Genomic DNA, 72,089 nt, shown 5'->3' with positions numbered 1-72,089 from the left:
CATGTATGGATGTGAGAGTCAGACCATATAGAAGGCTGAATGCTAAACAATAGATGCTTTTGAACTGTGGTGATAGAGAAGACACTTAAGTGTCCTTTGCACAGCAAGGAGATTAAACCAATCAATCCTAAAGAAAATCAACCCTGAATATTCATTAGAAGGAATGTTGCTGAATCTGAAGCTCTAACACTTTTTTCTGCCTGATGTGAAGAAAAGACCCTGATCCTGGGAAAGATTGTGGTTAGGAGGAGAAGGGGATGACAGAGGATGAGATGGTTGGATGGCATCACTGACTCGACGGACATGGGTTTGGGTGGACCCCGGGAGTTGGTGATGGACACGGAGGCCTGGCATGCTGTGGTTCATGGTGTCACAAAGAGTCGGACACGACTGAGCGACTGAACTAAACTGATACAGTCCAAAGAGTCAGACATGACTGAGTGACTTTCCCTTTCACTTTCTTTCCTTAGACTTCAGAGGGATATTTCATTTCCTCTTTAAAGCCAACATCTAATTCTGACAACTGCAGAACTTTTCACTAGCAGGGCTCCATATCCAGTAATGTGAATTTTGACTTATGAAGACAACAGTTTTCTATAATATTTCTATTATAGTTGCAGTGCCCTTAAAAGGAATAAATGTGGCAAAACTTTTAAAATGTAGGAATTATGAGAGTCTCAAATATGGCCCTGCCTTAGGAATATCACTGACTCAATGGACACGAGTTTAATCAAGCTCCAGGAGATGGTGAAGGACAGGGAAGCTTGGCTTGCTGCAGTCCATGGGGCTCAAAGAGTCGGATATGACTGAGTGATTTAACAATAACAATGTACCTCAAATACAAGTTAAATCCTTTCATAGGGCTACCAGGTACTTGCGTCCCATGCCTTTCTCAGACTCTGCTCCTGGTCTCTTTCAGGCTTGTCATCCTCTCGTCTCCACTCTTCAACACTCTATGCTCATGCTCACTGGTGGCTTTTACCTTTGCTGTTCCCTCTGTCTAAAATGCCTTTCCCTCAGAGTCTTCAGTAATGACTCCTCCTCATGCTCTGGTTTCAGAATAGATGCAGCAGCTCCTTGTCAACCTTTCCAGTTTTCCTTCTTTGATTACAACAGATTAATCATAACTTGAAGCCTCCTAAAAGTTAGAGAATCCTAAGTGACGTGCTTTGGTGAATATGGTGGAAATGAAAGTAATACATGTTACTTCCAGGCAGAATCAGTTACTTTCCAGTGTGAAACTGTGAAAATGTTTTGTTCTATGGTCAGGAAACTGGAGACTCTCCCAGACCCACGGGAAACTCTAAGTGGGAAATCCTAAATGTTTATGGATTTTAGCCATTGACATTTTAGGGACTGCTATTCTAACTGATAGAGATCCTTTCTAACAACCACTCTTAGAGTTGCCCCTCCTCCTTGACTACAAATTACTTTTTATCTATATTTACTTTTTTTGATTGCATCTCTCTGAAATTATGCTGCTTGTGCATTTATTTATTATTAATGTCTTTCCACGAAAAATATAAACTTCATGAGAGCAAGTGCCTCACGTGTCTTGTTCTGTATTCTCAGTAATTAGACAAGCCCTTGGTGCAAAGCAGTCCCATAAAAAGAAATGAACACAAAGTGTATCTGTGCCACATGGGGCACTGAAACAGAAAGGCATGCATAAGAAAGCTTGAATCAATGAACCTTCTCCTCAAATTAAGAAAGAAAATCTAAGGAAACACAAAAAGGTAAAATGGTTGTCTGAGAAGGCCTTACAAATAGCTGAGAAAAGAAGGAAATGAAAGGTGAGAGAGAAAAGGAAAGATATACCCATCTGAATGCAGACTTCCAAAGAATATCAAGGAGAGATAAGAAAGTGAACAATGCAAAGAAACAGAGGAAAACAATAGAATGGGAAAGACTAGAGATCTCTTCAAGAAAATTAGAGATACCAAGGGAACATTTCATGCAAAGATGGGCCCAATAAAGGACAGAAATGGTATGGACCTAAGAGAAATAGAAGATATTAAGAAGAGGTGTTATAGAAGGACTTCCATATATTTATATTCTATAAATATATAGAAAGACTATATATTAAAAAAAAAAAAAAAAAAAACTCAGTTGACCCAGATAAACATGATGGTGTAATCACTCACCTGTAGCTAGACATCTTGGAGTCAAAGTCAAGTGGTCATTAGGAAGCATCACTAATTCTACAAACAAAGCTAATGGAGGTAATGGAATTCCAGCTGAGCTATTTCAAATTCTAAAACATGATGCTGTGAAAGTGCTGCCCTCAGTATGCCAGCAAATTTAGAAAACTCAGCAGTGGCCACAGAACTGGAAAAGGTCAGTTTTCATAACAATCCCAAAGAAGAGCAATGCCAAAGAACGTTCAAACTACCACACAATGGCAGTCATTTCACATGCTACCAGAGTAATGCTCAAAATATTCCAAGCTAGGTTTCAACAGTACATGATCCAAGAACTCCCAGATGTACAAGCTGGATTTAGAAAAGGCAGAGGAACCAGAGATCAAATTGTCAACACCCATAGGATCAAAAACAAAGTAAGAGAGTTACAGGGAAACATATACCTCTGCTTCATTGACTATGCTAAAGCCTTTGACTGTGATCAGTTCAGTCGCTCAGTCATGTCAGAATCTTTGTGACCCCATTGACTGCAGCACGCCAGGCCTCCCTATCAATCACAAACTGCCGTAAGGGTGGTGTCATCTGCATATCTGAGGTTATTGATATTTCTCCCGGCAATCTTGATTCTAGCTTGTGCTTCATCCAGCCTGATATTTTGCATGATTGTACTCTGCATAACAGTTAAATAAGCAGGGTGACAATATGCAGCCTTGATGTACTCCTTTCTTGATTTGGAACCAGTCTGTTGTTCTATGTCCAGTTCTAACTGTTGCTTCCTGACCTGCATACAGATTTCTCAAGAGGAAGGTCAGGTGATCTGGTATTCCCATCACTTTCAGAATTTTCCATAGTTTGTTGTGATCCACACAGTCAAAGGCTTTGCCATAGTCAATAAAACAGAAGTAGATGTTTTTCTGGAACTCTCTTACTTTTTTGAAGATCCAGTGGGTGTTGGCAATTTGATCTCTGGTTCCTCTGCCTTTTCTAAATCCAGCTTAAACGTCTGGAAGTTTACCATTCATGTATTGTTGAAGCCTGGCTTGGAGAATTTTGTACATTACCTTATTAGCATATGAGATAAGTGAAATTGTGCAATAGTTTGAGCATTCTTTGGCATTGCCTTTCTTTGAGATTGGAATGAAAACTGACCTTTTTCAGTCCTGTGACCATTGCTGAGTTTTCCAAATTTGCTAGCATATTGAGTGCAGCACTTTTATAGCATCATCTTTTAGGATTTGAAGTAGTTCAACTGTAATTCCATCACGTCCATTAGCTTTGTTCATAGTGATGCTTCCTAAGGCCCATCTAACTTCACATTCCAGGATGTCTGGCTCTAGGTGAGTGATCATACCATCATGGTTATCTGGGTTGTGAAGATCTTTTTTGTACAGTTCTTCTGTGTATTCTTGCCACCTCTTCTTAATGTCTTCTGCTTCTGTTAGGTCCCTACCATGTCTGTCCTTTATTGTGCCCATCTTTGCATGAAATGTTCCCTTGATATCTCTAATTTTCTTGAAGAGATCTCTAGTCTTTCCCATTCTATTGTTTTCTTCTATTTCTTTGCATTGATCACTGAGAAAGGCTTTCTTATAAACGGTAGAAAATTCCTAAAGAGATGGGAATACCATACCACCTTACTTACCTCCTGAGAAATGTGCATGCAAGTCAAGAACCAACAGTTAGAACTGGACACAGAACAATGGGCTGGTTCAAAACTGGGAAAGGGTTATGTCAAGGCTGTATGTTGTCACCCTGCTTATTTAACTTATATGAGAGTACATCATGAGAAATACTGGGATGAATGAAGTACAAGCTGGAATCAAGATTGCTGGGAGAAATATCAAAAACCTCAGATATGCAGATGACATCACCCTTTAGGCAGAAAGTGAAGAGGAACTAACGAGCTTCTTGATGACAGTGAAAGAGGAAAGTGAAAAAGCTGGCTTAAAACTCAACATTCAAAAAACTAAGATCATGGCATCTGGTCCTATCACTTCATTGCAAAAAGATGAGGAAGCAATGGAAACAGTGACAATCTTTATTTTCTTGGGCTCCAAAATTACTGGGGATGTTGACTGCAGCCATGAAATTAAAATATATTTACTCCTAGACAGCATATTAAAAATCAGAGGCATTACTTTTCCAATAAATGTTTGTATAGTCAAAGCTATGGTTTTTCCAGTAGTCATGAATGGATGTGATATTTGGACCATAAAGAAGGCTGATCACTGAAGAATTGATGCCTTTGAACCTTGGTGCTGGAGAAGACTCTTGAGAGTCCTTTGGACAGCAAGGAGATCAAACCAGTCAATCCTAAAAAAAAATCAGCCCTGAATATTCATTAGAAGGCACATTGCTGAATCTGAAGCTCAACAATTTTTCCATCTGATGTGAAGAGCCAACTCATTGGAAAAGATGCTGGCAAAGATTGAAGGCAGGAGGAGAAGGGGACAATATAAGATGAGGTGGTTGAATGGCATTACCATCTCCATGGACATGAGTTTAAACAAGCTCCAGGAGTTGGTGAAGGTCAGGAAAGCCTGGAGTACTGCAGTCCATGAGGTCAGGCATGACTCATAATAGTCAGACATGACTGAGCAACTGAACAATAACAACAACAAAGTGTAAGGAATAGATATTTATATAGTCTTTCTCAGTCTCAATTTTTTAAATCCTTGATTTCAAAATATTGCAACTATGTAATAAAAAGAGATGTAATCTAAAATCTATTATTTATTAGCAAAGAATTTAGGTGTAAAATTTCTCTAGGTAGCAACGTAAAATTCCAATAGCAGAGTGAATACCAGTGTTTTATGGCTTGTTTTGAAAGTAAACTTTATTAAAGTTTACTATTCTAGGAAGTACAGGTTCTTAAATGACTTTTCTTTTAGATCTGAGAATTGACATTTTTTCAGAGAATTGAAACCTAAATCTTATTTTGTTTTACTTTATTGGCATTGTTTATCTCCAATATAACCCTTGAAAAAAGATTTATGAAGAACATATAAATAAGAGAGGTGAGAAGTTCAATTGGATAAAATTGTGATTATAAAAATTTCAAAATTCATACAGTAACCTATAGATGATTAAAACCCTATGGAATCAATTACATTAAATAATTCACATCAATATCTAGGGAAAGCTCAGTATTACTGAGATGATTGTCATAACAGGAAACCTTATGGAAACCCAGGGTCAAGAAGAATGTACTGATTTTCATACATGTAAGCACACCCAAGGGAATTTCTTTCTTCCAATATAATTTGGCATCTTTGGCAGGTCTGTCCCTCTTCTCATCATTCTCATTTGTCAACAAGAAGCTGTGTAACATGGTACTGCTGTCAGTTTCTGTTGATGTCAGACTTTCTTGTGTTTTTATCAATAACAGAAATAAACTGTGGAAACTCTCCTCTGCTTATCTGATCCTCCTTCTGCACTAGTGAGATTTTCACTTTTTTTTCCCCATCAAACACATAAACCACTGTGAAAAGACTGAAATTAACCTCAGGTACTTTGAAATATCCAAGGGCATGGGGAAAGCTCATGTGAAAATTGGACAGGAATGGACTTAGGGCTTGGCTCAAAGACAGTGGTCAAACTTATTATTTTCTTTTATATAATTCTTTATGTGAAGATATTTCTCTTAGAGATGATCTTTGGAGCAAATGGTAGAGAAGAGGAATCCTGCCCAAGGAAACTTAGGCAATGAGAACTTCCCAAGAGAGTGTATAGCCATGCACATGGGTAATTACACAGATTGTTCAGAGTGTTGGCAGATCATTTCATAATGATATTGTCTTGTTTGTGGATTCTCCAAGCCAGGCTTCAGCAATACGTGAACCGTGAACTTCCAGACGTTCAAGCTGGTTTTAGAAAAGGCAGAGGAACCAGAGATCAAATTGCCAACATCCGCTGGATCATTGAAAAAGCAAGAGAGTTCCAGAAAAACATCTATTTCTGCTTTATTGAATATGCCAAAGCCTTTGACTATGTGGATCACAGTAAACTGTGGAAAATACTGAAGGAGATGGGAATACCAGACCACCTGACCTGCCTCTTGAGAAATTGCAGGTCAGGAAGCAACAGTTAGAACTGGATATGGAACAACAGACTGGTTCCAAATAGGAAAAGAAGTACATTAAGGCTGTATATTGTCACCCTGCTTATTTAACTTATATGCAGAGTACATCATGAGAAACGCTGGGCTGGAAGAAGCACAAGCTGGAATCAAGATTGCCCGGAGAAATGTCAGTAACCTCAGATATGCAGATGACACCACCCTTATGGAAGAAAGTGAAGAGGAACTAAGGAACCTCTTGATGAAAGTGAAAGAGGAGAATGAAAATGTTGGCTTAAAGCTCAACATTCAGAAAACTAAGATCATGGCATCCGGTCCCGTCACTTCATGGAAAATAGATGGGGAAACAGTGGAAACAGTGGCTGACTTTATTTTGGGGGGCTCCAAAATCACTTCAGATGGTGATTGCAGCCATGAAATTAAAAGACTCTTACTTCTTGGAAGGAAAGTTATGACCAACCTAAACAGCATATTCAAAAGCAGAGACATTACTTTGTCAACAAAGGCCTGTCTAGTCAAGGCTATGGTTTTTCCAGTAGTTATGTATGGATGTGAGAGTTGGACTCTAAAGAAAGCTGAGTGCCAAAGAATTGATGCTTTTGAACTGTGGTGTTGGAGAAGACTCTTGAGAGTCCCTTGGACTGCAAGGAGATCCAACCAGTCCATTCTGAAGGAGATCAGCCCTGGGATTTCTTTGGAAGAAATGATGCTAAAGCTGAAACTCCAGTACTTTGGCCACCTCATGCGAAGAGTTGACTCATTGGAAAAGACCCTGATGCTGGGAGGGATTGAGGGCAAGAGAAGAAGGGGATGACAGAGGATGAGATGGTTGGATGGCATCATGGACTCAATGGACATGGGTTTGGGTAGACTCCTGGCCATTGGTGATGAACAGGGAGGCCTGGCGTGCTGTGGTTCATGGGGTCACAAAGAGTCAGACACGACTGAGCGACTGAATTGTGAAGGCAGGGATGGATGTTCATTGTGGTAATTTGACAGTTAAGGAGATAAAGTGGGAGTAAAACATGAGCTGGTTGTGGCAGCAGAGGGTATTGTATTCTTGGGCACCCAGTGTTTTTCACCTCCTTTGGTGGTGCCCCAGAGCCACTGCTGAAGGGATAAGCCTGTGCAAACACGTTCCTATCAGATGGCCTTGCTTCAGTGGCTAACAGTCACTGAACTGAAGTGGACCTATGATCCAAGCTAAGCCAATCATATTTCAGTCAAAATTGAACTAAGATACAGAGAAAGTAAAATTAATGAACATTAGATGCTCTCATGTGCTATCCAAAGTTCTGGTACCCTACCATGGCAGAACACTTTGACTAGCTGTCCCAACATTTGAAGGTTTTTTTGGTAACCAAAGGCAGCTTTGTCCATGTCACAGCAGGCCAGAAAACATCAGACAATTGATGCCCTGAGGAAGTGCTGTTGTCCAGTGACTTACAGGATTTGATGAATACCACCTCAGCACTTTTGTCCTTTGGTCAGAGCAACTCTGAGATGCATATTTCACACTGATTCCCAGTAAGATTAAGTTCTACTCACCTGCGGTGATGACTGGATTGATACACAAGCCACTGGTTGTCTTCTCTTTCCTGTCTCACCTTTCTATATCCTCATTAATAATTTGAGGGATCACCTCTCAAACAAAATACTGTTTCAGAGTCCACCTCTAGTGAAAGTCACTCAGTCGTGTCTGATTCTTTGCAACCCCATGGACTATACAGTCCATGGAATTCTCCAGGCCAGAATACTAGAGTGGGTAGCCTTTCCCTTCTCCAGGGAATCTTCCTAACCCAGGGATCGAACCCAGGCATGCCGTATTGCAGGATTCTTTACCAGCTGAGCCACCAGGGAAGCCCAAGAATACTGGAGTGGGTAGCCTATCCCTTCTCCAGGGAATCTTCCCAACCCAGGAATCGAATTGGGTCTTCTGCATTGCAGGTGGATTCCCTATCAACTGAGCTATCAGGAAAGCCCATCTCTGAGGAAAGCTAAATTCAGACAGAAGCAATAAATTCAGTTAGATTGAAGTCAGGGTTGGATTATAATAACCCCAAGTCACATATGTTCAAGATGAATTTCTGGGGGAAATAAAATCTAAAAAAATCTCTCAGATTAGCTTGCATAGCTGAGAATAGAGAAATGAACAGAGGTAGAGATGAGAGACAATATAATAAAAAGGAGAGAACCCTCCATTCAGCCAGCCTGACAACCTCCTAATATTTGAGTTCTGTGAAGTTCTAAATGCCTCCTTGTCTTGGGAGAGCTTAAGGCATATCTATTTCCTGCTGTCTAAATGTGTCTGAATAGGACAAGGGTCAACAATCAACTATGGGGAAAGAAGTTGGGTGAATAAAATGTGTTTGTGAGGAAATACTCATACTCTGTCCATGTGCTGAATGCAAGAACGCAAAACATCAGTGCCAGGAGCTTAATGTGGAAGGACCCAGGATCTGAAGAAACTGGTGCTTGAGGTGAAAAAATTAGACTGGGATAGAAAAAAGGATGATTTATTACAAACTTGGAATACAATAGTGGAGAAAAAAGATAATTGAGCTTTCAGGTTAACTTTTTTCTTTAGAGGCACCAGTCAGTATTCTTGGATCCTAAGTCAAAAGTGGACTAGAGATGCAAATGAGAACCCTGGTGTCTCCTGGCATTTCATGTTGGAGGTCTTTTAATCTCTGCTTTTCAGTTTCTGCAAGAGGTGGGTTTGTGCAGGGTTCTGAGTTTTGTGGGTTTTTTTTTTTTTTCTTTTAAACAGATGCTCACATTCTCAGTTTAATGAGAGGGGAACATTAAGAAGATGGAGTTAGAACAGGCTTAAGAGCCTTGTTCAGGCACTGTGGGGCCAGAGCAATTCTGGTGCTAAATGGAAGTTATCAATTTAGTAATTATCAAGGATGATCGGGAAGAAATGACTGGAACCTCTGGGTGGTCAGTGATAGGAGGAAAGTTAGGAGCAAGCCTGTCCCGCAAGGGAATGCCCCTGAAGATAAATGATACTTGAATTAAATAAGTGAAAATTGAAGGACATATAGGGAAAGAAAAGGAAAAGGACAGGGCTTGAAAATGACAGAGAGAAATCAAAGATGGAGAGCCTCCTTGATTAAGTTCTTTAACAGAACTTTCCCCAACTCAGTTGTTCATTACAAACTTTTCTCTTCAGCTCTTTCTTTGCTTTTTCCCATCCCAAGCCCCCTCCCCAACACTTCAATTTGGAATTTAAATTTTTTTTTCAAATATTATTCAAAGACAGAATTTTATAGATTTTTTTCCTTTAGAATACACAAATGAATTTAAAAAACCTTCAAAAGGAACTAAATTAAGGGGGTCCTGATGAATGATCCTATTGGTCTGTTACCAATAAAGGAGAGTAGAGAGAGGAAAAGAAGAGAGAGCAAAAGGATACTTTTGGTATCTGATGCCAGCTAGCCCACTCCACAGCCAACTTTACAACGTCTTAAGAAGAGAAGGAAACACTTTCCTTTTTTTTTTTAATTTCTAATTTTCATTTTGAAATCAGTATTATTCATAGGAAGCTGTAAGGAAATGTACAGAAGTCTCATGCACCCTTTACTCAGCTTCTCCCAATGTTAACATCTTTTAGAACTGTAGTAAATACTATCTAAACCAGGAAATTGATATTTTACCAGTTGTACATACATTTGTAGGGTGTGTGTGTTTGTGTGTGTGTGTGTGTGTGTGTGTGTGTGTGGTTCTATGCAGTTTTAACACATGTGTAGTTTCTTGTAACCACCACCAGAATCCAGATACTCAGGTCTTTCTTCATTGTGCTTCCCTTTTACAATCATCTCTCATACCCTCATTCCAAATCCCTGACAATCAGTAATCTGTTCTTTACTTCTATATATTTTTCATTTCAATAATGTTATATAAATGGAATCCTACAGTAACTAACCTGTATGTGATTGGCTGTTTTCACTCAGTATAGTTTTCTGATACAGATCCAAGTTGTTGGTTGCATCAGTATTATGTATTTCTTTTTTATTGCTGAGTAGTATTCCACAATATGGGTATATCACACTTTGCATCACTAGTCACCCATTAAGAGATGTCTAGGTTGTTAGCTCTTATAAATGAAATTTCTATAAACTTTCACATATAAAATTTTGCAAGAATGTAATTTTTCATTTCTGTGATTTCTGTGGGATAAACATAAGATTGTAATTGCTAGGGTGTGTGGCAGGACCATTTTTAGTTTCTAATAGTTGTTTAGTTTCTCCTTGAGTTCAAGTGCATTTAAGTTACAAAATTATTGTTTTTGCTTTGTTGTATGTTTATCAATTTGCATCTTACAATCTGCTTTTTATCTAAGTTCATTTCCTTTTTTATTTCTAGAGTTTCCATTTATAAAGTATATGTTCTTTATTCATAGAATCTTTTTTTTTTTTTTTTCCATATACTTGTTTGCTACTTCTACTTCTGGCTCTTTAAACATTTTAGACATATTTAATTTTGTAGACTTTTATATTATTTTATAATTTCTCAGTTTTAGGGTGTTTGTTGATTCTGATGACTCTCCCAGTAATTAATTTCCTATTATGACATGTAATTTTTAATAGTGAGCTCATCTTTCAGAGGTACCATGGATTGTAGATGTGTCCTGTGTTACCTAGGGGCCCAGCAGCTTCCTAGCCTGAGCCAATACCCTGGATTGGGATTTTTCCAACTTGCCTGGAATATAAATTGAAATCTCACACTTGCACATGTCCTAGATTTGTGGTTTTAGTATCACCTTAATACTTGAGGCTTGATATCCACTAAGAGCCCAAGATAGACAAAAAACCTTTATTACCACTTTTTTAGGCTAGAAGATAAAATTGATTAATATCTTATATTTATATAACATTTATTTATTGGCTATATGCTTCTTGAGGTCAGAGACAAAAATCTTATTTTCTTTCTGTATAAATGATTATCACCAATAGAGGACCTGTTTTGCTTTAGATATTATTCTGGGTACATTGAATATATTGATGTTCACCTTTCTGTCATATATTCAAAGTTTTACTTCTTCCCATTTAGTAGATTAAAAAATTAAAGTTCAGAAGGACATATATCATGCCTATGTTCACATACTTTGCTCACTTCTCATAAAGAAGGGGCTGAGCAATGGAAACAACTTATCACAGCATTTTAAGTAAAAGGTTGTAATATATTATTTTACTTTGGTATTATCCAAATGAATTTCTACAGAATAGGAATCATGTAAGATGCTGTATAAACAAATGATTCCATGTTCAAAATATGTGGGAAGGCTAAAACTACCATTATTTGTTTGATTTTCTGAATTCTTATCCCTTTTTTTAGATTTCTAATCTATTCTAGACAATAAATGTAGCAACATCAAAATTCCTAATTTTAAAAAATGTAACACCTATAACATTTTAGCACTTTAAAGAACTCATTATGCTATGTTTTCCCCATTTTTTCTATTCTCAAAACTACCCTGTGATATTGAAAGGGCAATCTGATATTCAGTAGACAAATTATAAAACTGATGGTAAAAGATGCAAGATTAGGCAGTGATAGTCCCTGAATGAAAATATAAGACTCCAGACAGGTAATTTAGTGCTACTAATGCTGGAAGATGATGCTGTAAAAGTGCTGCACTCAATATGCCAGCAAATTTGAAAAATTCAGCAGTGGCCACAGGACTGGAAAAGGTCAGTTTTCATTCCAATCCCAGAGAAAGGCAATGCCAAAGAATGCTCAAACCACCGCACAGTTGCACTCATCTCACACACTACTAAAGTAATGCTCAAAATTCTCCAAGCCAGGCTTCAGCAATACGTGAACCATGAACTTCCAGATGTTCAAGCTGGTTTTAGAAAAGGCAGAGGAACCAGAGATCAAATTGCCAACATCCGCTGGATCATTGAAAAAGGAAGAGAGTTCCAGAAAAACATCTATTCTGCTTTATTGACTATGCCAAAGCCTTCGACTGTGTGGATCACAATAAACTGTGGAAAATTCTGAAAGAGATGGGAATACCAGACCACCTGACCTGCCTCTTGAGAAACCTATATGCAGGTCAGGAGGCAACAGTTAGAACTGGACATGGAACAACAGACTGGTTCCAAATAGGAAAAGGAGTACATCAAGGCTGTATATTGTCACCCTGCGTATTTAACTTCTATGCAAAGTACATCATGAGAAATGCTGGGCTGGAAGAAGCACAAGCTGGAATCAAGATTGCCGGAGAAATATCAATAACCTCAGATATGCAGATGACACCACCGTTATGGCAGAAAGTGAAGAGGAACTCAAAAGCCTCTTGATGAAAGTGAAAGAGGAGAGTGAAAAAGTTGGTTTAAAGCTCAACATTCAGAAAACTAAGATCATGACATCCGGCCCCATCACTTCATGGGAAATAGATGGGGAAACAATAGAAACAGTGTCAGGCTTTATTTTTCTGGGCTCCAAAATCACTACAGATGGTGATTGCAACCATGAAATTAAAAGATGCTTACTCCTTGGAAGGAAAGTTATGACCAACCTAGACAGCATATTCAAAAGCAGAGACATTACTTTGTCAACAAAGGTCTGTGTAGTCAAGGCTATGGTTTTTTCGGTGGTCATGTATGGATGTGAGAGTTGCATTGTGAAGAAAGCTGATCGCCAAAGAATTGATGCTTTTGAACTGTGGTGTTGGAGAAGACTCTTGAGAGTCCCTTGGACTGCAAGGAGATCCAACCAGTCCATTCTGAAGGAGATCAGTCATGGGTGTTCTTTGGAAGGAATGATGCTAAAGCTGAAACTCCAATACTTTAGCCACCTCATGCAAAGAGTTGACTCATTGGAAAAGACTCTGATGCTGGGAGGGATTGGGGGCAGGAGGAGAAGGGGATGACAGAGGATGAGCTGGCTGGATGGCATTACTGACTCAATGGACATGAGTTTGAGTGAACTCCAGGAATTGGTGATGGACAGGGAGGCCTGGCGTGCTGCGATTCATGGGGTCACAAAGAGTCGGACACGACTGAGTGACTGAACTGAACTGGACTGAATGCTGTCTAATGCATAAAAGCAATGTCTATAAATATATGACACAAAATAAGCTCACCTAGTCTACTATGTTTTCTTATAATATGGGAATTTAGGATAGTTGTGGGAATTACCCATGAAGTTTGAAGAGATTGTGGTTGACTAGATTTCCAAATATGGCCACCATATTATGCTATCTTTTTAACGTGACTTTGAACAGTGGATTATGGATTATAGAATGGATAATAGATTATAGAATTAAAGAAGAGATACTTTGAAACTTGTCTCCCTTGATTCTAAAAATGGTACATGTTTAGAAGACATGAAAAATTCAGGAATGTACATTAAGAAATCTTTTTAAATGAATTTGGACAATACTATAGATAGCTGTTTGTACTGTGATTTCCTCATTTACTATTTCTCTGATCTTCAATATGTCCTACAATATTATATGTAGTGGCTATTCAAGTTTATGGAGGTCCTGAAATGACAGTATCATGTTTAGTACTCTTGTAGATTTCTTATTTCCAGAAATATTTTTGGCCTCTTTCTATGGGGCAGGTGATCATATGTATACAAGGTATTTTTTAGTAGATACAGTCCTGGCCATCATGTTGGAATTATGTAATAAACACTCAAACAAAAACATAAATATGCAATTGCAATGGGCAAAATTATTGTGAAGTGAATGCACTGAATACTGGGTTGTATATTTCATGGCAGTGACATAAATCTGAGTTTGATGGATGAGAAGGAATAGCTATTTGAAGTTAATGGGGCAGAGGATTTGACGAAGATGTACTTGAAATTGTGTGGATTCTAAAGTAGCCTGTGAAGTGGATGAAGTTTGTGGGCAGGATGGCTAGGATGAGGGAGGAAGAGTCAGCAGTGGTTTACAGCATAGTTCAGTTACACTGGACATCCAACTATATATAGCCACTATTTTAACATTGCTGCAGGAAACATTATTATACATAAACTACATATCTGTTTTCTGCATATTCCTATCTCTATTGCATAAGTTACTGGGAATGAAACGAATGCTTCTTTTTATAGCTTTGATGTATGGGGTCCTCCAGAACTTTTATCCAAATTTAGCTTCTTTCCCTCCCTCTTTCCTTTTTCCCTTTTCTTCATTCCTTCCTGTCTATCTCATTCTTCCTCTTCTTCCTCCTCTTCTTTCTCTTCATCATATTTATCTTTTAATCTTCATTAGAAGAAATTTTAATAAGATTAAATTTACATATACATTTGGTAAGAATAAATGAGCTTTGATTTGTCTGTTATGGCAATACTGACTTTTTACTTTCCTTCATTTGACATGTACACTGCTATATTTATAAAATGAATAACCAACAAAGACCTAGTATATAGCACAGGGAACTCTGCTTAATATTTTGTAATAACCTTATTGGGAAAAAATTTTGAAAAAGATTAGACACATGTGTGTGTGTATATATATATATATATATATATATATATATATAAACTGAATCACTTTATTTTACACCTGAAACTAACACAGCATTGTTAATCAGCTATACTTCAATATACCATAAAAAGTTAAAAAAATAAAATGCCAGCTGTGTATTTAACATGTATGAAACTTATCTACTGATGCCCTTAGTCCTTTCGCCTACCTTTTTTGGTCTTTGTCTTCATTCTTGTTTCTCCTGATTTATTTCCTACTGACAATGAAGTGTGGGTACCACTGGATAGAAATGACTTGGGGACCTTGGAAACTGTGGGTTCTGAATGCCACATACATGGACTGGGGTTGTGCTTTTTAAATTGATCCTTAGATATTACAGTTTTGTAGACCACCCACTTATTTTTGGAGAAGCCCTGGACAATCCTACGTGTTCAAAAGATATATAAATGCATCTTAGAGACCCCATAAGAATATGTGCTAAAACTCTGAGGATGGTCTCAAAGAGATAGGCAAGAAGGACAGGAGGTTTTTGAGTCACAGTTGATCTGTCGGCATGTTTGCAAAATTGTCTGCTATCTAGCTAAGCTTCCTCTCAAACAAATTATTCCATCTCCACAATGAATGGGATAAACATTTCTCTTTGGAAATATTTGCAGGTGAAGCAAACAATCCATGGAAGGGAGTAGACAACCTTAGGGATTGTTTGCTGAAATGTTTGGGAAGCATTTGCCATTGTAGGCAAATTCAGTATCTGACCTGTATTGTTGATTCTTGGGAGCAGATAGGGGAGGAGGTGAAGTTTCTAAGTGGGAAGTCAAAGAAACAAAAGTGGGGGAGGTCTTATTCTGTTGAGCATAATGCACAGGTAATGGATTCCTTCAAAATTGTTTAATTTTGAGGTGAAGGTTTTATTTTGCTTTTTAAATAAATGTAGGAGTTACATGTCAGTATGAAAATCCTTGATGTTTCCTATGATTATATAGTGGAATTTATTAATGCATAGTGTTTTCATTTGACAAGAAATAGACAATTCTTAAGAGTGAAAAAAATCTTAAAGTATATTATGTTTTGCTCTTTGTTTAAAATTCAGGCCAGTGAGAAATTAATTTGTCAGCACTGTCCTAGGTCAAATGCATGAGTTAAATCGGGCCCTTTCCTCAAGACACTTTACTGCCCTCTTCCCTGGTGGTTCAGACAGTAAAGAATTCGCCTGCAATGCAGGAGACCTGGGTTCAGTTACTGGGTCAGGAAGGGGCATGGCAACCCACTCCAGTATTCTTGCCTGGAGAATCCCATTCTCCAGGAGGAGAAGAGCCTGGTGGGCTACAGTTCACGGGATTGCAAAGAGTCGGGCATGACTTAGTGACTAACACACACACAAGCATGAAAATCAACAAAATAAAAATACAAACCAGTGATGACTCAGATATGGATGGCGCCCTCTATGGTTGTGTAAAGCATAACTTGCACAGGTCATACACAGGAGCCCTATAGGGGATATTCCAGGCTTAATTAAATCATCTGGTAGAAGTTACCATTCAAGAAGTGGTGACAGTAACAATCTATTCATATGAATTTTGAGTTGAGAAGGTTGTATTTCCTCATGATTTCAGCCTGTGTGTAACATCATTCCACTCACTCTGTGGCATGCTAATGATTTGAAATGAATTGCTCATAATTTTTCCACATTCAACCATTGACTTCTTTGAAAATCACTGCAGGGAAAGAGTAAAGGATTATTGGGGGTCGGGGAGGGGTCGTCTTTGTCAACACCCGTGCAGAAGCGTTGGGTTGTGCTGGCCAACATCTGTACTAAGAATATATAAACTGCAGCGCTGGCAGCAAGATGGAAATCTCCAGGAAGACAGCCTCTGCAAACCATTTTTTTTTTTTTTTTTTCCTTTACCAAATGCTGGACTCCAGGTAGAACTGAAAATGGAGCCTGATTTAGTTAGGCAGAACTTTCAGGAAGCCAAGTAACAAATGACAACTTAATTAAGTATAATTAAAACATTTTAGACCTTTGTGAGGCCTCTTTCAGTAGGATGATGATTGTAGCATGGGGTAGGTCACAAGGAAAAGAGTAGTAAGATGCTTTCATTTTCCTTTTTCTTACTTTTTGGTCTCAGCTCTTTTTTTTCTCTTCACTATTAGAAATGCAGCTGGATCCTATTTATAATCCATTTTCACATTTGTTTGAATTAAAATCCCAGATTGTTGTGCTTTCAAGGCCGAATGTGCATGGCAGCCAATGTTTCTGCAGCCGTCTCAGGAGTTACTGGGTAACTGGGCTCCAAGAAGGGAAACTACACCACGCGTTTGAGCCACAGGGAGGAGAGAGAGAAAACAGACCCAAACCAAAACCCTCTGACATCACTGTTGTTTGGGAGAGATCGTTCTCCTCAGAACATGTGCTGCCTACTTAAGACTCTAATTATTCTAAATTACTTAAATTGGCTCTAATACCTGTGCTTTATTATTTGGTACTAAAAAGCAAGCCATTTAAAAAAAAGAAATTCATAATGGAATCAAAATATTGGCAACAAGCTCTCTCTGTAGAAAGGTTGGGTTTGGAAATACCTATGCTTTCTCCTCTTCCACCTGAATTCTAATCTGAGTGCTGCTGTGTGTGCCCCCCAAGTCTTTTCCAGTATCCTGTTTATGTCTAAATCCAATAGTCCAGCCCTGCCAGCTTGTTACCACATGGAAAACTCCATTGCTCAGAGAAAGTTATGAATCCCTATATTCTTTATGCTTTAAGATCCACCATGACATCTCAGAGTAATTGCCAGGTAAAGCCACCAGGTGGTTTTGGGGGAACAAGGAGTAGACTAATAATTTCTATTAGCATAATATTGTTATTATAATGATTTAATGACCTCACCAGTGTGGTGTCCTGTCCTGGTGGAAAGTTTATGAGCCAGAAATAAAATAATACTTATGGGGACCCATGAGGCCATTGAAAGAAGTACTAGTGAGGTTAATGAGATCTCAGATCTCTTCAGGTCCTAGGAGAAATGTTCTTATTTGAGCTGAGCTCTGTGATCTGAGATGGTACATGATAGATCCAAGGCAGACTGTACAGGGAGGAAGAGAAGTTCATTTCCAGTCCCAGCTCTACCACTACACTTCAAATTAGAATTGAGACTCTGATCTGGTTTGAGATTGTCTGAGTTTTGGTTCTGCCTCCCTTCTCCACTGGCTGGAGGACCTTGGGCATATTACTTAAGCTCTCTGTGCTCCAATTTTTTCATCTGAAGAATGGATTTAATAACATACCTCAGTCTGTGGTTGTCATGAGGTATGAGGTAACTCTCACAAAAGGGCTTAGAATAGTGCCAGACATAGTAAACAGACAGTGAATATTAACAATTATTTCTTTTATTAGGGTTCTAGGACTTTAAGCAAGTCATCTGACTGTACTGGACCTCAGTTTCTTTAACAATCAAATGAAAGACGTTGGCTTCTCTTTTATCTTGATAAAATTTAAAAACACCCTATTTTGAAATTTGAATGTGAGTTTTGCCTTTGGAGACCTATCATCAGACTGGAAACTGGATGAATTGTACAATGGGTATTAATTGAATGAGATTTCAGAGGAAAGGATATTGAGAAGAAGACAGCTTCTATGTAGGGGGCAGAAGAGGTGGTGGGTCTGTTTGGTTTGTATTAACCTGCTTAGAAGTTAGGTCTCTCCTGTCTGGGGGTCAAGGAAAGGAGAAGAGCTGATTAGTTTTCATAGAGGATTAAAATGGATTGTTCAAATTGGCCATCTTTAGTCACTAGAGGAAAGTACACATCCTTCTTCTCTGATATGGAGGTAGCATCTTTAATTTTGTTCTTTTGTCTGCAGAAAAGGAGGGGGCATCTTGAAAATACAGGAAAATAAATCAGGTGGTTTGTACTCCTGGGTTGGATAACTCTATTGAGCCCTGTCAGTTGCCTGTGTCTTGCAGTGCAAATAGCATACGCCCCTTGTTTTCACAAGCATTATTTTGGTTTCTAGTTGTCAGACCATAATCAATCCATATAGTTGATTATGCTCTGAGGATAAGTTGAACAGTTCATTAGGTTATTGAATCCTCTGTCTTCTACCCACAGAGCAATTCTTTTCTTCCTCAAGGGAGAGAAAGTACCCTTTGCATCCTATGTTGCTTTGATATGTGAGTACTCTGTCTTGTTATATGTAGTTACACAAACAACTGTCTTGCCCTTTGCATTAGGACAGCCATTTTGAGGAAAACTCGAGCTTTAAATCTTTACACTGTTGGCATGGATAGAGCCAAATTCCCCTTACAAAAAAGTATGTTGTTATGGGCTAAAAACACAATTGATATTCCAGTCAGAAATGCCCTTCTATGTCAAAACTGCCTTCTCCTTCCAAAAAAAAAAACAAACAAACATGCCTTCTCTTCTTGCCCAGTAGCATGACTCTCCAAGGACATGCGATGTCAAAGTCAACACAGAAAGAACTTCTCTTCAAAATCCCAATTCCCAGGAATGAAAGACAATTATAAATGAAATAAAGGTCATTAAAATTTCTTTTAAGCACACTGCCTGATTTCCTTAAGGGGCAATATTGATTACTTCTTATTTTATTTATTGTTGCTGTTGTTCAGTCTCCAAGTCATGCCTGACTTGTTGAGACCCCATGGATTGTAGCATGCCAGGCCTCCCTGTCCCTCACCATCTCCAGGAGTTTGCCCAAGTTCATGTCCATTGAATCGGTGATGCCATCCAATCATCTAATCTTCTGTTCCCCCTTTCTCCTCCTGCCCTCAATCTCTCCCAGCATCAGGGTATTTTCCGATGAGTTGGCTGTTTGCTTCAGGTGGTCAAAGTATTAGAACTTCAGCTTCAGAATCGGTCCTTCCAATGAGTGTTCAGGGTTGATTTCTTTTATAGGCCATGTTCAATTCATGTGGATAACTTACATATTTTTAAGCCAGCTGATTTGGTAAAAATCATATTTCTGTCTTTTGCTACAAGTACAGGACTCAAGAATCTCCTATTTTGAGTCACTCAGCTTTTCAGGATTTGCAGTATTTGTAGTTAGTCCATGTGGTTCCATTCAGGTTAAACACTCAGCCCCATGAAATCCAAGAAGTTCATTTCCTATTCAAACAAGCTAAGTAAAAGAGATAAAACAAAGATAAATTCCTCAATGAACCAAGATAAGCTAGGTAAGGAGAAAGATAATTAGTCAGTCTTAAGCCAGTACTGATTCTTCAAGTTTTCTTTGCAGCTTTTGCTGATGGACCCTCTGCCTCTAAAGTTGAGTGAATTCTTTCTCTCACACCTGGGGAGTTTCAGTAACAAGGTTCATGGTGTCTGTGAATGCCCACCTAGTAGTCTTTTCATTGTGTGTACATCCCTGGGTATATTGGAAAGCAAGACAAAAAGTGTGGGAGGGTTGGCCTCAAGAAGAAGCAGGTTCTTTTCGTGAGAAAACACTAATACCATGAAGGTTTTTAACTGAAATGCTTAGTGGGATGCAGACTTAAAACCAATGCCATCCAACATGTTTCACATGAAGATATTTTTACATAGGCTGTGGAGGATGATAGCAAATCAATTCTTCTTGTCAAATGTACTAAATATAAATCCAAGACCAGTGTTGAGCTTTTATAGTCACTTCTGTTCTCCCCCAGTGCCCTTCCCTATTTATCTTCCAAATTTTTTATTCCATTATTTTTCACTCCCTGTACTGTTCTCATCCTGTCTGATAATGACCAGAAGCACACTATTCTTTGGTCTACCCACATCCTGAAAGGGCACTGGACTCCTTGATGATCAAACTGTGTTTGCTAACCAGCAGCATGGACATCACCTCCTGGGAGCATGTTAGAAATGCAAAATTAGGAGTTTGGATTAATGTATATATACACACTACTATATATAAAAGAGATAATCTACAAGGACCTACTGTCCAGCACAGGGAACTCTAGTTAATATTCTGTAATAACCTATATGGGAAAAGAATCTGGAAAAGAATGGGTATATGTATAACTGAATCACTTTACTATATGTCTGAAACTAATAAAGCATTGTAAATTAACCATGAAAAGTGATGTCGCTCGGTCATGTCTGACTCTTTGTGACCCCCATGGACGGTAGCCTGCCAGACTCCTCAATCCATAGGATTTTCCAGGCAAGAATACTGGCATGGGTTACCATCTCCTTCTCCAGGGGATCTTTCTGACCCAAGGATTGAACCTGGGTCTCCCACATTGCAGGCAGACTCTTTACTGTTTGAGCCACCAGGGAATCCCTAAAAATATATAAAGCAACTATACTCCAATATTAAATTAAAATTTAAAAATAAATGCAAAGCATCAGGCCCCACCCCATACCTCCTGAATCAGAATCTGAATTTTACAAGAGCACCATGTGATCTGTATGCACATTGATGTGGATGATGACAGAGTATTTGACATGTGATAGTCCTCAGACCCCAGGCGTCAAATTCTGGCATTAGAAGAAAGAGTAATCTAGCTGAGTATAACAAAAATATACTGAGTGTAGGTATGTGAAGGATGCTGTCTATTTCCTTCCCTGTCTCCAATCCCTGACCCCAAACTGGGTCAATTTGGGGAAGTAACTCATCTAAGTCTCAGGTTATTAGTACTGATGAGGTCTAATGATTCTGACCATACATTTGGTACTTGTGTTAACATAGGTCTCGGGATGGATGGAGCAAGAAAAGTTTATTAAGAATTTGTTACGCATCATACACTTAGATCAGTAATAAACTTACAGGATGAGGACTCTTTCTATAACTTTCAGTTCCATGGTTCTCTGTTTTTTTCATGTTGACAACCAAATCCCCAAGTGAAAGAAGCCTCTTGATTGACTTGCAATAGTCCAAATGATTGCAAATACAGAAACTGCAGCCAGATTGTGCAGTCTGCTCAAAGAATGACTCAAGACCAGGAGATTTAAAATGCTTTTTGTTTCCCAAAAGACTGTTGACATATGCAGGTGGACATGGTAAAAACATGACTGAAATTTGAAATACTTAAGGATGGATAATTGAGTATGTTCCAGAACCCAATGCCTAAGGTATCCTGCTGCATCTTCACATATTTTATAAAATATATTGTGATAAAGCTCAAAGTTCCATGTTTCCAGATGTGAAAAGGTAAGAAAATTATATACATATACAATTACATTTCAGGAAATTTGCATCCTTCACAGGACCTAGAAAGACATGCTTTCCATGAAGCTGGCATATAGCCTGATATTTCAGTTCAGTTCAGTTCATTTCAGTTGCTCAGTCATGTCTGGCTCTTTGCGACCCCCATGAACCACAGCACGCCAGGCCTCCCTATCCATCACCAACTCCCGGAGGTCACCCAAACCCATGTCCTTTGAGTCCGCGATGCCATCGAACCATCTCATAATTGAAAGGCAACTGTTACAAGGAAAGAAAATTATGATAAAGTAGAATTACAAATCAAAACAGATCAGATCAGAAGCAGTAATCAAAAGGATGTAAATTGAGGATGAGTGTTTATAGAAAAATAGAAATCATCATTTTCCTTCTCATGAATAACTATCACATTCTGAGCAATTCAGTACAAAGATGCCCACACTAGTTTCACCATGGCAAATGTGACAGGACTTTAAAGGATTCTGCAAGCATCCAGACATGGAAAAGGTATAAAAGGACAACATTATATAAAATTATAAAACTTGAGATGATGTAAATCATGACTATTACACCAAATGACAAAAGACAATTGCAGACAATGGATAGCTTATACAAGAAGAAAGTGAAATTATGAAAATAGGTCTATTATTACTTTATAATAATCAAAGAACTTAAAATAAGTTAGCCATAGCATAGCATCTGAAAACTATTTTATGGTGTGGAAGAAAGAAAAATAATACTGAGATTTTTAAAAGTTTTTTGCAACATAAAAGCCATTTGTGTAAAAATTGAAAACATAGAATAATACAGTATATGGTTTTGAATTCAAATACATAAGATAAAAATAGTAAAACAAACATTAAACCCATACTAATTTATAACAATGCTTGTACCTGGAAAGGCAGAAGAGGAGGAGCAGTTTGATGAGGGGAGTAAAAGACTGTAAGGTTTTATTTTTTGTAAGGTTTTATTTTTTACACTTTTGACTGTAGGGTTTTATTTTTTAAATATCTAAAGCACATATGACCCAATTTTGTTCACTTTGTAATAACAGATAAATAAAATTTGTTAAAAATTTTTGTAATAATTTGTAGTTTTTATATTTGTTGCTAATTTTAAAAAGGAAAGTAGGGACTTCCTTGATTGTCTAGTGTTTAAAACTTCGCTTTTTGATACAAGGGGTTTGAGTCCAATCTCTGGTCAGGGACCCAAGATTCCACATAACTTGTGGCCAAAAAACCAAAACATAAAACAAGTATAGTATTTTAACAAATTAAATAAAGACTTTAAAAATGGTCTACAAAAAAAATCTTTTCAAAAATTAAATAAAAAGGAAAGCAATTACAACAAAATTGAGATATTAGTTACCACTGTACAAGTAGTACTTGTGTGTGAGCATGTATATGTGTGTATTGCTGTACATACACACACACAAACACACATAAAGATGACATACCAGTATTGATGATAGTTACGTTAAGGAAGCTCTGGTCTCCACACTTGGAGAGAGTCTACTATGGCAGAAGAAATATCCAAGGTCTCAATTCCCATGACTTTAGGCCTTTGTCCTAAGAAAATAATAAATACTTAGAGAAACAAAATTTTTCATTGTATTTTAATTAATACTTCTTTTGCCCTCAGACCAAATATTTATTGAGAATCTAAATACTATGTTCATGGAACTGTCTGAACATGCAAGGTCAGCACCAGCTCTCAGAAATATACATCATGTTTATAAAAATAAAAAGTTGAATTAGAAACCAAGAAAATATTGAACAATAATTGGTTGTTTAATATCACATTGTGAGTCTACATATTAAAATTAATTTTGTCATTTAAAATAAATTTATTAATGACTTTTCTAGTGAAGTCTACAAAGTTAGTTTATATATTGTGACCGTTCTGGTCAATTTAGCATGTCTATTAGTACATTTACTTGTATGTATACTAAGTATGTGTAGAAAAGACCTTATTGGTGGTTATTTGGTAGGATGTTATTAAATTTCTGTTTCTTTTCATGCGTGTTTTCTAATTTCTTCAATAATAAGTATAAATATTTTGATAATAAATACCTTCTCAAAATTAAATGCACAATTATTGCAATACTTGATTTTTAAATAGGAAAATAATCTAATTAAAATAGCCACTGTTGTTGCTATTGTTCAGTCACTCAGTTGTGTCCGACTTTTTGTGATGCCCATGGACTGCAGCACTCCAGGCTTACCTGTCCTTCACTAGCTCCCAGAGTTTGCTCAAACTCATGTCCATTGAGTTGATGATGCCATCCAATCATCCCATCCTCTGCCACTCCCTTCCCTCATGCCCTCAATCTTTCCCAGCATCAGGGTCTTTTCCAATGAGTCAGCTGTTCTCATTAGGTGACCAAAGTGTTGGAGCTTCAGCTTCAGTATCAGTCCTTCCAAAGAATATTCAGGGTTAATTTCCTTTAGGATTGACTGGTTTGATCTCCTTTCTGTCCAAGGAACTCTCAAGAGTCTTCTCCAGCATCACAGTTGGAAAGCATTAATTCTTTGGTGCCCAACTTTCTTTATGATCCAACTCTCACATCCATAGATGACTACTGGAAAAACCATAGCTTAGACTATATGGACCTTTGTTGGCAGAAGTGATGTCTCTGCTTTTTAATACACAGTGCAGATTTGTCATAGCTTTTCTTCCAAGAAGCAAGCATCTTTTAATTTTGTGGCTGCTGTCACTGTCTGCAGTGATTTTGGAGCCCAAGAAAATAAAGTCTCTCACTTTATCCATTTTTTCCCCATCTATTTGCCATGATACAGCCATATTTCATATTGAAATAATAAACTTTAACCTATAGAATCCATTTTCAGAAAAATGCTCACTTTAATATTTGCCACACAGATTGTATTTCTAAATCAGTTTATTTTGTTTGAGGGCAATAGGTATAAAATTTTTGAATTATATACACATCCTTTGACCCAGCAATCACCTCTCTAAGTATTTACCCAACAGATATACTTGCGTGTGCATACAAATAATCTTCATTTCAGTATTGTTTCTTATCTAGTTAAACATTGTTTTATTGATATAAATTATATCCAATTAAATAGGAGTAATCTATTTCTTTTTTACTGCAAATGATGTAACTACTACAATGTAACATTCTTTAATGAAATGCTTTACATTTAAGGTATAAAGCATGCTTTTATAGTCTCTCTCTACATATATATATATATATGTGAAATAATTCCTACAGTCAAGTTAATTACCATATCATTTCCCCACATAGTTACACACGTGTGTGTGTGTTTGTGTATGTGTGTGTGTGTGTGTGTGTGTGTAATGAGAGTACCTGAAATTACTCTCATAGCAAAACTCCAGGACTCAGTCCAGTATTATTAACTACAGTCATCGTCCTGTATATGTGATCTATAGGCTATTCATCCTACATAACTACAACTTTGTACCATTTGACCAACATCTCCCCATTTCCTCTAACTTCCCACCACCCATGCTTAAAGCACTGTTCTGTTCTCTATTTCTGGTATTAGACTTTTTTAGATCCCATATATAAGTTTGATCATGCAGTTTTTTTTTTCTTTCTTTCTGGCTTGTTTAACCAAGTATAGATGTCTTCTAGATTCATCCACATTGTGAATAGAAGGATATTCTTTTTTAAGACTAAAAAATATTTCATTAGGTATAAATATATGCACACATATACATCCCATTATACATACATACATGTATACTCTTTATACTTTCATCTGTCAATGGACACTTAGATTGTTTCTGTAAAATTTTGGCTATTATGATTAACATTTCAGCATTGTTTGAAATAACAAAAATTAAAAACAATATAAATATCCATTGATGAAGAGATTAATCAAGTACAATTCAGTAATAGAATATTTTGGAACAATGCAGTGAATAAAGCAGTTCCATATAAACTGATATGGAAATGAAAAAGGCAAGGTACAAAACAATATATTCATGATGATATTGTATTAATTTGTTTGTCCTATGTGTGTGCATGGAAGGATTCACAAGAACCTGTTTTTGATGAGAATGAGGTAAAGAGATTTTACATGTTTATTTTATGTCATATAATATTGCTAAATTTAGTTTTTAGTTTCATGGTTTATAATGAAAAACTTTTCAAATACATCTGAAAAATAATCTGAAATAAAAAGTCTTTCTTGTCATATGTATTGATGATTTAAGACACATACACATTTCATTTTAGATAATAAATAGTTCTAAATTTTCTTTCAAAGGTACTTTGCAATTAACTACTTTCACATTGCTTAGTAAACACGTTGAGACAGCAATCAGACAACATTTGTAAGGATAATTGCTAACTTTTCCTTCTGGAAAATTGAGAATAGGAACTATTTACACATTTGAATTCTAGTCTATGGACATTTTTGTTCCCTCCCCTCATCTTTGACATGAGTGTATGAACCTTCTGAAAAACTGATTTTGTCAACAATTAGGGTGAAATTCATCAGAAAATTCTATTTATATTACTCATCAGCACAGCTTCTTGTGCACAGTTGAGTGTGCAAACTAGAAATCTTTGAGCCATATGTAGCTTACATATGGCTCTACTTTTTGGCACAGCACAGTGCTTAACATAAAACTGAAAGAAATTGCAATTCATTGCCAATAAGCTAACATTTTAAAATTGGGAGTTTTCTCATAAAAATCTGTTGTTTTCTCTCATCTTGCAAAATTAAATCTTATAGTACTGGACCTATATTCCCACTGGGAAACAATTGGCTGGAAGTGAAGAGCAGCTGCTCCCTTTAGTTTGGATATGCAGAAAACTCTCCCATTTTCCATAGTCTCCAAGATTCCCTATTACTTAAAGTCTGTCAGTATCATTCATTTGTCTTTTTTTCTTGACTCTTCACATACCTCAAGTTTACAGTCCATGGATAAAAAGAATCTGGACACAAGCGGAAAGTAGCCCTGACAAGAGTTAAAAACATATCATAAAACTTACAAAATTAAAATAGTGTGGTATCAAAGCATGAACAGACAAATCATCAAATGGAAAAGAACATTAAGCAGATTAGGGCTTCCCTCATAGTTCATTTAGTAAAGAATCCTCCTACAATGCAAGAGATTCCGGTTGGATTTCTGGGTTGGGAAGATCTTCTGGAGAGGGTATAGGCTACCCACTCTAGTAATTCTTGGGCTTTCCTTGTGGCTCAGCTGGTAAAGAATCTGCTGGCAATGTGGGAAACCTGGGTTGGAAAAATCCCCTGGAGAAGAGAAAGCCTACCCACTCCAGTATTCTGGCCCGGAGAATTTCATGGCCTGTACAGTCCATGAGGTTGCCAAGAGTCGGACGCCACTGAGCAACTTTCACTTTCACTTTCAGACCCAAGTACATATGGACGTTTAATGCCTGATAAAGTGGTATCTCAAACCACTGAGGCCAAAATTAACTTACTAATACATTAACTAACTTACTAATACAAGGACTTCTGGTCAGCTATTTCAAAAAAGAAAAGTTATACTCAAATCTCACACCTTACAGTAGAATAAACTCCAAATGGGTAGATATCTAAACATAAAATTAGGAAACCATGAATGTTCTCAAAGAAACATGGATGGATTTCCTTTTAACCTAAGTTAAGTGAAAGATTTTCTATCTGTGACTCAAAATCCAGAGGCAATACAAGAAAATATTTATCGATTTGGCTACATAAGAGGTACATAAAAATTGTAAACTAGTCAAAAGTCAGGTGAAAAACTGGAAGAAAATACTTGCAGTATAGACCACAGTAGTATCACTAGTATACAAAGAACTCAAACATTAAAGGACATAGTGTAAAAATCCAGCAGAAAAGCAAGAATAAACAGACAATTTACCAAAAAAAAAAAAAAAAAAGGAAACAAACATGATAATCAAGTGAAAACATGTTCACAATCACTCATAACTATAAAGGAAAAATGCAAATGAAAACAACACTTCTCACCTATAGGACTGATGAAAAAGTAAATTGGGACAACACATTCTGTTGGCATGGCTATGGGGGAACAGACATTCTTATACATTGAAGGTAGGAATGCAAACCGGAAGAAACTTCTGGAGGGAATCCTGGCAACACTGAACAAAGCCTTAGGTGTCCTCATCTCTCGACCCAGCAATCTTTGAACAAGAAACCTGCACTGCAGATACACCTTCCAACAATTAAAAAAAAAAAAAGCAAACAAGATTATTCATTTCTGCATTGTTTATAATTTTAAAATATTAGAAACCACCTAAAGTCTTATTTATTGTACTTGAATAAGCTATGGTATAGCCACAGAATGGAGTACTATGTAGCTGTAAAGAGAAATGAGAAAGATCTCTAAAAAATTATGGAGTGATTTGTAGGACATACTGGATAAGTGTAAAAGGCAATGCACAAGAGATACTTAAAGTATAATACACTTCATGTAAGGAAAAAAATGGGATGTTAGAAAATATGCCATTATCTGCTCCTTTGTGCCAAAAATATAGAAAGGATAAACCAGAAAATAAAAAGTCTGGTTACCTACAGTATGTGTGTGAGTGTGTGTGTAAGGAGTGGAGAAGATGGGATGGCATGGGTATTCCTTGGAAGGAAGGCTATAAGAAACCTAGACCACATATTAAAAAGCAGAGACATCACTTTGCTGACAAAGCTATAGCTTTCCCAGTAGTCATGTACAGATGAGAGAGTTAGACCATGAATTCTTCAGTGGTCCAACTAAAGAATTGATGCTTTTGAACTATAGTGCTGGAGAAGACTCTTAAAAGAATTCCTTGGACAGCAAGGAGATCAAACCAGTTAATCCTAAAGGAAATCAACCCTGGATATTCATTGGAAAGACTGAAAATCAAGTTGAAGCTCCATTACTTTGGCCACATGATGCAACGAGTCAACTCATTGGAAAATACCCTGATGCTGGGAAAGATTAAAGGCAAAAGGAAGAGAGGGCAGCAAAAGATGAGATGGTTAGATAGCTGACTATCTAACTGACTCCATGGACATGAGTTTGAGTAAACTCTGGGACATAGTAAAGGACAGGAAAGCCTGGTGTGGGGCAGTCCATGGGGTCACAAAAAGTCGGATATGACCTAGTGACTGAACAACAACAATGGGTATTGAGTGACCCTTCTCTGAGTGTCACTTAATTTTGTAGCATAGCTCTGACTCTTTGAATCATGATAATGCTTGCATGACCAAAAAATAAATGAATAATTGAAACCAAAATGTGTGTGTGCTGGAATAAGAAAAGGTAACAGATGAACCTAGCTGCACTGCAAATGAATAACACAATCAAACAAAAGGGGTAGAAAGGAAAAGAGGAAAGGACTTTAAAAAGACAGCATTTTGTCATCATATTTTTAAGGTAAAAGACAAAAAGAACTACTCACAAATATTGTGTTCTAGTGAGTAAATTTCTTTCTAACATATGTATAGGCAATTGCAGAGCAGCTCTGTAATTACTTCATGTGCGTACTGAAACTGAACAAATAATTAAATCAATTTTGTATATTGAGAGCCAAGTTTCCCACCAGCAGAGTAAGAACTATAAATAGGAGAAAATGGAGGCCAGAATGCATACCTTGCCAATGGGTGAAATCAGAGGTATCAGTACAAACTCATGGCTTTACATAGACATATAGAGATAGGTAGATACAGAGACATACCTGTTTTTGTATTAATATATAGGCGGCGGCCAAGAGGAGTTACCCCACGTCCGAGGTCAGGGGCAGCAGCAGAGACTGCCAGGCTGCGATGGTGCAGGAATGGCTGAGAGGAGCTACTTCGCATCTGAGGTCAGGGGCGGCGGCCGGGAGGAGGAACCCCATGCCTGAGGCCAGGGGTGGCGGCCAGGAGGACCAACCCGCGACCAAGGATCGTGGCTGCGCGGGCGCAGGAGGGCCTAGAGGAGCTATCTCACGTGGAAGGTCAGGAAGGGAGGCGGTGAGGAGATACCCCTCATCCAAGGTAAGGAGCAGTGGCTGCGCTTTGCTGGAGTAGCCGTGAAGAGATACACCACGCCCAAGGTAAGAGAAACCCAAGTAAAACGGTAGGTGTTGCAAGACGGCATCAGAGGGCACACACTGAAACCATACTCACAGAAAACTAGTCAATCTAATCACACTAGGACCACAGCCTTGTCTAACTTAATGAAACTAAGCCATGCCCGTGGGGCAACCCAAGATGGGTGGGTCACGGTGGAGAGATCTGACAGAACGTGGTCCACTGGAGAAGAGAATGGCAAACCACTTCAGTATTCTTGCCTTGAGAACCCCAAGAACAATACGAAAAGGCAAAATGATAGGATACTGAAAGAGGAACTCCCCAGGTCAGTAGGTGCCCAATATACTACTGAAGATCAGTGGAGAAACAATTCCAGAAAGAATGAAGGGATGGAGCCAAAGCAAAAAGAATACCCAGCTGTGGATGTGACTGGTGATAGAAGCAAGGTCCGATGCTGTAAAGAGCAATATTTGCACAGGAACCTGGCATGTCAGGTCCATGAATCAAGGCAAATTGCAAGTGGTCAAACAAGAGATGGCAAGAGTGAATGTCGACATTCTAGGAATGAGCGAACTAAAATGGACTGGAATGGGTGAATTTAACTTAGATGACCATTAAATCTACTACTGCGGGCAGGAATCCCTCAGAAGAAATAGAGTAGCCATCATGGTCAACAAAAGAGTCCGAAATGCAGTACTTGGATGCCATCTCAAAAACGACAGAATAATCTGTGTTCATTTCCAAGGCAAACCATTCAATATCACAGTAATCCAAGTCTATGCCCCAACCAGTAACGCTCAAGAAGCTGAAGTTGAACGGTTCCATGAAGACCTACAAGACCTTTTAGAACTAACACCCAAAAAAGATGTCCTTTTCATTATAGGGGACTGGAATGCAAAAGTAGGAAGTGAAGAAGCTCCTGGAGTAACAGGCAAATTTGGCCTTGGAATATGGAATGAAGCAGGGCAAAGACTAATAGAGTTTTGCCAAGAGAACGTACTGATCATAACAAACACCCTCTTTCAACAACAAAAGAGAAGACTCTACACATGAACGTCACCAGATGGTCAACACTGAAATCAGATTGATTATATTCTTTGCAGCCAAAGATGGAGAAGCTCTATACAGTCAGCAAAAACAAGACCAGGAGCTGACTGTGGCTCAGATCATGAACTCCTTATTGCCAAATTCAGACTTAAATTGAAGAAAATAGGGAAAACCACTAGACCATACAGGTATGACCTAAATCAAATCCCTTATGATTATACAGTGGAAGTGAGAAATAGATTTAAGGGCCTAGATCTGATAGACAGAGTGCCTGATGAACTATGGACTGAGGTTCATGACATTGTACAGGAGACAGGGATCAAGACCATCCCAGTGGAAAAGAAATGCAAAAAAGCAAAATGGCTGTCTGGGGAGGCCTTACAAATAGTTGTGAAAAGAAGAGAAGCAAAAAGCAAAGGAGCAAAGGAAAGATATAAGCATCTGAATGCAGAGTTCCAAAGAATAGCAAGGAGAGATAAGAAGCCTTCTTCAGCAATCAATGCAAAGAAATAGAGGAAAACAACAGAATGGGAAAGACTAGAGATCTCTTCAAGAAAATTAGAGATACCAAGGGAACATTTTGTGCAAAGATGGGCTCGATAAAGGACAGAAATGGTATGGACCTAACAGAAGCAGAAGATATTAAGAAGAGGTGGCAAGAATACACAGAAAAACTGTACAAAAAAGATCTTCATGACCCAAATAATCACGATGGTGTGATCACTGACCTAGAGCCAGACAGGAATGTGAAATCAAGTGGGCCTTAGAAAGCATCACTACAAACAAAGCTAGTAGAGGTGATGGAATTCCAGTATAGCTATTTCAAATCCTGAAAGATGATGCTGTGAAAATGCTGCACTCAATATGCCAGCAAATTTGGAAAACTCAGCAGTGGCCACAGGACTGGAAAAGGTCAGTTTTCATTCGAATCCCAAAGAAAGGCAACGCCAAAGAATGCTCAAACCACCGCACAATTGCACTCATCTCACATGCTAGTAAAGTAATGCTCAAAATTCTCCAAGCCAGGCTTCAGCAATATGTGAACTGTGAACTTCCTGATGTTCAAGCTGGTTTTAGCAAAGGCAGAGGAACCAAAGATCAAATTGCCAACATCTGCTGGATCATGGAAAAAGCAAGAGAGTTCCAGAGAAACATCTATTTCTGCTTCATTAACTATGCCAAAGCCTTTGACTGTGTGGAGCACAATAAACTGTGGAAAATTCTGAAAGAGATGGGAATACCAGACCACCTGACCTGCCTCTTGAGAAATTGCAGGTCAGGAAGCAACAGTTAGAACTGGACATGGAACAACAGACTGATTCCAAATAGGAAAAGGAATACGTCAAGGTTGTATATTGTCACCCTGCTTATTTAACTTATATGCAGAGTACATCATGAGAAACGCTGGACTGGAAGAAGCACAAGCTGGAATCAAGATTTCCAGGAGAAATATCAATAACCTCAGATATGCAAATGACATCACCCTCATGGCAGAAAGTGAAGAGGAACTAAAAAGCCTCTTGATGAAAGTGAAAGTGGAGAGTGAAAAAGTTGGCTTAAAGCTCAACATTCAGAAAATAAAGATCATGGCATCCGGTCCCATCACTTCATGGGAAATAGATGGGGAAACAATGGAAACAGTGTCAGACTTTATTTTTGGGGGCTCCAAAATCACTGCAGATTTTGATTGCAGCCATGAAATTAAAAGATGCTTACTCCTTGGAAGGAAAGTTATGTCCAACCTAGATGGCATATTCAAAAGCAGAGACATTACTTTGCCAACAAAGGTTCGTCTAGTCAAGGCTATGGTTTTTCCTGTGGTCATGTATAGATGTGAGAGTTGGACTGTGAAGAAGGCTGAGCACCGAAGAAGTGATGCTTTTGAACTGTGGTGTTGGAGAAGACTCTTGAGAGTCCCTTGGACTGCAAGGAGATCCAGCCAGTCCATTCTGAAGGAGATCAGCCCTGGGATTTCTTTGGAAGGAATGATGCTGAAGCTGAAACTCCAGTACTTTGGCCACCTCATGTGAAGAGTTCACTCTTTGGAGAAGACTCTGATGCTGGGAGGGCTTGGGGGCAGGAGGAGAAGGGGACGACAGAGGATGAGATGGCTGGATGGAATCACTGACTCGATGGACGTGAGTCTGGGTGAACTCCAGGAGTTGGTGATGGACAGGGAGGCCTGGGGTGCTGTGAATCATGGGGTTGCAAAGAGACGGACACGACTGAGCGACTGAACTGAACTGATGATCGGGGTTAATATCATGTGCTCATGTTCAGTTGCTCAGTTGTGTCCGATTCTTTGTGACCTCATAGAGTGTAGCCCTCCAGGCTCCTCTGTCTCTGGGATTTTCCAGGCAAGAATATTAGAATGGGTTGCCATTTCTTTTTCAGAGGATCTTCACGACCAAGCGATTGAACTTGAGTCTTCTGCACTGGCAGGTGGATTATTTACCACTGAGCTACCTGGGAAGCCCCATGGGTTAGTATACACACACATTTTTCCTAAGTAGCAATAAGCATGCTCTCCATCAAGATTCTAGTTTCTAAATATTATTCTCCAGTAAAGAAAGAAGGGCTCCTTGCTTGATTCTAGGTATGGGGTAGAGAAAGCACAAGATGAATGTGCAATCTCTTCTGTTTCCATAAAAGTTTTGTAGTGCTGAACAAAGAAAGCAGCAGGGCAAAAATACACAGTAGCCTCCTGGTAGGAGCTCTTGGCCACAACGAGGACTAATTGGAGCCAAAACATGATGATATTGAATTATAATACATAGATTAAAATAAATATCCATGAATCTGATATAAATAAATGAGTAATAAATAAAAGGGGGAGAAGGGATAGCTCTTTCTTACAAATAGAATTCCAGTTAACAACTATAGAAGAATGAAGGAAACAGAGAATTACCATTAAGCAACCACAATAACTGGAGAAGGCAATGGCACCCCACTCCAGTACTCTTGCCTGGAAAATCCCATGGACAGAGGAGCCTGGTGGGCTGCAGTCCTTGGTGTCGCTAAGAGTCAGGGACGACTGAGCGACTTCATTTTCACTTTTCACTTTCATGCATTGGAGAAGGAAATGGCAACCCACTCCAGTATTCTTGCCTGGAGAATCCCAGGGACAGAGGAACCTAGTGGGCTGCCGTCTATGGGGTCACACAGAGTCGGACACGACTGAAGTGACTTAGCAGCAGCAGCAATCACAATAACAATGACTGCAGGTCAGAACATGCTAAAATTAGGGGGAGTAAATATAATGAAAAACAAGATAGTTGCATAGTCTCAAGGTATTGTCCCAAAAGGTGTGTATTAATTACAAAGAGAAAAGTAGTAACTTAACAGTGGAGAAATCTGACAGCCACCACAGCATTCAAAAGATTAAGGTTTACATTTCCAGTTCTAAGATGTATCAATATCTCTTCTGATATAATGCACTGAGAAGGACACAACATCACTTCTGCAATATTCTTGTCAAAATGTATAGCTTTAATCTAATCATGAGAAAATATAAGATAAATCTACACTGAGAGACATTCCACTGAATAACCAACTTTAAAAAGTCAAAGTGATAAGTATAAAGAAAGATGGAGAAACTGTAAGGACCTGAGATGATGAAGGAGACATGACAGATAAACACACCTGGATTGTATCCTGGACAGAAAAACAACCAGCATGGAAAAATTGGTGAAATTTAAATAAATCTGTAGATTAGTTAATAGTATTAATAATATTAATTTCCTCATTTTGATAATTATACTATAATGACATAAGTTGTGAAAATTTGGGAAAACTGTGTGAAGGGTAGGAAAGAACTATCTGTACTATCAATATTTGTGAAACTTTTTAAAAACTTAAAAAAATAAAAGGTTGAAACCACTGTTAAATTAATCACCTTATTAATTTTTTCCTTAGACTAGATTTTAAAAATTCAAGAAAGGAATTATCAATGGGAAATGATATGATATAAACTCAGAAAGAATATGCTTCTGATATTTTACAAAATGGAAAAACTGAAATTATCTTTTAAATCACAAAAGAAAATAACATGTATTTAAATAAAAACAGGTGGAGGAAAGGTGAGCAAAAGAAAAGACTAGACTACTAAGTTCTCAAGTTGAAAGGGATCAAAAATAGGTATAAATGTGACTAGTTTGAAGGATGTATTTTGAAAGATAAAATTTAACTGAGGTAAAAAATTGGTTTCTGTATTTTCCAAAATGATGTCTTGCCCTCTCTTTTATTGAAATGGACATAAGCTAAGTGAAATAAAGGCCAGTGTTTGTTTGATAACATTCCAAAATGGCAGCTGGATCCCAGAACACATGATATTTTAAGGATGTCAGAGTCTGGCCTTCATGCATGTCAGTTGGCTGTGAATGTTCACCTTTAACTCTGGGCCTGTAATTAGATCACAAAGTTCATTTTTATTGTTTAAATTTTGTTCATTCCTCTATTGCTGTTCAATTGTGTGAGTGGAGTAGATTTTATCACACTTACAATTTCATCACTTTTAATTCTATTCCTACCATGCTAGACTAAATTTAAGGGTCACTGAAATCAGGAGCTACTGACCTTTGTCCTCTTAATGGTTCTCATCATTAATACTTGACCCTAAAAGCTATGTATACAATAAACTATATTTATAGGTGTGGAGGGAAGGGAAAAGCAGAAACAAAAGTGGGTCGGGAGATTATTTATTTTGCTATGCTCTTCAGAGATTAGGAATGTTCACACAGTCTATACTTCAGCTGGTGAACTTGGATTGGATGCCTTTGATGGTGTCCGAAAAGAAAGTAGGGATGAATGCATTTGAGGGTAATACTCAGAATGACACCCTTGCTTTTCTCAGTCACCCTGGGATTGCTGATCTTTTACCTTCATTCTGCTCTGACTTGAGATCTCTCTTTCTGGTTTACTTTGCATATGACAGAAGGAAAATATAGGACATATATCTAAGATAATCCTTCTCAGAAGAAAAAAAATATTCAAATAGCTTATTTTCAAAGGTTAGAATTGGGAAAGCTCTGAGAAAATTGGGAAGTTTGTGAAATGTCTGTGCTTATTCCAACTGATGGAAGAGAAAACACAGAAAAAGTCTTTCTGATGGAAACCTCCAGCATCCTGTTCCCATTACCTTAGGATGTTTTGGTCCATTTAGAAATCTTTAGAGTTGCTTTTCTTTTTGTTCAAATTTGGAGAAATGGAATTTTTTAAATTTTGTGGGAGCTTCTTTTGATTTCTTTTCTTTACTTTTTAACATATCTAGTTTCCAGGACATGTCTTTATTTACATGATCAATTAAAAGCTATTCTTTTTTTTTTTTTTTTTAAGTGAGCATAGCATCTGGGATGAGCAAGGGAATTTATTTCCCGAAAACAGGATTTTCAGGGCATCCATGCCACATTTCACTTCTCAGATTTACAAAAAACTTGGCTTTCAATGGCCCATGTGTGTGTGTTCATGTGAATGCACATAAAAACACATAAAATAGTGCATTATTAGGGGTTACTTTAAAATACATATGCAAATATTATGACAAAGTTCACTATTAATTTACAAACAGGAGCATTCTAGAATGACTAGACAGAATCTTTTCTTAAGCCCGGGATAATTGTTTTGGCAACATACAAACTATCCAAAAGGAATGCATAGTGATTAAGGCAAAGAGTTGTTTTTTTTTTTGGTCACAGATTGAAGGAGAGTCCTGGGCTTATAAAATACTCTATTTCCTCCATTAATTGTGCCCGAGTGGAGTTGTAACCAAGTAGCTGAAACAAATAAAATGTAAGTAATATTGTTTCCTTTTAAAACATTTCACTTAATTTGTGGAAGAGGTTTGAATATATTAAATATGCACAGTCCCCCCACCACCACCCCCTGCCTTCCCCCAGAGTTCCTTTGCCCTGTCTCCAGCCTCTCCCCACTGAAACATTCCTGCAATGCTCACAGCAAAACCATTCTCTCAACCCAGTAAGTGAAGTTCCTCTACCTATCTTCTCCTTTGGGGGTGTAGGTGGAGAGGAAAGCAGAGAATACAAAGTTAGCCTGGGACCCTGTAAACCTCTCCTCTTTTACCTGAAACTAAAGCTAAGGGTTGCTTCCATTTCATTGGAGTCTCTGTGATTGCTGTTGTTTGTATATGCCTCTGAATACTTTGGTGAGCTTTCCTCATGCTTTCATGAAGATTCTTTATAGGAAAGGATGAGCTGGTTTTGTGAGAGGATATATTTTCCTTGCACACTAAGTCAGACAATCAATGGATTAGTACAGAAAGGCTGCACAGCAGCAGAAATGGGAAAAGTGAGCATGTGGACACATGTGTGAGTGGAAGTTTTGAACATTGCCTTGTGCTGGTTGACTGCCTCTGTGCATTTGCCAGAGTTAAGGCATCAGAGTCTCCTCTGAAGCAAATCCCTTTAAATCACATACATAGGGAGCAAAGTTTTCAAACCACTTCCTTCTTTTTCTTTCCCATTTTGTGAGAGAAGCCTCAGAGAAGGATATTTAATTTCTCATTGTGGACACAAAAATATGCTAGGAGATCAGTTTTAATACATTCTTTTTTCCCCTCATTACTTACATTGTATAGCTACATTCAGTCAAGAGACATACAATCATTTAGGGGGCTTGGACAATATTATTTAGACAAAGCAAGCTAAAAACCTTAATGTGAATGGAATTACCTTTGGGTCCTGTAATTCCTATTGGAAATTATTTTAGAATATTTCTTAAGTATCACTGCATATTTTCAGCTCCTCCAAACATCAGCATAGTGATAGATTTAAAGAAGGAATTCATAGGGCCTGGACTCCATCTTAGGCCTGTTCATGCTGATCATGCTCGGCCACCTTTCCAATGGACTCTGAACTCTGTGTGTGGTGCCTATGAAAACAACAACAGAAGGAAGGATAAGACCCCTCCAGACAGGGGAACCTTGAAGATTGTATGTAGGTTACTCATCGCCTAAGAGAAAACATACACTTATCACCCCTTCCTCCAGACAGGCCATAAATTTTTCTGTATGTATCAGAGTGTAACCTCGGGTTTATTGATTATTGGCTAATTGTTTGACTGTTTGAGCACATGAGCACATAGCACGTGAATGATGGGGTTATTGGGATTGTATTTTCCTTGGTTTATGTAAGTCTCAAGGAATTTGGAGTGGTGGGTTCAGACACGTACACATGGGGTACAAAAGATTTTCACAAATGCTGGTCGGGGTCCTTGGCTAAGAGGAGACTCTGCCTTGGGCCCGCCGGTGTAATAAACTGCACTCCACTATCTGCATTGTCCTTCTGAGTGAGTTTGTTTCCCAGAACGTGTGGCTACAACATTTGGTGCATTGGCCGGGAAACTCCTCACTTTGAGGAGACAGGTCTCATTTGAAGCCACCCCGAGGCTTGAATCTCCTAGAGGGGGGAAGGCGCCTCGCCCTTCTGGAAGAATTCAGCCTTTCAACGCCCGGTTTCTTCGCTTTGGCAGGTAGTGAACTGCAGCAAGGGAACTGAGCGCTCAGGTGAGGAGGAACCCACCTGGCAGGGTGGAAGCGGGGGCCTGATCACCCCCCTGGGAAGGATTAGAAGGGGCACGGACCCACTGGGGCCTGGAGTGGGCAGGCAGCAGTGATTGCTTGGTAAACAGGTTGATGAGTGTGGTACGGTTTAGGAAGGAAATTTGTGAAGGTCATTTAGGAGGTGTGTCCACGCTGTCTTGGGGAAAATTATTACCAGCAATCGCCAGGGGATTTTTAGGATAGGAAACTGGTCCTTGTATGCTCGTATTCTGCCCTCCCCCAGGAGGTGTCCCATCTGCTGTGAAATTCTTGATCCCCTCGAAATTGTTAGGCTAGAAGGAAGGGGATACATAAGTGAGTATGAATTGGCTTCCCCAGAGATGGCCTGGGACATGGGATGTTTAACCCATCTGTGTTTTTATACGAACCTGATCAAGCCCACCAAGGCAGAACGGACGTTAAGGGAGAAATAGTCTTGGACCGGAGAAGGCAGTGGCACCCCACTCCAGTACTCTTGCCTGGAAAATCCCATGGATGGAGGAGCCTGGAAGGCTGCAGTCCATGGGGTCGCTGAGGGTCGGACACGACTGAGCGACTTCCCTTTCACTTTTCACTTTCATGCATTGGAGAAGGAAATGGCAACCCACTCCAGTGTTCTTGCCTGGAGAATCCCAGGGATGAGGGAGCCTGGTGGGCTGCCGTCTGTGGGGTCGCACAGAGTCGGACACGACGGAAGTGACTTAGCAGTAGTAGCAGTCTTGGACCACGCGGTGTTCTGGTTCGGCTGTGCTGACTGGCAGGTGAAGGCACGCTGATCCCCCTTCTCCCTCTGGGATCTGACAGGTAAGGCTCTTCTCATCCCAATTAGGAAGGAGGCAGAATGGCAATTTAAGTGTCATTGAGTGGAAATATCAGAAGTACATAGGCTACTGAGAACTTCATAGACAGAACGAAAAGGAAAAGTAGAAGAAGGTCCGAGAAGGTAAGGAAGATGGAAGTGAATCTAAGGCAACTGTATTGGAGGGCATGATTAAAAATTTTAAGAAGGGATTAGGAGGAGACTATGGGTTGAAGATGAAGCCTAACCACCTCCGCATACTCTGTGAGGTCGAATGGCCGCCTACGGGAGTAGGATGGCCACCAGAGAACACCATGAATTTAAAAATAGTGGACGCAGTCTATACAGTAGTCACAGGAGAGCCAGGACACCTGGATCCATATCCATACATTGACTCATGGCTAGGGTTAGCTCAAGATCCTTCTACTTGGACAAGGTTCTGTATCCAGAAGGGAAAGGGAAAAATATTAATGGCACAAAAAATTGACTGATGATAAAAAAGGAAATTCTACAGGATTTGGACGGGGATGACCTGAGCCCTCCTCCATACTGGATAATGACACTCCTGCCTCAGTGCTCCACCAGGACTGGAGGCCGCCTTAATGCCCAATCCAGGGCCAGGTGAAGTCCTGCAGCAGCTGCTGCTCCTCCACCAGCTCTTCCCGAGGTCATAGAGCCGCCACCTCGGCAGGCTCTGATCCCGGTGACAAAAGCCTCTGGCCAGCACTTCCAGGATCCGGCTCCAGCAGAACTGCCCAAGCTATACCCGCCTCTCCTGGTGAGTACTGACAAGAAGGGGAGGGAGACGTTGGAATTAAGCAGAGACTGAGCTCTGCCAGAGAGCTGGAGGGAATGAAACAGAACAGACAAGAGATTTGCAATGCTAGCTCCTACTCTGGTAAAGTCTATCTTGGGCCCCCCTGAAAATCTCTTCTGCCCCAGGGACAGGACAGTCCTTCAATCAGTCCCCACGAAGGCCCCGGGCTGGTTACAGCCAAACCAGTGTGCCTGGTGCCAAGCTTTTGGCCACTGGAAGAATGAATGCCCTAAGGCAAGGAAGGAAGAGGAAGCTCCCTCAGTTGTGGGGCTTGCTGACTTGGAAATTAAATAGGGCTGCCAGGGCTCAGAGATATCAGGTCCCCGAGAACCCATGGCAACCTTAAAAGTGGGGGACCAAAACATTGACTTCATGGTGGATACAGGAGCAGAACTGTCGGTAGTAACAAAACCTGTAGCACCACTATCCAAAAAGACTACCGCTGTAACTGGGGTATTGGGAGAAGAGATGATTAAATCATTTTGCCAGCCCATAGAATGTCAGATGGGGGAGCACCAAGTGATTCATGAGTTCATCTACATTCCTGAGTGCCCAGTACCCCTGTTGGGAAGAGACTTGCTCTCCAAACTAGGAGCACAAATGACTTTCTCCCCTGAGAAGAGGCCCACCTTCCGGATGCACACTATGGCTTATTTGCTCTCTCTCTCTCAATACCACCCTAAGAAGAGTGGAGGTTGCATGAGCCTCCAAAGGAAGAACCGGGTGGGCTGGAAGAGCACGAGAGCGAGCTAATTCAATTATTCCCTGAGGTCTGGGCAGAAGACAACCCCACCCCCCACCAGGCTGGCTAAACATCAAGCTCCAGTGATAATAAAACTCAAATCAGGCACCATCCCGGTTAGAAAGCTCCAGTACCCGCTACCGAAAGAGGCCTGGGCCGCCATACTGCCCTGCATCAATAGGTTGAAACAAGCGGACATTCTAGTAGAGTGTCAGTCGGCTTGGAATACGCGGATCCTGTCGGTTAAAAAGGAAGGACAGTATTATAGGCCTGTACAGGATCTCAGGCTATTCAACCAGGCTACTGTGACTTTACACCCCACTGTTCCAAACCCCTATACCTTACTTAGCCTCCTTTCACCAAGGACTAAAGTTTATACTCGCCTAGATCTCAAGGATGCCTTCTTCTGCATACGCCTCACCCCAGCATCACAGCCCATCTTTGCCTTTGGCTGGGAAGATCCAGTCGGGGGCACCAAGCAACAGCTCATCTGGATTCCCCCACAAGAACACCCCAGCCATCTTTGGGGAAGCCTTGGCTTCTGACTTGAACTCATCCCATCCAGAAGAGTATGGATGTTGGCTCCTACAATATGGGGATGACCTGCTGCTGGCCGCCAAGACCAAGGAAAAATGCTGGGAAGGGACAAAAGCACTGCTCCAGCTGCTGATGGAAGCAGGTTACCAGGTGTCGAAGAAGAAGGCCCAGATCTGCAAGGAGGAGGTAAGGTAGCTGGGGTTTGTTTTAAAGAAGGACACAAGGTTCCAGACCCTAGTTGGGTCCTATATACTGATGGCACTAGCCTGATAAAACAAGGACAGCGGCTGTCAGGTTAGCCAAAGCGGAAGGGGCCATCAAGACTGAAAAGGGATGGTGGGAATTGCTAAGTGGCAAATTATTGGTACCAGAGGAGCTGGCACACAATCTGGTAAGCCAAACACACCAAGCGACCCACCTAGGCATGCTGCCTGCTCACAGGTTAATGCTGCCTCTCAGGTATTCAGACAAAAACTTCTGGGTATTCAGCTGAAAGGCACGCTGCCCTTTGAACACCTGGGAGTGGACTTCACTGAAATGAAACCTCACCGACACTACTGTTACCTGCTGGTCATGGTATGTACGTTCTCGGGCTGGGTAGAAGCTTTTCCTACCTGGACTGAAAGAGCATCAGAAGTAGCCCAGTGCCTGCTTAGGGAAATAGTTCCCAGATTTGGACTTCCTACCAGCATTGGTTCAGACAATGACCCGGCTTTTACAACAAGTAAGCAAAACTTAAAACATCAAATGGAAACTGCACGCTGCATATAGGCCCAGAGTTCTGAGATGGTGGAATGAACCAACCAGACATTAAAGAGACTCTCCAAGTGGATCATAGAGACTGACTGCTCCTGGGTGGACTTGTTTCTGATGGCTCTGCTCAGACTCAGGATGACCCCACAGTACCAAGGCTATTCTCCATACGGAATTGTGTATGGGAGGCCCCCTCCCATAATAAAACAGGTGTCAACAAATTTGCCTCAGGTAAGAGGGAATAGGATTTCACAGCAGATGGAACTGGGTAAGGTAATAAACCGGGTAACTAAGTTTGTACAAGAAAAGGTGCCATTCCCCTTTGGGGAACAGATTCATGAGTTTACGCTTGGTGACCAAGTATGGGTCAAAGATTGGAAACATGATTTGCTAGCCCCTTGGTGAAAGGGCCTTTATGTTTATTCTAACTACCCCTACTGCAGTTAAAGTTGCAGATATTGTCCCTTGGATCCCTCATACGAGGGTGAAGAGAACATAACTACTCAGACCCAAAAAACGCTGAGTGGACTGCACAGAGGGACCCTGCTGACCCTCGGGAGACTAAGACCATCCTTAAGAAGAAGGAAAAGAAGATCCTGGACGAGCCCCTTCAGGATGAAGCCACACAATCAACTCCTGCTGCTTGGCCTCATCAACGTGATTTTGAATTTGACTTCTGTTTCAACTCAGGACAATGTTTTCATCTCATGGGCACATTCCTACGCAGACTTCCACAACACTTCCAACTGCTGGATATGTAGGGCTATGCCTCTGTCAGTGATGGATGGACTTCCTTGGTGGGTGTCACCACTCTGCCAAGGAGATTTTAAACCACTCTGCTCTTTTCTGGGATGACAAAAAGAGACTTTCCTCTCTCTTGTCAATCATAACCTCTCCTTGCTCTTTTGGTGTAAGACCTACAGTCAATAGACTCGGGTCATGGGGTTACATTTGATATAAATGCCAGTGTAACAAAAGCCTAACCTACTTGTTGTAAATCTACCCCAGTAGCCCAGGTAAATCTACCTTATTTACATGCTAGGTGGACAAGATCCGTGTTTCAATGATATGAGTATATTGCTGCCTTATTCGTACCCTCTATAGGGACAACAGATATTATGATTAAAGTAGAGGCCTTGACTAATTTCACAAAACAGGCCCTCCTAGATAGAACAAAAGCCATCCAAGCCTTAAATGAAGAGCAAATCCAAATGAGAAAAGCGATAATTCATGATAGAATGGCTTTGGACATATTCACAGCTGCTCAAGGAGGGACCTGTGCTATAATTAAGTTTGAATGTTGTGTATACATCCCTGACTTATCTGGCAATGTATCAACTGCTTTAGATGACCAGTCTGGCTTTAGAAAAACCAGGTAAAAGCAATGTCAAATGAAAACATTCCTTTTTGGACTTTGATCCTATCTTGGGTGAAGGGCGATTGGTGGAAAACTATATTTACCACTGTTATAGTTGTCTTGATAGTTCTGCTTTGTGGACCCTGAATTTTACAATGTATTATGAACTCTGTAACCGGAAGGTTGATGTCATTCTCCCAAATTGGTGGTCAGAGAGCCAGGGTGCAATATATCCCTATGAATGATGCTCATAATATGAGTTAAGAGCATCAAGAGCGGGGTGGGGGGGATGAAGAAGGAATTCATAGGGCTTGGACTCCATCTTAGGCCTGTTCATGCTGATCATGCTCGGCCACCTTTCCAATGGACTCTGAACTCTGTGTTTGGTGCCTATGAAAACAACAACAGAAGGAAGGATAAGACCCCTCCAGACAGGGGAACCTTGAAGATTGTATGTAGGTTACTCATCGCCTAAGAGAAAACATACACTTATCACCCCTTCCTCCAGACAGGCCATAAATTTTTCTGTATGTATCAGAGTGTAACCTCGGGTTTATTGATTATTGGCTAATTGTTTGACTGTTTGAGCACATGAGCACATAGCACATGAATGATGGGGTTATTGGGATTGTATTTTCCTTGGTTTATATAAGTCTCAAGGAATTTGGAGTGGTGGGTTCAGACACGTACACATGGGGTACAAAAGATTTTCACAAATGCTGGTCGGGGTCCTTGGCTAAGAGGAGACTCTGCCTTGGGCCCGCCGGTGTAATAAACTGCACTCCACTATCTGCATTGTCCTTCTGAGTGAGTTTGTTTCCCGGAACGTGTGGCTACAACAGATTCACTCCTCTTTTCCTTTCATTACATTGTGGGGTCATTCCCCATCTATTCTTCTCTTTTAGGGATCACCATAGTAAGGATTTGTCTCCAATTACCTTCTATAAGCATCAGGGCTTTGGGTTGAATGAGTTGGGCTTTTCTTGTTCAGTTGAGTCAAACTTCATTTCTGCCTGTCACCATGCAGTCCTTTTCAGAAAAACTGGTCAGGGTCCTTGGCTAAGAGGAGACTCTGCCTTGGGCCCATCGGTGTAATAAACTGCCCTCCACTATCTGCATTGTCCTTCTGAGTGACTTTGTTTCCCAGAACGCATGGCTACAACATTTGGTGCATGGGCCGGGAAACTCCTCACTTTAAGAAGACAAGTCCCATTTGGGACTACTCTGAGGCCTTGTAGCTCGAATCTTCTAGAGGGGGGAAGACGCCTCGCCCTTCTGGAAGGATTCTGCTTCTCAATGCCCGGACCTTTCATGTTAGCAGGTAGTGGGCGGCAGCAGGGGAACTGAGTGCTCAGGTGAGGAGGAACCCACACAGTAGGGTGGAAGAGGGGGCCTGATCACCTCCCTGGGAAGGATTAGAAGGGGCACAGACCCACAGGAGCCTGGAATAGGCAGGTGGCAATGATTGCTTGGTACACAGATTGACGAGTGTGTTAGGGCTTAGAAAGGAAATTTGTGAAGGTCATTTAGGAGATGGTGTCCACGCTGTCTTGGGGAAAATTATTACCAAGCAATTGCCAGGGGATTTTTAGGAGAAGAAACTTGGTTTTTGTGTGCTCGTATTCTGCCCTCCCCAAGGAGGTGTCCCATCTGCTATGAAATTCTTGACCCCCTCGCAATTGTCAGGCTAGAAGGTGGGGGATACATAAATGAGTACGAATTGGCTTTTCCGGAGACAGCCTGGGACGTGGGATATTTAACCCATCTGTATTTTCATCTGTACCTGATCAAGCCCATCAAGACAAAATGGACTTTAAAAGTTAAGGGAGAAACAGTCTTGGACCACGTGCTGTTCTGGTTTGGCTGCGCTGACCGGTAGGTGAAGACACCGATCCCCCTTCTCCCTCTGGGATCTGGCAGGAAAGGCTCTTCTCACCCCAACTGAGAAGGAGGCAGAATGGCAATTTAAGTGTCATTGAGTGGAAATATCAGAAGAACATCATAGACAGAATGAAAAGGAAAAGTAGAAGAAGGTCCGAGAAGGTAAGGAAGATGGGAGGAAGTGAATCTAAGGCAACTGTATTGGAGGGCATGATTAAAAATTTTAAGAAGGGATTAGGAGGAGACTATGGGTTGAAGATGAAGCCTAACCACCTCCACATACTCTGTGAGGTCGAATGACCCCCTATGGGAGTAGGATGGCCATCAGAGAACACAATGAATTTAAAAATAGTGGAAGCAAATAAAATAAAATAAAATAAAAATAGTGGACGCAGTCTATACAGTAGTCACAGGAAAGCCAGGACACATGGATCAATATCCATATATTGACTCATGTCTAGGGTTAGCTCAAGACCCTCCTACTTGGACAAGGTTCTGTATCCAGAAGGGAAAGGGAAAAATATTAATGGCACAAAAATTGACTGATGATAAAAAAGGAAATTCTACAGGATTTGGACGGGGATGCCCTGACCCCTCCCCCATACTGGATAATGACGCGCCTGCCTCCCAGTGCTCCACCAGGACCGGAGGCCGCCTTAATGCCCAATCCAGGGCCAGGTGAAGTTCCTGCAGCAGCCACTGCTCTTCCACCAGCTCTCCCGGAGTTCATAGAGCCGCAGTTTCAGCAGGCTCCAATCCCAGCAATGGAGACCTCTGGTCAATGTCCCCAGAATTCCACCTCAGCTGGACCTCCTAGATTGTATCTATCTCTCCCGGATAAAATCTCAGAACTACACTGCCTGATAACAGGTCAATGTTGCCTCTCAGCGCAGACAGAAACCTCCAAGGATTCAGGTAAAAGGCACGCTACCCTTTGAACACCTGGAAGTGGACTTCGCTGAAATGTAACCTTACCGAGACTACCATTACCTGCTGGTCATAATACATACATTCTTGGGATGGGTAGAAGCTTTTCCTACCCAGACCGAAAGAGCATCAAAACTGGCCTGGTGCCTGCTTAGGGAGATAGTTTCCAGATTTGGATTTCCTACCAGCATTGGATCGGACAATGGCCTAGCTTTTGTAGCTGATTTAGTATAACAAGTAAGCAAAATTTTAAACATCAAGTGGAAATTGTATACAACATATAGACCCCAGAGTTCTGAGATGGTGGAAGGAACCAACAGGACACTTAAATATACACTCTGCAAGTGGATCTTAGAGACTGTTCCTGGGTGGACTTGTTTCCAACGACTCTGCTCAGACTCAGGATGACCCCATGGTCCCATGGCTCTTCTCCATACAAAATTGTGTATGGGAGGCCCCCTCTCATAATAAAACAGGTGTCAACAAATTTGCCTCGGGTAAGGGGAGAAGAGATTTCACAGCAGATGGAACAGCTTGGTAAGGTAATAAATCAGGTAACTAAGTTTATACAAGAAAGGGTGCCATTCCCCCTTGGGGAACAGATTCACGAATTTGTGCCTGGGGATCAGGTGTGGTCAAAGACTGGAAACACGACTCCTTGGCCCCACATTGGAAGGGTCCATATACTGTTCTAACCAGCCCTACGGTAGTTAAAGTTGCAGGTGTCACTCCCTGGATCCACCACATGAGGGTGAAGAGAGCATACCACGCAGACCTGGAGGATGCCGAGTGGACTATACAAAAGGACCCCACTGATCCCTGTGAAACCAAGATCATCTTAAAGAAGAAAAAGAGATGAAGCTGTGCAATCAACTGCTGCTACAAGGACTTGCTGGTATCATCTTGAGACTAACCATAGTTTCAGTACAAAGAGGGACCTGTGCTATAATTAAAGTTGAATGTTGTGTATATATTCCTGATTTATCTGGCTATATATCAGCACCCTCAGTTCAGTTCAGTTCAGTTGCTCAGTCGTGTCAGACTCTTTGCGACCCCATAAATCGCAGGACGCCAGGCCTCCCTGTCCATCACCAACTCCCAGAGTTCACTCAGACTCACATCCATCGAGTCAGTGATGCCATCCAGCCATCTCATCCTTTGTCGTCCCCTTCTCCTCCTGCCCCCAATCCCTCCCAGCATCAGTCTTTTCCAATGAGTCAACTCTTCGCATGAGGTGGCCAAAGTACTGGAGTTTCAGCTTTAGCATCATTCCTTCCAAAGAAATCCCAGGGCTGATCTCCTTCAGAATGGACTGGTTGGATCTCCTTGCAGTCCAAGGGACTCTCAAGAGTCTTCTCCAATACCACAGTTCAAAAGCATCAATTCTTCGGCGTTCAGCCTTCTTCACAGTCCAACTCTCACATCCACACAGCACTCTAGATGACATGAAAGGTCAGGTAAAAGTTATGTCTGATGATAATCTTCCTTTTTGGACTTTGGTCCTATCTTGGGTAAAGGGTGATTGGTGGAAAACTATATTTACCATTGTTATAGTTGCCTTGATAGTTCTGCTTTGTGGACCCTTTATTTTACAACGTATTATGAACTTTGTAACCCAAAGGTTGATGTTGTTCTCTCAAATTAGAGGTCGGAGAGTCAGGGTGCAATATATCCCTAAGAATGATGCTCATACTATGAGTTAAGAGCATCAAGAGGTGGGGAATGAAGGAGGAAACAGACAGAACAGGCTCCATCTTGAAAGCAGGACTCCATCTTGGGCTGGACTGTGGACTTTGAGCTATATGCCCAATATCTATGGAAACGACATACCAATTGGAAAACCAGGCCCCTGGATGGAAGAGCCCCAGGGCTCGTACCTAGACTCTCTGTTGCCTAAAAGAATACCCTGATTATCTGTGTAACTGAATAGAATCATAAATTCTACTATGCTTATTGGGGTATGACCACAGGCCTATTGATAATTGTCTGCTGTTAACTACCTAGGCTTAAGGCATATGAATACGGGTTAACTTTGATTGTATCTTTCTTTTCCTTTGTTCAGACTAGTTTCAGGGAATTTGGGGAGGTGGATTTGGACACGTACACTTAAGGTATATAAGGTTTTCAGAAAAACTGGTCAGGGTCCTTGGCTAAGAGGAAACTCTGCCCTGGGCCTGCCTGTGTAATAAACTGCCCTCCACTATCTGCATTGTCCTTCTGAGTGAGTTTGTTTCCCAGGACGCATGGCTACACAATATCATAATATTTTCACAGTTTATCCATGTTGTATCATGTATCAGAACGTCACTTCTTTTTATAGCTAAATAAATTCCATTGTGCATATACTACATTAAAAAAAATTAACTAGAAAATAATTAGTTTATATATAGTGAAGGTTTCTGCCATACATCACCATGAATCAGCCATAGGCATACACATGTCCCCTCCCTTCTAAACCTCCCTCCTACCTCTCTCCCCATCCCACCTCTCTAGGTTGCCACAGAGCACTGGCTTTATGTTCCCTGCATCATACAGCAGATTCCCACAGGTTATCTACTTTACATTTGGTTTCACAGCTATTTGTAAGACCTCCCCAGATGGCCATTTTGCTTTTTTGCATTTATTTTCCACGGGGATGTTCTTGATCCCTGTCTCCTGTATAATGTCACAAACTTCCATCCGTTCATCAGGCACTCTGTCTATCAGATCTAGTCCCTTAAATCTATTTCTCACCTCCACTGTATAATCATAAGAAATTTGATTTAGGTCATACCTGAGGGTCTAGTGGTTTTCCCTACTTTCTTCTGAATTTGGCAATAAGGAGTTCATGATCTGAGCCACAGTCAGCTCCTGGTCTTGTTTTTGCTGACTGTATAGAGCTTTTCCATCTCTGGCTTCAAAGAATATAATCAATCTGATTTCGGTGTTGACCATCTGGTGATGTCCATGTGTAGAGTCGTTCGGTCTGGGGACACAAATAGCTGTGAAAAGATGAGAAATGAAAAGCAAAGGAGAAAAGGAAAGATATAAGCATCTGAATTCAGAGTTCCAAAGAATAGCAAGGAAAGATAAGAAAGCCTTTCTCAGTGATCAATGCAAAGAAATAGAGGAAAACAACAGAATGGGAAAGACTAGAGATCTCTTCAAGAAAATTAGAGTTACCAAGGGAACATTTCATGCAAAGATGGGCTCGATAAAGGACAGAAATGGTATGGACCTAACAGAAACAGAAGATATTAAGAAGAGGTGGCAAGAATACACAGAAGAACTGTACAAAAAGGTCTTCATGACCCAGATAATCACGATGGTGTGATCACTCACCTAGAGCCAGACATCCTGGAATGTGAAGTCAAGTGGGCCTTAGAAAGCAAAACTACGAACAAAGCTAATGGAGATGATGGAATTCCAGTTGAGCTATTTCAACCTGAAAGATGATGCTGTGAAAGTGCTGCACTCAATATGCCAGCAAATTTGGAAAACTCAGCAGTGGCCACAGGACTGGAAAAGGTCAGTTTTCATTCCAATCCCAAAGAAAGGCAACACCAAAGAATGCTCAAACTACTGCACAATTGCACTCATCTCACACGCTAGTAAAGTAATGCTCAAAATTCTCCAAGCCAGGCTTCAGCAATACGTGAACCATGAGCTTCCAGATGTTCAAGCTGGTTTTAGAAAAGGCAGAGGAACTAGAGATCAAATTCCCAACATCCGCTGGATCATCAAAAAAGCAAGAAAGTTCCAGAAAAGCATCTATTTCTGTTTTATTGACTATGCCAAAGCCTTCAACTGTGTGGATCACAATAAACTGTGGAAAATTCTGAAAGAGATGGGAATACCAGACCACCTGACCTGCCTCTTGAGAAACCTATATGCAGGCCAGGAAGCAACAGTTAGAACTGGACATGGAACAACAGACTGGTTCCAAATAGGAAAAGGAGTACGTCAAGCCTGTATATTGTCACCCTGCTTATTTAACTTCTATGCAGAGTACATCATGAGAAACGCTGGGCTGGAAGAACCACAAGCTGGAATCAAGATTGCCGGGAGAAATATCAATAACCTCAGATATGCAGATGACACCACCCTTATGGCAGAAAGTAAAGAGGAACTACAAAGCCTCTTGATGAAAGTGAAAGAGGAGAGTGAAAAAGTTGGCTTAGCTCAACATTCAGAAAACGAAGATCATGGCATCTGGTCCCATCACTTCATGGGAAATAGATGGGGAAACAGTGGAAACAGTGTGAGACTTTATTTTTTGGGCTCCAAAATCACTGCAGATGGTGATTGCACCCATGAAATTAAAAGACGCTTACTCCGTGGAAGGAAAATTTTGACCAACCTAGATGGCATATTCAAAAGCAGAGACATTACTTGGCCAACAAAGGTCCATTTAGTCAAGGCTATGATTTTTCCAGTGGTCATGTATGGATGTGAGAGTTGCACTGTGAAGAAAGCTGAGCACCAAAGAATTGATTCTTTTGAACTGTGGTGTTGGAGAAGACTCTTGAGAGTCCCTTGGACTGCATGGAGATCCAACTAGTCCATTCTAAAGGAGATCTGTCATGGGTGTTCTTTGGAAGGAATGATGCTGAAGCTGAAAGTCCAGTACTTTGGCCACCTCGTGCGAAGAGTTGACTCATTGACAAAGACTCTGATGCTGGGAGGGATTGGGGGCAGGAGGAGAAGGGGATGACAGAGGATGAGATGACTGGATGGCATCACTGACTCGATGGACGTGAGTTTGAGTGAACTCCAGGAATTGGTGATGGACAGGGAGGCCTGGCGTGCTGCAATTCATGGGGTCACAAAGAGTCGGACACAACTGAGCAACTGAATTGAACTGAATGTGTATATCCAATACAGATGTCCACTCTCTTAAGTCATTTCACCCTCTCCCTTCCTGCTGTAACCAAAAGTCTGTTCTTTATGTCTGCATCTCCTTTGCTGCTCTGCCAATAGCATCATAAGTACCATCTTCATAGATTCCATATATATGTGTGTTAACACATGATATTTGTCTTTCTCTTAATGACTTACTTCACTCTTTATGATAGGCTCTAGGTTCATCCACCTCATTAGAACTGACTCAAATGTGTTCTTTTTTTTATAGCTGAGTAATATTCCATTGTGTATATGTACTAAATAGTCTTTATGCATTCATCTGTCAGTGGACATCTAGGTTGCTTCCACATCCTAGCTATTCTAAATAATGCTGCAATGAATACTGGGGAACAGGTGTCTTTTTCAGTTGTGATTTCCTGAGGGTCATATACATTTTTAATCCATTAATTTGTTGATGGCTATCTGGGTTGTTTTACCTTTTGGTTCAGTTCAGTTTAGTTCAGTCGCTCAGTCATGCCCGACTCTTTGCAACCCCATGAATCACAGCATGCCAGGCCTCCCTGTCCATCACCAACTCCCGGGCTTCACTCAAACTCACGTCCATCGAGTCAGTGATGCCATCCAGCCATCTCATCCTTTGCCATCCCCTTCTCCTTCTGCCCCAAATCCCTCCCAGCATCAGAGTCTTTTCCAATGAGTCAACTCTTCGCATGAGGTGGCCAAAGTATTGGAGTTTCAGCTTTAGTATCAGTCCTTCCAAAGAACACCCAGGACTGATCTCCTTTAGAATGGACTGGTTGAATCTCCTTGCAATCCAAGGGACTCTCAAGAGTCTTCTCCAACACCACAGTTCAAAAGAATCAATTCTTTGGTGCTCAGCTTTCTTCACAGTGCAACTCTCACATCCATACATGACCACTGGAAAAATCATAGCCTTGACTAGACGGACCTTCATTGGCAAAATTTGGTTACTGTAAATAATACTGATAAAAATATTCACATATAAGTACTTGAGTCTCTACTTTTCTTTTTTTTTTTTTTTGGTTATACAGTATACCCCAAAGGGGAATTGTTCCTTATGATATTTCTGTTTATTCTTTGTTTTGATGAAACATCAAACTGCTGTACACAATCTGTACCATTTTACATTCCTACTAGTAGTGCACAAGTGTTCATCTTTGCCAGACTCATTACTTTCTGCTTTTGTTTTTCTAGTAACTATCCTAATGGGCATGAAATGGTGTCTCATTATGGTTTTGATTTTGACTTTTCTGATCACTAGAGATGGTGAGCATCTTTTCATGTGCTTGTTGGCTATTTGTATATCATCTCTAGAAAAATGTCTGTTTAGATCATTTGCCAATTTTTGGATTGGGTTGTTTCCTCATTTTTTGAGTTGTAATTCTTTATATATTCTGACTATTGATTCTTCACAGTCATAAGTTTTTATGCCAATCTCAACATATTTTTAAATGAATTATCTTATTGTGTCATTAGATTATTTTATATATGTATATTTGTAGGTTAATTTTGTGTATATATGCATATATATGTATTTACACATAAAATAAACTGATATATGTATATAAATTCAATGGATTTAGTGAGTCTTAAGCTTAGATAATTTCTAACTTAACCAATAGCATCATTTGAACATTTAATTATTTGAATTTTGTTTATACTTCATGAGAATTTCAGAAATTAATTTTAAATTTTTGTTTCATTTTACCATCTTCAATTAGATTGCCTAAAGCAAAAATGCATAAAAAAACATGAAGCTAACTGCTCCTTTCTTGAGTTAACTCTTGGTCATTTCCAACATGTTCCAAAGTGAAAGGTACAGTAATTTGTATTAACTTTAAAGTAAATGGAACTCAATGGACATGAGTTTGGGTGGACTCCAGGAGTTGGTGATGGACAGGGAGGCCTGGTGTGCTGCAGTTCATGCGGTTGCAGAGTCGGACACGACTGAGCTACTGAACTGAACTGACTGAAATGGAACTCAATAGTTAGTCCCTTGGTCTCTGGAAGCAGCCTGCGTGTATTGAAGTGAACCTGCCACTTACTATGTGTGATTTTGGCTTGGTTAACCTCTCTAAAGCTCACCTTCCTCATCTAAATTTGCGATCATAATAGGCTGTTGTTGGGACCAAATGAATAAACCTAGTGAAGTGATGTGTATAGTTCCTAGTCCTTAAGAAGAACCCAGTGGTTTTGGAGGGTGGTTTGATTGGCAAACGAGTTCACAACCCCCATAAATAATTTCCTAGACTAGTAGATGGAAGGCATAGCTTGTATTTTACTGGCATGTTGCTAGTTGATCATCAGAACCCTATAGAAGTCAAGAAATCAGTAAGAAATTTCTGTGGTTTAAGACCTCTCATTTGAAAATAAGGCATTGCCAATTCAGGTTCACAGAAATTATGGGATGTTTAAATATTTGTGTTTAACAAATTAACACTTTACATACATACACATAGGCACATATGAACACAATGCTTATTATATATGACTTCACTTGATGATAACTTCAAAAGTCTAAAATCACTGGCAGTGAGACAAAGGACAAGGGTGCTCCTTGAAAGCTCCTCTTCCTTGCAACCACCATCCCATGATGATCCCTGATAGTCATACAAAAATAAAAGATCCTGAGAGGATGGGGAACACATGTATACCTTAGGCAGATTCATTCTGATATATGGCCAAACCAATACAATATTGTAAAGTTAAAAAAAAAAAAAAAAAAGATCCTGAGAGTTCAAAGCCCAGTGTATTCCACACTTGGATACCCAAAATGGAAAACAGATGAAAGTGGAGCTTCCATGGTTTGGGTAGGATGGTGTTGTTGAGACTGCCTTGCCCACTGGCCTCTCACTAGAAGGCTTTGAAAACCCAAGAATTATGCCTGACTTCATTGAACAAGATTGGAAACCATTGCTTTAGTTTGATCTTATTTTATAGACATCCTCTTCCGTCCCAGGTAGTAAGACATGGATACTGAGAAGAAGGAGGCAGAATAGAAGAAACTGTGAATTTATGACAGTATACAATGTGTGGGCCTAAAGAATATATTGAAATTAAATTAAAACACTTTTCATACTGTTCATGGGGTTCTCAAGGCAAGAATACTGATATGGTTTGCCATTTCCTTCTCCAGTGGACCACGTTTTGTCAGCATGCTCCACCATGATCCGTCTGTCTTGGAAGGCTCTACATGGCATAGCTCATAGTTTCACTGAGTTAGACAAGGCTGTGGTCCATGTGATCAGTTTGGTTAGTTTTCTGTGATTCTGGTTTTCATTCTATCTGCCCCTTGAGGGATAAGGATAAGAGGCTTATGGAAGCTTCCTGATGGGAGAGACTGACTGGGGGCCAGGGGAGGGGTTGGGGGGAGACTGGGTCTTGTTCTGATGGGTGGGACCATGCTCAGTAAATCTTTAATCCAATTTTCTGTTGATAGGCGGGGCTGTGTTGTTTGGCCTGAGAGACCAAACTATGATGGAAGTAATGAAGATAATGGCAGCCTCCTTCAAAAGGTCCTGTGCACGCACTGCCATACTCAGTGCCCCCAGCGCTGGAGCAGGCCACCACCAACACATGCCTCTGCCAGAGACTCCTGGACATTCACAGGCAAGTCTGGGTCAGTCTCTTGTGGGGTTAACTTCTCCTTTCTCCTGGGTCCTGGTGTGCATAAGGTTTTGTTTATGCCCTCCAAGAGTCTGTTTTCCCAGTCCTGTATAAGTTCTGTAATCAAATCCCACTAGCCTCCAAAGTCAAATTCCCTGGAGGTTCTCAGTCCCTTTGCCAGATCCCCTGTTTGGGAAACTTGTTGTGGGTCCTAGAACTTTCTTAACATTGTGAGAGTTTCTTTGGTATAATTGTTCTGCAGTTTGTGGGTCATCTGGTCAGTGGCTCAATGGTAGGGTTAAGGTTACCTCCTCCAAGAGGGTTTAATGCCACACCAAAGACTGCTGCATCCAGAGCCCCTGCCCCTGTGGCAAGCCACAGCTGACCTGTACCTCTGCAGGAGACAAACACTCAAACTGAGGTCTGGCTCAGTCTCTGTGGGGGTCTCCTGTTGTGCACAAGGTTTTGTTTGAGCCCTCCAAGCATCTCTGGTGGGTATGGGGTTTGATTCTAAATATAATTTTGACCCTCCTACTGTGTTGCTGGGGCTTCTCCTTTGCCCTTCAGGGTAGGGTATTTTTTTTGGTGGGATCCAACATCTTCCTGTTGATGGTTGTTCAGCAGCAAGTTGTAATTTTGGAGTTCTTGCAGGAGAAGAAGAGGGCACGTCCTTCTATTCTGCCATTTTGACTTGACAAAAAGATATGATACTGAAAGATAAACTCCCCAGGTAGGTAGGTGCCCAACATGGTACTGGAGAAGAGTGGAAAAACAACAGAAAGAATGAATAGACAGAGCCAGGGTGAAAACAATGCCCAGTTGTGGATGTGACCGGTGATGGAATTAAGTCTGATGCTGTAAAGAACAATATTGCATAGGAGTCTGGCATATTAGGTCCATGAGTCAGGTCAATTGGAAGTGGTTAAACAGGGGATGGCAAGAGTGAACATTAACATTTTAGGACTGAGTGAAATAAAATGGACTGGAATGGGTGAATTAAACTCAGGTGACCATTATATCTACTACTATGGGCAAGAATCCCTTAGAAGAAGTGGAGTAGCCATCATAGTTGACAAAAAAGTAAGAAATGCAGTACGTGGGTGCAATCTCTGAAACAACAGAATGATATCTCTTCGATTCCAAGGCAAACCATTGAATATCACAGTAATCCAAGTCTATACCCCAACTAGTAATGCTGAAGAAGCTGAAGTTGAATGGTTCTAAGAAGACCTACAAGACCTTCTAGAACTAACACCCCCAAAAGATGTCCTTTTCACTATAGGAGAAGTGAATGCAAATGTCAAGAAATACCTGGACAGGAAATTTGGCCTTGGAGTACAAAATGAAGCAGTGCAAAGGCTCACAGAGTTTTGCCAAGAGAACACACTGGTCACAGTAAACACTCTCTTCCAACAACACAAGAGAAGACTATACACATGGACATCAGTAGATGATCAATAACGAAATCAAATTGATTATATTCTTTACAGCCAGGGGTGGATAAGCTGTATATAGTCAACAAAAACAAGACCGTAAACTGACTGTGTCTCAGATCATGAACTCCGTATTGCCAAATTCAGACTTATATTGGAGAAAGTAAGGAAAATCCACTAGACCATTCAGGTATGATCTAAATCAAATCTGTTACGATTATACTGTTGCTGTTAAGTCACTTCAGTTGTGTCCGACTCTGCGTGACCCCATAGACGTCAGCCCACCAGGCTCTCCTGCCCCTGAGATTCTCCAGGCAAAAAAACTGGAGTGGGTTGCCATTTCCTTCTCCAATGCATGAAAGTGAAAAAGTGAAAGTGAAGTCGCTCAGTTGTGTCCGATTTTTAGCGACCCCATGGACTGAAGCCCACCAGGCTCCTCCATCCATGGGATTTTCCAGGCAAGAGTACCGGAGTGGGGTGCCATTGCCTTCTCTGTACGATTATACAGTGGAAGTGAAAAATAGAATTCAAGGGATAAGATCTGATAGAGTGCCTGAAGAACTATAGACAGAAGTTTGTGACATGGTACAGAAGCAGTGATCAAGACCATACCCAGGAAAAAGAAATGCAAAAAGGCAAAATAGCTTATAAGAGAAGAGAAGCTAAAGGCAAAGGAGAAAAGGAAAGATATGCCCATTTGAATGCAGAGTTCCAAAGAATAGCAAGGAAAGATAAGAAAGCCTTCCTCAAAGATCAATGCAAATAAATAGAGGAAAACAATAGACTGGGAAAGACTAGAGATCTCTTCAAGAAAATTAGAGATACCAAGGGAACATTTCATGCAAAGATGGGCTCGATAAAGGACAGAAATGGTATGGACATAACAGAAGCAGAAGATATTAAGAAGAGGTGGCAAGAATACACAGAAGAACTGTACAAAAAGATCTTCATGACCCAGATAACCATGATGGTGTGATCATTCACTTAGAGCCAGACATCCTGGAATATGAAGTCAAGTGGGCCTTAGGAAGCATCACTACAAACAAAGCTAGTGGAGGTGATGGAATTCAAATTGAGCTATTTCAAATCCTAAAAGATGATGCTGTGGAAGTGCTGCACTCAATATGCCAGGAAATTTGGAAAACTCAGCAGTGGCCATAGGACTGGAAAAGATCTGTTTTCATTCCAATCCCAAAGAAAGGCAATGCCAAAGAATGCTCAGACTACTGCACAATTGCATTCATCTCACATGCTAGCAAAATAATGCTCAAAATTTTCCAAGCCAGGCTTCACCAGTATGTGAACTGTGAACTTCCAGATGTTCATGCAGATTTAGAAAAGGCAGAGGAACCAGAGATCAAATTGCCAACATCCGTTGGATCATCAAAAAAGCAAGAGAGTTCCAGAAAAACATGTATTTCTCCTTTATTGACTATGCCAAAGACTTTGACTGTGTGGATCACAGCAAATTGGAAAATTCTGAAAGAGATGGGAATACCAGACCACCTGACCTGCCTCCTGAGAAACCTGTATGTAGATCAAGAAGCAACAGTTAGAACTGGACATGGAACAGCAGATTGGTTCCAAATCAGAAAAGGCATATTTCAAGGCTGTATATTTTCACCCTGCTTATTTAACTTTTATACAGAGTATATCATGAAAAATGCTGGGCTAGATGAAGCACAAGCTGTTATCAAAATTGCTGGGAGAAATATCAATAATCTCAGATATGCAGATGATACCACCCTTATGGCAGAAAGTGAAGAGGCACTAAAGGGCCTCCCGATGAAAGTGAAAGAAGAGAGTGAAAAAGTTGTCTTCAAATTCAACATTTAGAAAACTAATATGGCATCTGGTCCCATCACTTCATGGCAAATAGATAAGTGGGGAAACAATGGAAACAGTGACAGATTTTATATTGTTGGGCTCCAAAATCACTGGAGATCATGACAGCAGCCATGAAATTGAAAGACTCCTTGGAAGTTTGGAAGAAAAGGTATGACCAACCTAGACAGCATATTAAAAAGCAGAGACATTACTTTGCCAACAAAGGTCTGTCTAGTCAAAGCTATGGTTTTTCCAGTAGTCATATATGGATGTGAGAGTTGGACTATAAAGAAAATTGAGCACTGAAGAACTGATGCTTTTGAACTGTCGTGTTGGACAAGACTCTTGAGAGTCCCTGGGACTGCAGGGAGATCCAACAAGTCAATCCTAAAGGAAATTGGTCCTAAACATCATTGGAAGGGCTGATGTTGAAGCTGAAATTTGAATACTTTGGCCACCTGAACTGAATCAGTGGAAAAGACTCTGATGGAGAGAAAGATTGAGGGCAGGAGTGGAAGGGGATGATAGAGCATGAGTTGGGTGGATGACATCACTGACTTTATAGACATGAGTTTGAGCAAGCTCTGGGAGTTGATGATGGACAGGAAGCTTGGCGTGCTGTCATCTATGTGGTCACAAAGAGTTGGACACAGCTGAGTGACTGGAAGAAACACAAGCTGGAATCAAGATTGCTGGAAGAAATATCAATAACCTCAGATATGCAGATGACACCACCCTTATGGCAGAAAGTGAAGAGGAACTCAAAAGCCTCTTGATGAAAGTGAAAGTGGACAGTGAAAAAGTTGGCAGCTCAACATTCAGAAAGCGAAGATCATGGCATCTGGTCCCATCACTTCATGGGAAATAGATGGGGAAACAGCAGAAACAGTGTCAGGCTTTATTTTTTGGGGCTCCAAAATCACTACAGATGGTGACTGCAGCCATGAAATTAAAAGACGCTTACCCCTTGGAAGGAAAGTTATGTCCAACCTAGATAGTATATTCAAAAGCAGAGACATTACTTTGCCAACAAAGGTCCGTGTAGTCAAGGCTATGGTTTTTCCAGTGGTCATGTATGGATGTGAGAGTTGGACTGTGAAGAAGGCTGAGCATCGAAGAATTGGTGCTTTTGAACTGTGGTGTTGGAGAAGACTCTTGAGAGTCCCTTGGACTGCAAGGAGATCCAACCAGTTCATTCTGAAGGAGATCAGCACTGGGATTTCTTTGGAGGGAATGATGCTGAAGCTGAAACTCCAGTACTTTGGCCACCTCATGCGAAGAGTTGACTCATTGGAAAAGACTCTGATGCTGGGAGGGATTGGGGGCAGAAGAAGGGGACGACAGAGGATGAGATGGCCGAATGGCGTCTCTGACTCGATGGATGTGAGTCTGAGTGAACTCTGGGAGTTGATGACGGACAGCGAGGCCTGGCGTGCTGCGATTCATGGGGTCGCAAAGAGTCGGACACGACTGAGCCACTGAACTGAACTGAACTGAGTGACTGAAGTAAACTGAAATTAAAATACTAAGCACAGAGAGTGATCAGTTTTATTGCTTTATGTAAATTACTCTAAAGGTCAAACATGTCTGATACAGTTAATACATATGCTCACCAACACAAATAGGTCTGTAGTATACAATTACTTTAAATAATTTTAAATTGTTTTTTTCTATTTGCTTCTCCTTCTCTTATTCCTCTCCTCTTTTTCTTTCTTTGTTTTTTCTCCTCTTTTAAAAAATATGATTTTATAAACTATTGATGTCAGATCAGATTTTATTTTCTTTATCTAAGTGTGGTTATAAGAATATAGAGCAAAAAGCAAATACACTTATCTTCATACTATGTAGCAGCTTATGTAAATAATGACAACATCATAAGAAATTCCACAGATGGAGTTATCATAACCATAAAAAACTGTATAGACTGCTCTCCTTAGGCATTTACTCATTTTTGATGAATAGATGTTAGAAGTCATCATTAGAGACCATAATGGTCTCTGATGATGTATTTATGACATGGAGAGATGTCATGTGGTGAAGTCTTTACAACCTTTAATGAAGTTGTATAACAATCTCTTTGTAGTCCACAATTACATTGACTAATTCCTTATAAAAATACTCAACAATATGTTTTCCCCATGCATGTGCTTGATATCACAGCAGTTTAGTAACTGATGCCTCTAAACTGATAAATCAAGCAGCCTGGATGACTCAATACTGTTTCCTCTCCAAGGTTCATAAAAGATCCTGGGTGTTGAGTTAGTACACTGCACAAATTGTCTTTTATTGGTAGTGACTGGGGTAACATAATGCATATGTGTCAAATATTCTTATGGGGTGGAGAATCTGAGAGGCATATTTGTACCTAAAATAAGCATTTTTAATAATATATACATCCTTTGTTGTAGTGAATGGAGAAGTATGCACACCTGTGCTGCACATCCAGGGAAATATTAAAACCTGATCCTCCACTTCAATCATTTAATTATCTGGAATATATCCTTCTTTTTGGGCTTCTCAGGTGGAACTAGTGGTAAAGAACCTACCTGCAAATGCAGGTAGACTTAAGAGACACAGGTTTGGATCCCTGGGTTGGAAGATCCCCTGGAAGAAGGGACCTGCAACCTACTCCAGTATTCTTGTATGGAGAACTTCATGGACAGCGGTGCCTAGCAGGCTGCAGTCCATAGGGTTGCATAGAGTTGGACATGACTTGGCCCACATGTACATCCTTCCTCTTATTTCAATAATTAATGAGGAATATGACCCTTACGATTATACAGTGGAAGTGGGAAATAGATTTAAAGGACTAATTCTGATAGACAGAGTGCCTGATGAACTATGGATGGAGGTTTGTGACATCGTACAGGAGACAGGGATCAAGACCATGCCCAAGAAAAAGAAATGTAAAAAAGCAAAATGGCTCTCTAAGGAGGCCTTACAAATAGCTATGAAAGATGAAAAGTGAAAAACAAAGAAGAAAAGGAAAGATATACCCATTTAAATGCAGAGTTCCAAAGAACAGCTGCAGTCCATGGGGTCGCAAAGAGTCGGACACAACTAAGCAACTGAATTGAACTGAACTGAACTGAATGGCTCAAATGAGTTTCCTCAATGTTGAATATGGGACAGAACACTTTCCATGTGAAGTAGTGAATAATTTGTGTTATATGTGACTGCAAGGATTAATTGAGCTTCTGAAAGGAGTTGTTAAGGGTTTAGGGCTGGGATATAGACTCTGAAGTGAGACCTGAGACCCTGAGACCCTGAACATCTTGCCAGAAAATGAACTCCCAGATGTGAGTGAGAAAATTTTGTATTCATCTTGCAGATATGTGAGGTTATGAGTGATAATTAGGAAATAAGTTCAAGGAGAGATAAAGAGAAATGTGATACAGAAACATCAACTACTGAATTTTCATCAGAATGTGAATGAGCAGTTGAAAGGGGTTCTAATCCAAGGAAACTGAATGACTTAAGAGCCATTAGTCTAAGGACTAATAGATATATTAGTTTCAGAACACTGAACAGAAAAAAAGACAAAACAGGATAGACATACCTAGTTTATAAATATTTTTAACTGTGTTGTAGAGACTGATTTAAGAGTGAGTGAAAACTATTTAAAATTTGTTGAAATATTATCATGTCAAAAATGGCTTGCTTCTTTCAGACAGTGAATCCTGATAGGATTTTAATGTCACATAGAATATGGCTGACCCCTTGAAAGAAGACTAAATTAATATAACATTAACAGGAAGTGAATTTGTGACCAGGTGATATCTTCATTTCTTCTCTTTCCATAAATTTTTATGATTTTTAAAACACTTTGCATAACTCAATCAAACTTCAGAAGAGTCCACCACATGAGCTGAAGGAAATGTGTTCAATTTTGTGTTCCAAAGTTAGAATGTAAGACCCTTAGAAGTTAAGTAATCTCCTCAGTGTCTTAGAATGAATTAATGAGGAGATCACAGACTCTTTCTTCTTCCAAAACAATTACTGAGAAAAAAGAAAAAAAAAAAAAACCCACAATTTTCATGCCTGGCAGAAGCACCAAGTGGCCTAAGGCCAAGCTAAAGTACCAACTGGAGGCAGTGAACTCCACACACACAGAGATGCCATGACATGGAGTATGAGGGCTTTGTTCTTAAATGCCCTATGGCCAAAGTGGTTATGGCCAAAACCACAGAACTGAAACAGAAGTCTAGTCACCTTAGATGGCGTTGAAGCTGAGCACCACGGTCAAGAGCCTGCTCACTACACATGTCCTTTTGCATAGTTTCACAGAACAGAAACTTCTTATTAGCATCATCACTTGACACAAGGTTTAAGTCTTTGCCAGGATAGAATTTATTCCAGTAATGCCAGAAATGTAATTGCTTATTTAAGGAGTGATTACCCTATCCTCTGTGTCCTGCTGGTTTCCTCTGGTCTCAAATTTCCCAAGAACTTCAGAAAGAATTCCACATAAAGAGGAGCAAGTGGATTTGAACAGATAAATTGGGTGTGAAGACTAACAAGGTTCTCTCAGTTAGGGCAAGTTAGTTGAATTGTTTTGGCTATGATTTTGTCTGTTTCTGCCATGAAGGATTTATTGAGTCACTTTTGGTTCCCCAAACTTAGATGTGCATCTTGGCACTTCAGGTCACAGTAATAGGATCAGCTGTTGGTTGGTTGAGAGGGAGCAGGGAATTTTAATTAGTTTCTTTTCTTCTGTTGACAAGCAAGGAGGAGCAATAAGACTTTTGCAGTGACCAGTTATTATCCAAGTAGTAGGACTAACAAGGTTGTAGAGAAGAGATATAAAATTCAAATAGCATTATCAGTATCTGTAGTTAGCAAGACAATGGAGGGGAAAGATTCACTGATATGTAGATTGACACATTCTAGAAAATAGTTTCTTCCCAGCAAAGAATCAAGCTGGCTGTTCCTAATTTTCATGTCATCTCAAATTTGTTTTATTTTCCATTTGAATCTCAAAGCAAGTTAATGGAACTTATCTTTTCCATTTACATTGGAGTGTAAGGAATTAAAAACAACACATTTGACATTGACTTTTAACTGTCACCTTCCCCTCTCCTGTCATGAAATGGCTGAGGGCTTCCCTTGTGGCTCAGCTGGTAAAGAAACCGCCTGCAATGCAGGAGACCTGAGTTTGATCCCTGGGTTGGGAAGATTCCCTGGAGAAGGGAAAAGCTACCCACTCCAGTATTCTGGTCTGGAGAACTATACACATCTATAGTAAACACCCTCTTCCAACAACACAAGAGAAAATGCTACACGTGGACGTCACCAGATGGTCAACACGGAAATCAGATTGATTATATTTGTTGCAGCCAAAGATGGAGAAGCTTATACAATCAGCAAAAACAAGACCAGGAGCTTACTGTGGCTTGGATCATGAACTCCTTATTGCCAAATTCAGACTGAAATTGAAGAAAGTGGAGAAAACCAATAGACCATTCAGGTATGACCTAAGTCAAATCCTTTATGACTATACAGTGGAAATGAAAAATAGATTTAAGGGACTAGATCTGATAGACAGAGTGCCTGATGAACTATGGATGGAGGTTCATGACATTGTACAGGAGACAGGAATCAAGACCATCCCCAAGAAAAAGAAATGCAAAAAAGCAAAATGGCTGTCTGAGGAGGCCTTACAAATAGCTGTGAAAAGTTCACATGAACCGTGAACTTCCAGATGTTCCAGCTGGTTTTAGAAAAGGCAGAGGAACCAGAGATCAAATTGCCAACATCCTCTGGATCATCGAAAAAGCAAAAGAGTTCCAGAAAAACATCTATTTCTGCTTTATTGACTATGCCAAAGCCTTCAACTGTGTGGATCACAATAAACTGTGGAAAATTCTGAAAGAGATGGAAATACCAGACCACCTAACCTGCTTCTTGAGAAACCTATATGTAGGTCAGGAGGCAACAGTTAGAACTGGACATGGAACAACAGACTGGTTCCAAATAGGAAAAGGAGTACATCAAGGCTGTATATTGTCACACTGCTTATTTAGCTTATATGCAGAGTACATCGTGAGAAATGCTGGGCTGGAAGAACCACAAGCTGGAATCAAGATTGCTGGGAGAAATATCAATAACCTCAGATATGCAGATGACACCACCCTTATGGCAGAAAGTGAAGAAGAACTAAAGAGCCTCTTGATGAAAGTGAAAGAGGAGAGTGAACAAGTTGGTTTAAAGCTCAACATTCAGAATACTAAGACCATGGCATCTGGTCCCATCACTTCATGGCAAATAGATGGGGAAACAGTGGAAACAATGGCTGACTTTATTCTCCTGGGCTCCAAAATCACTGCAGATGGTGATTGCAGCCATGAAATTAAAAGACGCTTACTCCTTGGAAGGAAAGTTATGACGAACCTAGACAGGATATTCGGAGAAGGCAATGGCATCCCACTCCAGTACTCTTGCCTGGAAAATCCTATGGATGGAGGAGCCTGGTAGGCTGCAGTCCATGGGGTCCCTAAGAGTCGAACACGACTGAGCGACTTCACTTTCACTTTTCACTTTCATGCATTGGAGAAGGAAATGGCAACCCACTCCAGCGTTCTTGCCTGGAGAATCCCAGGGATGGGGGAGCCTGGTGGGCTGCCATCTATGGGGTCGCACAGAGTCGGACACGACTGAAGTGACTTAGCAGCAGCAGACAGCATATTGAAAAGCAGAGACATTACTTTGCCAACAAAGGTCCATCTAGTCAAGGCTATGGTTTTTCCAGTGGTCATGTATGGATGTGAGAGTTGGGCTATAAGGAAAGCTGAGCGCTGAAGAATTGATGCTTTTGAACTGTGGTGTTGGAGAAGACTCTTGAGAGTCCCTTGGACTGCAAGGAGATCCAACCAGTCCATCCTAAAGGAGATCAGTCTTGGGTGTTGATTGGAAGGACTGATGTTGAAGCTGAAACTCCAATACTTTGGCCACCTGATGTGAAGAGCTGACTCACTGGAAAAGAGTCTGATGCTAGGAAAGATTGAGAGCAGGAGGAGAAAGGGATGAGAGAGGATGAGATGGTTGGATTGCATCACTGACTCGATGGACATGAGTTTGGGTGGACTTCGGGAGTTGGTGATGGACAGGGAGGCCTGGCATGCTGTTCATGGTGTCGCAAAGAGTCAGATATGACTGAGCAACTAAACTGAACTGATACAGTCCAAAGAATCAGACATGACTGAGTGACTTTCCCTTTCACTTTCTCTCCTTAAACTTCAGAGGGATATTTCATTTCTTCTTTAAAGCCAACATCTAATTCTGACAACTGCAGAATTTTTCACTAGCAGGGCTCCATATCCAGTAATGTGAATTTTGACTTATGAAGACAACAGTTTTCTGTAATATTTCTATTATAGTTGCAGTGCCCTTAAAAAGAATAAATGTGGCAAAACTTTGAAAATGTAGGAATTATGAGAGTCTCAAATACGGCCCTGCCTTAGGAATATCAAGACAGTAAGTTTAAAAGAGAAAGAGAGAGAGAAAAGATGACTCCAATTAATAGAAACTACCATTAAAAAACAGATTATTTAAGACTGGATTTTAATTTGCAAAAATTTTTATTATGAATCTTTTTACATATCACATAATAGATGCCGATTAAAACAATCAAAAAGCAACTTTTGATAACTGAAGATTATATTGCCAGTACGGAAAGTATATGATTATTTTCCCCTTAGCTAGAATGATATAGATTAAGATCCACTTCTTTATTTCTATGAGTATTGAGTGACTTCTATAATGTACTTGAAGAATCCAGTATCATTATGATAGAAACAAGAAGAATCTGTTTTGTCTTCATTTGCAGAGTGAAATGTGTCTTGGGGTGAGTTTAAATGTTGGGCCATTTAAAATTATCCTCCATTGTTAGGGCCTTGTTGGGCTCACAATACTTTTCCAATTTCAGCAAATAAGATTCTTATACTGCTTTAGCATGGTGTAAAACATGAAAAATGCTTTTTGTCATCATATTATTTTATACTCGTGTTTGTTATTGTCTCCTTCTTATGGAAGAATATATTGAAGGAGGAAACAGACAGAACAGGCTCCATCTTGAATGTAGGACTCCATCTTGGGCTGGACTGTGGACTTTGAGCTGTATGTTCAGTATCTACGGAGACATACCAACTGGAAAACCAGACCCCCTGGAAGGAAGAGCCCCAGGGCTTGTACCTAGATTGTCTGTTGCCTAAAAGAATACCCCAATTATCTGTGTAACCCAATAGAATCATAAATTCTATTATGCTTATTGGGGTATGACCACAGGTCTATTGATAATTGTCCACTGTTATAGGCTTAAGGCGTATGAATCATGGGTTAACTTTGATTGTATCTTTCTTCTCCTTTGTTCAGACTAGTTTCAGGGAATTTGGGGCAGTGGGTTTGGGCACGTACACTTAGGGTATATAACGTTTTCACAAAAACTGGTCAGAGTCCTTGGCTAAGAGGAGACTCTGCCTTGGGCCCGCCAGTGTAATAAACTGCACTCCACTATTCACTCCACTATCTCCTTCTGAGTGAGTTTGTTTCCCAGAATATGTGGCTACAACAGTATGAGGTTCAAAAAAGTTAAATAACTTCTTTAAAGATTCAGCGTTAATAAGTGGTATACCAAGACTGCTGCTGCTGCTAACTCACTTCAGTCGTGTCTGACTCTGTGTGACCACATAGAGGGCAGCCCACCAGGCTCCTCTGTCCCTGGGATTCTCCAGGCAAGAATACTGGAGTGGGTTGCCATTTCCTGGTATACCAAGGAGTGGAGTGCATTTAATGGTTTGGATTTCCTACTACACGTCTTTGCATGCATATAATACAAAAAATGCCCTGCAACATATTTCTACGTCTACTTGACCTCACTTTCTTTTTTTTAATTTACTTTATTTAATAATGCTTCTTTGATAAACAGGTAAAAGCAACATCGCTGTGGGTAGAAAGTTTGAGTGGCTGAGGAAGTCATGTTAAAGTTACATTAACTGAGTCTTAAATCGATGACTTGTACTCTATACATATTTTCCTTGGAAGAGATTTTAGAATTTAAAAACTTATTTTTGATCATTCATATTAAGGCAACTGGAATAGTTGGGAGGGTTTCTTTCTTTTGTTTATCAAAAAGTCAATGAAATTGTATTTCATTATGTTTTTCTCTTTTATTCCAGAAAAAGAAAGAGTAGAGGAACAAAAAAGGAAAAGGAATGATTTATGTTTCAAAGACGAATAAGCACCTGGATCTTAGAGCAGATTAAACATCCAGCACTGGTAAAGAGATCTCCTCACTTCTGGTGGATCTTGTTCGTCAAACTTATTTTCCAACCTTAAGGCATGGTCCCTCAATGTGACCTACTAAAGATGGGGGATGGTGGGGGACAGATAGGCCAGAGGGCAGAGAAGCCACACACCAATCAGTCCTGGGATGTGAAGTGAAATGAAGCCTTCTAAATCCAAGAATCTGCTTTTCTTTCCAGGTCACTGAACCCAGGGCAGTTGCCACAAGGAAAATAAAATTTGCATCTTAGGCACAGTGTAAGTATTTTTAATTAAAAAAAAAAAAGTAGGAGACAAAAGAGGCTATAATTCAGAGTTCTAAATAGCATCAAGAGTATAATTTAATTTTTTTTCTTCAGTTTAATGTTTTCATGAATTATATTTTAAGTTTGTTTGGAGAGTAAGGGTCCATCAGTCCATAAAAATAGTTAAGAAGTCATCAAGATTTTTGCAAGGTATTTTAAGCAAAATCAGTTTGGAATGACTTCTCGATTTATTTATTACCTTTGAGGAAGTAGAGTCTAATCAGACAGATATTTCCCTAGTAGAAAGAAATATGTACCACTGGAGCATGAAAGGATAATTTTTTGTTGTTGTTTTCCCAGGTTTTATTGCAATAATTAGATTTACCATAATCAATAAAATGTGTGAGCCTAGTTTATTGAAGTGTCAATTTCCCATTGCACAATTTCCCTTGGGAACTTTAATTTTTAATTCAAAAGAAAAACGGAAGATTTGTCATACAAATGGCAATAAATGTGTGAGGTTAAGGAAAGCATGACTCCTTACAGAAATCAAAGTTAAGTTTAAAACAATTCCCTTACCTGCCCTTCCCACATCCCTTGGCTCACCATTAATTTTACAGAAGAATGAGATCTTGAAATTGTCAAAATATAGATCTCTTTGCCTAGATGGCAAAAAAATATATTGGACAGTAAGATTTGATGACTTTTACTCCATCATTTCCAGCAGTCAAGAGCACTTAGGGGTGGAGAACATTATGTTGGTTTACACAGATTGAACACTAAAAATGAGTGAATCCATAAGTTTGACTGTGGGCATAATTTACAATGATAAATACCTCAGTATTTGGAATGATATGTGAGTCCTCAAGAACTTAAAAAATGGTGCTGGAAACCCTATTAATGAAGATGAAGACATTTATTGGCAACATGCAGATTTTTGGTAATGGTTATATGATGAATGGGTTAGAGTGATTGCAAACATACCTCTGATTCTCCACCCTTCCTCATATCCAAACCTTTTGTGACTTATATTTGTAGATCTTCCCATTAAGAGAGAAATCTGTTTTCCCACCCCATGAGTACGAATTGACTTTGTGACTTGTTTTGGCATAAAGAATAAAGTAATAGAATAAAATAATAGAAGTGAAGGTGTGCTAACTCTTAGCTCAGGCTCTGATGACCTTATGCACTTTCAACAAAGGGAGGATTACAGTGCAATATTCACTGGGCTTATGGGCCAGAGAGAAACTTTAGAGACGTCAAAATAGGGCCATGATGACATTTCTTTGGGGCTCGTGGCATCCTGTTTTTAAGAACTACATGCATTTTTTTCCCCACATGCTTGCTTCCTCTTCTGACATCACTGAGTTGATATATCATTAGAGCTGGAAGAGATTATAAAGATGATCTAATCTGATCCAACACTCTCATTTTATAGAGGAGGAAATAGATGGAGAACATTTATAAAGTTTTCTTAAGTTCACATGAAAAGTGTTATTGTTTTATTTTGGCTGTGTCAGTGTCTGTGCACATTGCACACATGCATGTGGATGAGTGACATGAAGTATGAGATGCTGCTAGATTAAAACAGAACCCCGGTCCTCGGAGAGTTGGTGATCCAGCCTATCCTGGATTTTATTGAACATCAGGTACTATTTTATCTTGAAATGCCAAGTGTTAAATATTGAGTCCAACTTCCTTCTTTGGCAAAAATGAAAATGAGAGTTATTCCCAAGCATATCCAGTTGCTAGCACTGTAGCCTCATCATGCTTCCAAGAGGGAAAGTCCAGCCTATAGGTTGCCCATTCACAGCGGCTCCAGATGCTATCTGTTTCTACTGTGTTAGTTTATTTTTTGTTTCTAATCCTATTTTTGGTTTCCTCTCCTATGGAGAATGGGATGAGCGGCCTGCTGAACACTATGGGGAAGCACTTCAGGTCACAAAAACTTTTCATTTTCCTTTAAATATTCCCTTTTCCAGGATAAAAAGGACAAGCTGACCATGATATTTTATTTTTCTTTAGAGTCACATCCCTGGTATCATCTCTCTAACATTTATCTGTGTGGGGATCAGCAAGAATTCGATAAGAATCTGATTTACATCCAGTTCAGTTCAGTTTAGTTCAGTCGCTCAGTTGTGTCCGACTCTTTGTGATTCCATGAATTGCAGAACGCCAGGCCTCCCTGTCCATCACCAACTCCCGGAGTTGACTCAAACTCACGTCCATCGAGTCTGTGATGCCATCCAGCCATCTCATCCTCTGTCGTCCCCTTCTCCTCCTGCCCCCAATCCCTCCCAGCATCAGAGTCTTTTCCAATGAGTCAACTCTTCGCATGAGGTGGCCAAAGTACTGGACATTAAGTACACTCAAAGGTTCTCATTTGCATATTCTAATTCTGAAAGAGATAGGAATACCAGACCGCCTGATCCGCCTCTTGAGAAACCTGTATGCAGGTCAGGAAGCAACAGTTAGAACTGGACATGGAACAACAGACTGGTTCCAAATAGGAAAAGGAGTACATCAAGGCTGTATATTGTCACCCTGCTTATTTAACTTCTATGCAGAGTACATCATGAGAAATGCTGGGCTGGAAGAAACACAGGCTGGAATCAAGACTGCCGGGAGAAATATCAATAACCTCAGATATGCAGATGACACCACCCTTATGGCAGAAAGTGAAGAAGAACTAAAGAGCCTCTTGATGAAGGTGAAGAAAGAGAGTGAAAAAGTTGGCTTAAAGCTCAACATTCAGAAATCTAATATCATGGCATCCAGTCCCATCACATCATGGCAAATAGACGGAGAAACAGTGGAAACAGTGTCTGATTTTATTTTTCTGAGCTCCAAAATCACTGCAGATGGCGATTGCAGCCATGAAATTAAAAGACGCTTATTCCTTGGAAGGAAAGTTATGATGAACATAGACAGCATATTGAAAAGCAGAGACATTACTTTGCCAACAAAGGTCCATCTAGTCAAGGCTATGGTTTTTCCTGTGGTCATGTATGGATGTGAGAGTTGGACTATAAGGAAAGCTGAGCCCCGAAGAAGTGATGCTTTTGAACTGTGGTGTTGGAGAAGACTCTTGAGAGTCCCTTGGACTGCATGGATATCCAACCAGTCCATCCTAAAGGAATCAGTCCTGAATATTCATTGGAGGGACTGATGCTGAAGCAGAAACTCCAATACTTTGGCCACCTGATGCCAAGAGCTGACTCATTTGAAAAGACCCTGATACTAGGAAAGATTGAGGGCAGGAGGAGAAGGGGACGACAGAGGATGAGATGGTTGGATGGCATCACTGACTCAATGGACATGAGTTTGAGTGAACTCCAGGAGTTGGTGATGGACAGGGAGGCCTGGCGTGCTGCGGTTCATGGGGTTGCAAAGAGTCGGACATGACTGAGCCACTGAACTGAATACTGTATTTCTTTTTAAAGTGAAGAAATATGGCTTAGATAGATTTCACTAATGGAAATACTGTTTAGTTTGTAACCAAAAGATAGGTTTGTGAATTTAAAACATCATTGAGATTTGTATCTGCAAATAATTTTTTCTCTGTTTAACACTCTGCATCTTATTTATTGTTAAAATTGAAATTTATGAGCTTTGGATGCTTACCATTAATTCAGATTCATTTAAAAATCTAATTAAAAGCCATCTTAAATTTAATTCTTTGTGCAGATATTATAACTGCAGCAGAGAATATAAACAAAGCCACTGCCACATTAAAAAATAAATTTATTCTTTTTTCACATGTTGGGCCAAAAGGATGCCTAATTTTTGCCTCACTGTAATCATGCTTGCCAAGTGGCGCTAATGGTAAAGAATCTACCTACAATGTAGGAGATATAAGAGATACAGGCTTGATCCCTGGGTTGGGAAGATCTCCTGGAGGAGGGCATGGCAACCCACTCCAGTATTGTTGCCTGGGAAATCCCATGGACAGATGAGCCTGGCAGAGTACAGTACATGAGGTCACAGAGTCGGGCACGACTGAACAATTTAGCAAGAATGCAATAATGCTCCCATTTAAAAACCTTATAGAAAAACAGGTGTTTTCCCATGATTATGTTTGGGAAGTGGGGATTTCAGGCTAGTTACACTGAGTGCTCAGTATCCTCAAATAAAGGCAAAGTGAAGCTTTTCCTTCCATATTCCCTCTCTCATTCTAAAAGCTCAAGTCTCTTACTTTGGGGTATAGGCCAGGTGGCATGCTGGCCTCTGTCAAAGGGCAATTCTTACTTGGCGTCCATGAAAAGTTCAGTAAGACTAGTGCTGGTGAGAGGCACCATTCAGAAATCCACTGGAGCACAGACTGTGGGTCTGAGGAGTCTTGCCTCTCCTGTCGATCTTGGAGTCTTGAATAATGCTTTCTCATATATGTTTTATTTTTCAACTATATGAAACATTTCTTTAAAATATATACAAGTGAGAGGCAGAATCAGAATGTAAATTAGTAATAGCTGAGAAAGCAAGAAGAGAAAGAAATTAGTAGAAAATCAAAAGAAAGTATGTACTACCCTGAAGTGGCTCTAATTTAATAAACTAACAGCTTTTCCCCAAAAGCAAAGCAATTAATCAAGAA

At 40.0% G+C, this 72,089-nt stretch overlaps 1 pseudogene; it reads left to right on the top strand.

Moving 5' to 3' along the window:
- The first annotated feature begins 41,186 nt into the window (after nucleotides 1–41,186).
- On the top strand, nucleotides 41,187–43,701 carry LOC113902717 (annotated as a pseudogene).
- Nucleotides 43,702–72,089: the final 28,388 nt, after the last annotated feature.

Source organism: Bos indicus x Bos taurus, chromosome 13 (assembly GCF_003369695.1).
Source record: "Bos indicus x Bos taurus breed Angus x Brahman F1 hybrid chromosome 13, Bos_hybrid_MaternalHap_v2.0, whole genome shotgun sequence".
Classification (NCBI taxonomy): domain Eukaryota; kingdom Metazoa; phylum Chordata; class Mammalia; order Artiodactyla; family Bovidae; genus Bos; species Bos indicus x Bos taurus.
This window is presented reverse-complemented; position numbering and strand designations above follow the sequence as displayed.